The following is a 63333-nucleotide window of genomic DNA, read 5'->3' as shown; positions in this document are numbered from 1 at the left end:
ACCGACCCCAGTGGTGATTTCCCCATGTTACAAGGGCTGGCTGGCCTGACCCTTCTCCCCTCTGCGGAGTGTGGCGGGGGCTGCAGCTCACCCCCTGTGGGGCAGGAGGGCCCAGGTGTGGGGCACTGGGCTCCGATGCACCTGGAGAGCAGCTCCGATGAGGTGGGGCAGGGCGTGTGGTGTCCGTTCTGCGTTGCCTGGTGCTGGGCCATTGCACAATCCCCAGCCACGCCGCACAGCGCACCCCGAGAGGGGGCAGGGGGCCAAGCAGATGATCCAGCACGAGGGGGGTGAGGATGTGTGGTTGGAGGGAGGAAAAGCCTTGGGCTGCACTGGGGGAGTGCAGAGCAGGGGTGACACCCCAGAAACCTGCAGCAAAGGGATGGACAGGTGGGGTGGGTGGATAGAAGAGGCAGCAGGACTAAAATCTAAAAGGGGAGTGTGGGGTCTAGTGGTCAGAGCGGGGGAGGGGGGTTGGTTGGTGGTCAGAATTCCTGGGTTCTATCTCCAGCCCGGGGAGGGGAGTGGGAGCCAGTCAGGGCCGGCTTTAGGAAGTGCGGGGCCCAATTCGAACATTTTTGGCCGGGCCCTGGCAGGGATGACTAAAAAAAAAAGCCTTTCATTTCTTCCTTGTATTATTTACTTTCCATAACTATATAAATAATAAAAGTATATATTATGTACATTGATTCATATATGCTGTTGATTGGTTATTAATGACTGCCGTTTCACATGTGTGGGTCACCGCCAATCCCTGGGGGTGTGCACATGTGTGGGTCCCAGCTGCTCCCTGCACCCCTCATTGAAGCAGGTATGCAGGGTTACTGCCCTGGGAACTGCAGGGCAGCAGTGGACATGGGGCTGGTTGGAGGCAGGGCAGGGGCTGACTGGAGGTAGGGTCTGGCTGCAGGCAAGGCAAGGGGTGTGGGGCTGGCTGGAGACGGGGGTGTGGGGTGGGCGGGCTGGCTTCAGGCAGGGCCGCAGGGGAGTGCAGCAGGGGTTGTCAGGGCTGGAGACAGAGGATTGTGGGACTGGCTGGCTTCAGGCAGGGGGGTGCAGCAGGGGTTGGCTGGAGACAGAGCAGGGGGTGCAGGGCTGGATGCGGGCAGGGGTGTGTGAAGGGCTGGCTGGCTTTGGGCAGGGCCACAGGGGTGTGTGGCAGGGGTTGGCTGGAGACAGGGCAGGGGGTTTGGCAGGGGCTAGCTGTGGGCACGGGGTGCAGAGCTGGCTGCAGGCATGGGGGGGCAGAGCTGGTGCAGGCAGGGCAAGGCAAGGGCTGCAGCAGAGGCAGCTGGAGCCCTGGCCCTTTAAATAGCCCCCAAGTCCCCCGCTATCCCAGGGCTCTGGGGGCTATTTAAAGGGCCCGGGGCTCCCCTGCTTCTACCCCGCCTCAGACCTTTTAAATAGCCACGGGAGCCCTGATGAATGCATAGGGGCAACGGGGCTCTGGCGGCTATTTAAAGGACCGGGGTGGCAGAGGCAGCTGGAGCCCCAGCCCTTTAAATAGTCCCCAGAGCCCCCCACTACCCCAGGGCGCCAACTGGGAGAGCGGGGCTGCAGGGTAGGGCTTGCCGCACTACGGCCGAAGCTCCAGCCGGGGCCGTGGGGCTTGCCGCACTCTGGCCGGAGCTCCAGCTGGGGCCGCAGGGCTTGCCACGCTCCAGCCGGAGTTCCAGCTGGGAGAGCAGGGCCGCGGGGCTTGCCGCGCTCCGGCCGGAGCTCCAGCTGGGAGAGCGAGGCTGTGGGGCAGCCGCGCTCCCGCCTGCGCTTTGGTCAGGGGAGTGGGGCCACAGAAGACCCCGGAGCAGGGAGACGGCAGCCGGAGTAAGTAAAAAAAAAAAATTAAAAAGGTGCCAAAGGTGCGGGGCCCTCTTAGGCGCGGGGCCCAATTCCCAGGAATCGGGCGAATCGGCCTAAAGCCGGCCCTGGAGCCAGTGGTTAGGGTGTGTGTCGGGCGGGGAGAGCCAGAACTCCTGGGTTCTCTCCCTGGCTCTGACTCTCTCTTGTGCAATCCCTCGGCAGTTACCCAACTCACCAGCATGTGGGAGCGAGGGGCTGGGGCCGGGTTGTGACACAGCCCAGAGTCCCGTACTGCCCCTTTGTTACCCAATGGGGGCAGGGGGGGGGATGGCCTGGGAGACCCGCTAAGAAAGGCGCTTCTGGAGGGTTTGTGTGTGGGTCACGCTGCCCCCGGCTGGATAGACCCCTCTAGGTCAGAACTAGTCTCAGCCCAGGTCAGACCCTGGGAGCCCAGCCCCTTCTGTCGCCACGGCCATGTGTATTGGTCTCCTGGAAAGGTCCATTCTCATGGGTAGCTGTCCAGTGGCAGTGAGTTCCACAGGCCTCGGCACACGCTGTGTGGGGCAGGAGGTCCTTGTGTTGGGAGCAGTGTGAGTGAACTGTGTGCGGTTGTGTCTCTGAGCACAATTGTGAATATTCTGGTGTGTGTGTGTGTGATTGTGAGTGTGGCTGGGGGTGTGATTGTTTCTCTCTTTGGGGGTTGGGCTAGCATGCCCCTCTGGGTGTGTTGTGTGTGAGTGTTCTTGGGACTGAGAGTCCCTTTCTGCGTCAATGTGTGTTTGTGTGTGTCACTTGCTGCAGGATACAAAATCCTGCAAAGCCACCACACACACAGAGCGGGGCTCAGCCCCACCAGCAGGGGGCAGCAGGGACACACACGTCTCTCCTGGGCCAGCTTGGAGAATTTCCCATCACGACCCGGCACAGTGCTGGTGCCCCCACACGGGGGTGGGCAGCGACCGGGCGGGGGGGGGGCAGATGTGCTGGATTCAGAAGGAAGCACTTTGGGAAAATCAGCCAAGGCCCTTAGCAGAGCTGGGACACCGACCCAGTGACCCCTGCACCACCCTGGGAGGGGAGTGGGGTCGAGTGGTCAGAGCAGGAGGGGGCTGGGCACCAGGACCCCTGGGTTCTACCCCTGGTCCTGGGAGTGGAGGGGGCCTAGAGCAGGGGGAGTGGGAGCCAGGACTCCTGGGTTCCATAGGGGAGACTGTTTTTACCTGTGCTTCCCTCCCTAGAGATCCCAGCCCAGCCCCCTAGTGGAGAGTGAGTGGGAGCCGGGGAAGTTGCTCTCCCACTTCAGAAACATGATTCAAACCCCCGCCCCCCACCATGGGCTGTGACATCATGGACCCCTCCCTCCCCCAGGCAGACAGTAGAAGCCCCGCCCCCACCAGAGAAGGGGGGGGGTCTAGTTAAGAACATAAGAAAGGCCGTACCGGGTCAGACCAGAGGTCCATCTAGCCCAGTATCTGTCTACCGACAGTGGCCAATGCCAGGTGCCCCTGAGGGAGTGAACCTAACAGGCAATGATCAAGTGATCTCTCTCCTGCCATCCATCTCCATCCTCTGACGAACAGAGGCTAGGGACACCATTCTTACCCATCCTGGCTAATAGCCATTTATGGACTTAGCCACCATGAATTTATCCAGTCCCCTTTTAAACATTGTTATAGTCCTAGCCTTCACAACCTCCTCAGGTAAGGAGTTCCACAAGTTGACTGTGCGCTGCGTGAAGAAGAACTTCCTTTTATTTGTTTTAAACCTGCTGCCTATTAATTTCATTTGGTGACCCCTAGTTCTTGTATTATGGGAATAAGTAAATAACTTTTCCTTATCCACTTTCTCAACATCACTCATGATTTTATATACCTCTATCATGTCCCCCCTTAGTCTTCTCTTTTCCAAACTGAAGAGTCCTAGCCTCTTTAATCTTTCCTCATATGGGACCCTCTCTAAACCCCTAATCATTTTAGTTGCTCTTTTCTGAACCTTTTCTAGTGCTAGAATATCTTTTTTGAGGTGAGGAGACCACATCTGTACACAGTATTCGAGATGTGGGCGTACCATGGATTTATATAAGGGCAATAATATATTCTCAGTCTTATTTTCTATCCCCTTTTTAATGATTCCTAACATCCTGTTTGCTTTTTTGACCGCCTCTGCACACTGCGTGGACATCTTCAGAGAACTATCCACTATAACTCCAAGATCTTTTTCCTGACTCGTTGTAGCTAAATTAGCCCCCATCATGTTGTATGTATAGTTGGGGTTATTTTTTCCAATGTGCATTACTTTACATTTATCCACATTAAATTTCATTTGCCATTTTGTTGCCCAATCACTTAGTTTTGTGAGATCTTTTTGAAGTTCTTCACAATCTGCTTTTGTCTTAACTATCTTGAGCAGTTTAGTATCATCTGCAAACTTTGCCACCTCACTGTTTACCCCTTTCTCCAGATCATTTATGAATAAATTGAATAGGATTGGTCCTAGGACTGACCCTTGGGGAACACCACTAGTTACCCCTCTCCATTCTGAGAATTTACCATTAATTCCTACCCTTTGTTCCCTGTCCTTTAACCAGTTCTCAATCCATGAAAGGACCTTTCCTTTTATCCCATGACAGCTTAATTTACGTAAGAGCCTTTGGTGAGGGACCTTGTCAAAGGCTTTCTGGAAATCTAAGTACACTATGTCCACCGGATCCCCCTTGTCCACATGTTTGTTGACCCCTTCAAAGAACTCTAATAGATTAGTAAGACACGATTTCCCTTTACAGAAACCATGTTGACTATCGCTCAAGAGTTTATGTTTTTCTATGTGTCTGACAATTTTATTCTTTACTATTGTTTCAACTAATTTGCCCGGTACCGACGTTAGACTTACCGGTCTGTAATTGCCGGGATCACCCCTAGAGCCCTTTTTAAATATTGGCGTTACATTAGCTAACTTCCAGTCATTGGGTACCGAAGCCGATTTAAAGGACAGGTTACAAACCTTAGTTAATAGTTCAGCAACTTCACATTTGAGTTCTTTCAGAACTCTTGGGTGAATGCCATCTGGTCCCGGTGACTTGTTAATGTTGAGTTTATCAATTAATTCCAAAACCTCCTCTAGTGACACTTCAATCTGTGACAGTTCCTCAGATTTGTCACCTACAAAAGCCAGCTCAGGTTTGGGAATCTCCCTAACATCCTCAGCCGTGAAGACTGAAGCAAAGAATCCATTTAGTTTTTCCGCAATGACTTTATCATCTTTAAGCGCTCCTTTTGAATTTTGATCGTCAAGGGGCCCCACTGGTTGTTTAGCAGGCTTCCTGCTTCTGATGTACTTAAAAAACATTTTGTTATTACCTTTGGAGTTTTTGGCTAGCCGTTCTTCAAACTCCTCTTTGGCTTTTCTTATTACACTCTTGCACTTAAGTTGGCAGCGTTTGTGCTCCTTTCTATTTGCCTCACTAGGATTTGACTTCCACTTTTTAAAGGAAGTCTTTTTATCTCTCACTGCTTCTTTTACATGGTTGTTAAGCCACGGTGTCTCTTTTTTAGTTCTTTTACTGTTTTTCTTAATTTGGGGTATACATTGAAGTTGGGCCTCTATTATGGTGTCTTTAAAAAGGGCCCATGCAACTTGCAGGGATTTCACTTTAGTCACTGTACCTTTTAACTTTTGTCTAACTAACCCTCTCATTTTTGTATAGTCCCCCCTTTTGAAATTAAAGGCCACAGTGTTGCACCCACAACAATCCCACTCATGGTTGCAAACAAACCCCCACATCCCCACAAACCACTGCTAGGACAGGATCTGCTGCTTTCTTTTCACCATGAGCTGCTCCCCACCAGGCACCACACCCCATTCACACGCCCTTGGTCACTATGCAGCTCAGTAGCAATCACTGCCCCGAAGTGACTCTGGTGCAGGCACCCGCAGCACGAACTCCCCACACCGGATTCTGTCCACACGCAGAGAATTCTCTCCGCCGGGCTCCTTCGGTTCCTCTCGCTGCTCTCCGTCCTGCCGCCAGACACTGCTCATCTGCATAGCCCCGCCCATGGACACGCGACACCTTCTGTAGTTTTGGTCTCCAGTGAATGAGTCGCCCGCGGGGAGTGAGCACGTCAGCGCACGTCACCGCCCCAGCGCACGTCACAGCCGCCGGGCGGGGATTGTCTGTGAGCCCCGTGCTGGGGGCGGGGCTTCAGGGAGAGACCCAGCCCCATAGACAGCCTGGGGCAGGGAGATATTGGGGGAAGGGATGGGGGGAGAAGGGGGGAGGGAGAGACCCACCCCCATAGACCTGCAGGCAGTGATGAGCTGCCAAAATCTTAACAATGGGTTCCCTATAAAAAGTTCTGATTTAACAACGGGTTCCCTATAAAAAGTTCTGATTTAAGGGATGTGCGACAGCATGTATTTTTTGTACCAATAGGGTTACCATACGTCCATATTTTCCCAGGAGGTGATTAAGAACCGAAAAGCCTGACATGTCCAGGAAAATACAGATGTATTTTAACCCTACCTAAAGTTCTTTTTTAAAAAGATGGGGCTGAACTAGAAATGAGCTCCGTTTCACATGTGTGGGTGGTGATCAGGGACAGTCTCAGTTTTTGGGTCTTTTTCTTATATAGCCTCCTATTACCCCTCACCCCCGTCCCGATTTTTCACACTTGCTGTCTGGTCACTCTAGGGTGTGCACATGTGTGGGTCCCAGCTGCTCCCTGCCCCCCCCCTCATTAAAGCAGGTGTGCAGGGTTACTGCCCTGGGAACTGCCGGGCACCAGTGGATGTGGGGCTGGCTGCAGATAGGGGCGTGGGGCAGGGCTAGCTGGAGGCAGGGAGTGACACGGGCTGGCTGTGGGCAGGTGATGCAGACGGGCGGGCTGCGGGTGGCTGTGGGCAGGGGGTGGCTGCGGGCGGCTGTGGGCAGAGGCTGGCTGCAGGCAGGGGGTGGCTGTGGGCAGGGGGTGGGGCTGGGGCTGGCTGGGGGCAGGGAAGGCGGGGGAGGGGGAGCAGCAGGACGCAGCCGGGGACTCACCGGCAGCAGCAGCAGGAGCCCCAGGGCCAGAGGTCCAAAGAGCAGGAGCAGCAACAGGGCCAGGAGGCAGCTCACATGGCTCTCGCAGCACAGCGCAGCGCCCCCTGGCGGCCGGGAGGAGGAATTACAGGCTTCCCAGGCAGAGCCCATCAAAGCTTCCCTCGCAGGGAAGCTAGTTAACAAGCGGTTCTAAAACCGCTTCTAAATTTAACAACGGGTTCGTGCGAACCGGCTCCAGCTCACCCCTGCCTGCAGGGACAGGGGATCTTGGGGTCAGGAGGGGAGAAGGGGGATTGGCAGAGACCCAGCCCGGGGTGCAGGGGAAATGGGCTGGTTTGGAGGGAACTAGGGAGGAGAAGAGACACAGGACAGGACACACGTTGGGACAGGGAAACTGACTCACTCCGAATACATGCAGAGCGGGGCAGGGCGGAGGCAGATCATGCTGGTCTCAGGGTAATTTCGGGGGGTTCTGATTCCCCACTCAGCCGGGGGGCTCCCCTCAAGGGCTGAGGAGCCCTGGGGTGGGGCAGGTGCAGGGGCTGGGTGTGTCTGTCAGGCTGGGGGAGCTGCCTGGGCAGAGGGGCTGGAACTGGGGGTGGCTCCAGGTACCAGCACACCCAGCGCGTGGTTGGGGGACAAGCTGCAGGGGGGGGCTCTGCTGGTCACCGCGAGGGCAGCAGGCACCCCAGCCCCTCCCCCACTCTACCCCCCCCTTGCCCCACTCCCCTCCCAGAGCTGGGGGAGAACCCAGGAGTCCTGGCTCCCAGCCCTGCCCCTCCCCCACTCTACCCCCTCACCCCACTCCCCTCCCCTCCCAGAGCTGGCTCCCAGCCCCGCTCCCGAGTGGGGGGAGACGAGGCCAAGGGAGAAGCAGGCGGGGGGGGCGCTGGGGGCGTGGCGCTGCGGGGGGGGCCGGGCCAAGACCCCGGGACACGGGAGTTCGCCTCAGGAGCCAGAAGGGGGCGGGGCCGGGTCTCTCTGGGGGCGGGGCGGGGATGAGGAGTTGTGTTGGGGGGGAGGTGTCAGGTTGACCCAGGGACCCGCCCTTACCTGGGCTGGAGAGGACGGAGGCACCCCGGGGCAGGCTGGGAGTTGTAGTTCCTGGCTCGACACAGAGCGGAAGTGACGGAATATTTGCTTAGATAACGCCCCCTCCCGGTGCTCTCTGGGAAGCGTAGTTCTCTCTCTCTCTCTCTCTCTCCCTCTCACACGCGGCCTCTATTGGAGGAGGGGCCGTAACTCGTCACTTCGCCACGCCCCTCCCCGCTCCCTGATTGGCGGAGAGAGCGCGGGACAGAGACTCGGCGCGTGGCCGTTGGGATTCGAGGGTCCGAGGGGCGCTGAGGCGGGACGGTGAGTGGCGGCTCTGCACGGGGGGGGGGCCGGGGGCTCAGACCCCCAGTTCCAGGTGCCAGGCCCAGCCCCTGTCCCGGGCCCTTGGGAGCCTGGGGGGCAGCAGCGGGGGGGGGGCTGAGCTGCCTGGGAGCAGCCCCACAAGTGGCAGCCTGGGGCCACGGGGCCTTCAACCCCCCCCACCTGCCCCCGCAGTGTCCCCCCCCCGCTGTGACCCTCCCACCAGCCCCGCCCCCGATGTCCCCTCCCCCACCCTGTCCGCTCTGCCCGGCCTTTCCCTTCGCCCCCCCGCCTTCCTCCTCCTCCTTCCCCCCCATCCCTGTCCTCAGCACCCTGCCCCCCCGCCTCCTCCTCCCCCTCAGCGCCCCAACCTCCTCCTCCCGCCCCACCCCCGGCATCCTCCTCCCCCTCCCCGTCCTCAGCACCCCCCCTTCCTCCTCCTCCCCCAGCACCCCGACCTCCTCCTCCTCCCTGTCCTCAGCACCCCGCCCCCCTTCCTCCTCCTCCCCCCATCCCCATCCTCAGCACTCCTACCCTCCTCCCCCTCTGTAGGGCCCCGACAGCCCCTTCAAGCCCCCCCAACCTGCCCCCCCGTGTCTCCCCTTCTGTCGTGACCCTCTCGCCAGCCCCACCCCCAGCTGTGCGGATCCCTCAGCCCCCAGCGTCCCCTCCCCAATCCTGTCCACTCTGCCTGGCCTTTCCCTTCGCCCTCCTCCTCCTCCTCCTCCTCCTCCTCTTCCCCCCCATCCTCAGTGCCCCACCCCCGATGACGACCTCCTCCTCCTCCCCCCTGTCCTCAGTGCCCCATCCCCCCCTTCCTCCTGCCCCTCCCCGTCCTCAGCGCCCTGCTCCTAATTGATTCCAACCCATTTCTCCATTGCTGGGCCCCACTTTCCCATCCCCCCCACTGTCCCAGTCCATCCCCAGGGTGTGAGGTTCCTCATCTCCAATCTCTGCTACCCCCCAACCTGTCGGGTTCCCCTTTTCAGCCACTGTGGGGCCCTCCAACCCGCTCCCACCCACCCACTCTGGGCTCTCTAAATCCCACATTCCCACAATGCACCTTGGTAACCCCACCCTCCTCTATCCCTAATCCCCCTAGTCCCTTCCCTTGGGTCCCCCTGGACACCCCAACCCGCAGTCCGGCCCCCACATACATCCCAGTCACTCATTCACACACTGAGCTAGTTCTTCAGGGGCCCCCACAGCCCACCAAACTCCTCCATCCATGAGCCCCGTGGGCCTGTGGCCGGGAAGTGGGGGAAGCTCCCACTTTGGCTGGGCTGGGTGTGGGTGTTAATCTTTTCCTGGCTTGTGTGTGCTGAGCTCACAAACGCTTTTTGCTCCCTCGGGGTGGGGGGTGGTTTGGCCGAAGGTGACGTGGTTTGGTAGCCCGGTGGATGCTGCGTGGTGTCTGGAATGGGGCGTGTGTTCCCATCATGCCCCTTCCCCTCTGCCTGCAGAGCTGAGCACAGACAGGTCTGAGGAGCAGAGCAGGAGCTCTGGGAAGGAGAAGAGCAATATGAAGATGGAGTCTAAGACGAGGCCAGGTGACTTCTGTGGAGGGAGACATGCTGGACAGCGCCAAGGATTGGGGAGACAACCAGGTGTGAGCCCCGGGCTCAGATTTCTAATTGTAGCTGTGATGGCAGAATGGGAGGAGGGTTGAAGCCGGAGCCCTGGGGTGCGGGAGTAGCGAGAAGAGGAGCCTCGCCACCATTGCTTTTTCTATTCCTCTTGTGTTTCATACCAAGGGAAAAGAAGTCACGGGGACGGAGTCCAGCCCTGAGGTGAGATGGAAAGTGAGCGAGAGCAGTGACAGGGTGAATCCTGTTGGTGCCAGGCAAGACCTGCCCAGCTGGGATGAGAGTAGCTGTCTCTGTCAGTGAGAGAAGTGTCTGGTTTGGGAAGGGCTCTGGTCACAGCCCTCCTGGCTCCAGGCAGGGACGTCCCGTTACCTGGGTGTGGGTTTCCGGACTAGCTGTGGCTTCAAGGGAGATGATGTTGCCATTTGCGGGGGCTGATCATCTCTCTGGCCAGGAGTGGTGTGTGCTCCCTAGCAGAAAGTTGGATCCATGAGAGTGACTCCCTGTTCTGAGTTTCTTTCTTCCTCCGAGGTTTCTCTCTCTGTGTTGGTCAACTTACACTCAAACTCTCTCTCTGTCCTTTCATGGACACCTCTCATGTTCAGTTGCCTGCATCCTCTTCCTCTGCTCCCCCTCCCCCAGTCTCCTATGGGCTCAGCTGGGTCTATCTGCCCACGGGCAAGGTCTCTGCCATACTGGGAAGGATGTGTCCTGCCTGCCAGGATAAGGGGGTTGCTCCTCCCACCCCCTACCCTCGGGGAGACCTCATTGCTGTCACTGGGTCACAGCGTGAGTGGCCAGTCATGTCTCAGGGGCTGTGGGGGCTGAGACTGAGAGGGGTGGGCTCGCAGTCATGGCTTTGGGCACAGGAGAAGTGGGGCTGGGATTAGAGATGCCCAGAACCCCCCTTATCACCCGCTAGCTCCATTACTGCATCACCCAAAAGCCTCGCTCAGGGTCCACTGTGCCTCCTTGTGCTGGGCACTGCAGGGACAATCAGAGGGACAGCAGGATGCATGAGGAAATAGATGAGTGTGTGAGGCAGATGGGTGAGGGGGGAGTGTGGCATACATTGGGGATGGATGGGAGGTTGAGAGTTTGACGGACAGCGGGACAGATGGAGAGCTGCAGGGACGGATGGTGACATCACAGGCTGGACTTTTGATGGGTTCAGCTCATGGCCGCTGGCCCTGTCATCTCCTGCCCCCATCTGCCCGTCTGACTCTGCCCCTGTCTCTCACAGGCAGCACTCAGCAGAGTCTGGCCCTGTTGTTACACTGGTGCCTACATCCAGTGCACACCTGTGTGTTATGTGCTCCTGGAGAGCTCAGGCAGGGACAAGCGTGCGGCTCACGGCTGCTGAACCAGCTACTCCAAAGCCTGCCACAGATCTCTCCCTCCTTGGGCAGCAAGACCCTGGCCGGGGGGTTCCCTGTCCCTCCTCGCTGCCTGCTCAGCACAGAGACCGAGGTCACCTGCCTCTGCCCAGCCTCCAGCTGGAGCTGCTCCCGCCCCAAATTGCTGGTATCCAGCCTGGCCGGAGTTGGTGCGATGTCCTAGCGGAGTCCGTTCTTTCTCCCCTGTAGATGACGATTTTCCCCACTGCAGTTAGTTGCTCTTTCTCTGCTTCCCCATAGCCCCTCCCCAGTGATAGTGACCCCTGCTGGCCAGGCACGGGAGTGTCCTGTAGGTGCCTTCTTGTAGGAGCAGTGACTCCTGGTGGCGAGGGGCAGCAATGCCTGGCTTGTATCCCCCCTAGCATTGCTGCAGCGACCCCTGGTGGCCACTGAAGGCAGTTGCCTATGTGACCCCACCACTGCCATTGCGCCTGTGAGTGCTGGTGGGTAGGTGAGGCAGGGCCCTGTATGTATATCAGCCATTGGGGCAGTGCCCTCTGCGTATCCCACTCTCATCTCGGTGACTCGTGTTGCTCAGGTGGGGCAGTCCCCTGTGTGTATTTACTCCCCCCAACCCCTGCATTGGGCCAGTGAGCACTGGTAGCCAGAGGAGTCAGTGCCTGAGGTGTGTTCTCCACCTCCCCCAAGGTGGCAGGGTGCCTGGGTGGCCGTGTCAGGCAGTGCCCTGGGTATCTTCCAACCCCTTTGTGGCAGTGAGCCCTGCTCCTGGTGTGTGTCACTCCCCCACTAGGGATATGCACTGGTGGCCAAGTATGGCAGTGCCCTGTGTGTAGCCCCCTCTCTCCCTGCCCCCGCCCCCCAGGGTGACCAGATAGAAAGTGTGAAGAATCGGGACGGGGTGGAGGGTAATAGGCACCTACATAAGAAAAAGCCCCATATATTGGGACTGTCCCTATAAAATCGGGACATCTGGTCACCCTATCCCCTCTACCCCTGTGCCAGGTATGGCAGGCACTGATCCCTGGCATCCCCGTGGGGCAATACCCTCTGAATATTCCCCAATTGGGGCAGTGACCCCTGCTGGTCGGGTGGGGCAGTGCCCTGTGTGTGTGTTTGTCCCCCCTATTTAGGTAGTGACCCCTGGTGGCTAAGTGAGGCAGTGGCCTTTGATTTCCTCTTCTCTCCCCAGCCCCCTCTCTCTGGGGTAGGGCCCCCAGTTGGGGCACTACCCGATGTGTATCTCTACTAATTGGAGCAGTGACCTCCCTGTGGTGCCCTGGTGTGGCAGTGCCCTATTGGTATCTCCCTCCCCCTCTCCCCACACCATTGTGGTAGTGGCCATTTCAGGCAGTGGCCTGTCTATCATCCCACCACCACCACCATTGCAGCAGTGCCCCCTGGTGGCCATGTGCACCAGTGCCCTGCATGTATCCCCCCAACCATTGCTGCAGTGACCCCAGGTGCCCAGTTTGAGTAGTAGCCTGTGTGTACTTCACCTCTTGGGGCAGTAACGTGTGGGGCCACGTAGGGCAGTGAACAGTCTGTGACGTCTGGGGGCCACGCAGGGCAGTGGCCTGTATTTACCATCTCCTCTGGAGCAGTGACCACTGGTGTCTTGGTGCTAAGATGCAGCCACCTCTGGGGTACATGGTGGGGCTGTTTACAGGACAATGGGGACAGGCCCCCCCCGTTCCAGGAAGTAGGGGAATGTCTGGTGTTCGGGGCAGAGCGTTCCACCTTCTATTGAACTGTGATGCTCTGAGCACCTTTCCCCTGCATGAAGAAGACCCTGTGTGGCTCCAAAGCTGGTCCAGTAGCAGGTATCACCTCACCTGCCTTGTGTCCCTGATATTCTGGCCAGTGTCCAACTTCCCCGTCGCTGTTGGTCCTCAAACCTCCTCCAAGCAACCCCCCCCCCAGTCCCTTAAGCTGCCAAACCTCCCCCGGAGCCCAACCCTGGCGGGAGGGCACCCAACCTGAAAACCCTACAGCACCATGGGAGTGGTAGTGTCCACTGCCTCCATCTCCCACCAGCCAGGACGGGCCCCACAGCACCATGGGAGTGGTCGTGTCTCCTGCTTCCATTTCCTGATAGCCGCTGCCAGGCCCGGCCCAGACTTCCCGTTTCTGGTGCGAGTCCGGCAGCAGATGCTGCCATGAGGTGGGGCTGGGAAGGGTGGTGCTGGTGTCAGGAGAAAGCAGGAGGAGCAGGTGGGGTCTGTGCTCCTGCGGGGAGGTGCTGCCCTTGCTGTGAAAAGGCCCCGCCATTAGGGGAGATGTCATCTCCCTGCCCTGCCACGCTCTGCACCAGCCCCTGCTTGTCATGGGAGCAGGGCTGGCTCCAGGCACCAGTGTAGCAAGCAGGCGCTTGGAGCGGCCAATTCAAAGGGGCGGCCCGTCCGGTGTCGGGGCAGCACGGCTGGGTCTTTGGCGGCAATTCGGCGGCGGGTCCCTCATTCCCTGTCTTAGTCTTTGAGCTGCCGCCGAATTGCTGCCGAAGAGGAAGGGGGGGGGGAGGACTCGCCGCCGCACTGCCGCGGAAGCAGCAGTGTGGCTGAGCTGCCGCCGCCGAGCCACAGCTTGTCCTTTCCCCCCCTCCTGCTTGGGGCGGCAGAAAAGCTGGAGCTGGCCCTGCACAGGAGGAGCAGGCTCCAGTCTGCGGAGCTGCAGCAGGGAACCCCGCAGCAGGGAACCCCGCAGCCCAACGCCTGTCAGGCCCCCCCGTTCTCCAGGCCCCTAATCCCTGCTGCCCCCCCACCCATCAGTTATAGAACAGGAGGCAACTTAACTTCTGCTCACTGTTCCCGGTGGGACTCTAACAGAGCACGAACCGGAGCCACTTCACTTCCATTCGCTGTTCCCGTTATAGACGCACAGTCAGAGCTCTCACAGGCTGGGCAGCAAGGAGCTGGTGCAGGTTCTCTCACCCCAGTGGATATTGCAGCCCTTAGTAGAGAGGTTTGTTCTTTAAACATGGGGTCAGTCTCCTGTGGGGTTGGGCCACGCCCCTAACCCTGTGCCCCCCTCTGCACCCCTAACCCTGTGCCCCCCTCTGCACCCCTAACCCTGTGCTCCCCCCTGCACTCCCTCCAGCACCCCTAACCCCTACATCCCCAACCTCTGGTGCCCCTAACCCTGCACCCTCTCCTGCACCCTTATGTCCCTCACCCCTAACCCTGTGCTCCCCCCGAACCCTAAACCTGTGAGCTCTGGCACCCCTGCATCCCCCTCCTGTCCCCCTAACCCCTGCACCCCCCCTCTGGCACCCAACCCCTGAACCCCCTATGGTGCCCCCAAGCTCTGCACTCCTAACCCCTGCCTCCTCCCGTACCCATAATCCCTGCACTGTGCCCCCTTTTCCCCTAACCCCTGCACCCCCTCCTGTGCCCATTTGGGGAAACTGACCTGGATGCACGGAGTAGCTGGCATTGCTGCTCGCTCCCCCCGCCGCCCCTGAACACTGCTTCTCCACACATCGCTAGGGGGCTGTGAGAGGGGGAGCAAGGAGCAACATCAGGGCTCCCTCCCTCCAGGTCACCTTCCCCACCACTTGGGCTGCATAAGGGGAGGACAGAGAGCAGCAGCCCAGGTGGTGGGGAAGGTGACCTGGAGGCAGGGAGCCCCGATGTCGCTCCTTGCTCACCCCTCACAGCCCCCTAGGGGGGCACGGAGGAACATTGGGGGGAGCAGTATCCGCTCATCACCGCTCTCTCCCCCTTCTCTTCCCCTCCCTCCCCCCCATGTTCCTATGCCGGGAGGGAGCAGGGAGAAATCTGGGCACCATCCCAAGCAGCACTCCCCTGCCAGCCGGGAGCAGTTTCTGACTTTACACCGGCAGCACACACCTCTCTGCTACCATACAGCACCGCCCATGACCACGGTGCCCCTGGGCAATTCCCTGGTGTCACCCACCCCTAAGGCTGCCCTGGCTATGGGCGGCAGAGGGAGTGACCAGACCAGGCGGCCATGGAGAGCTCCAGCCCCTGTTCTCCCCTCCCAGCTTCTAGCAATCAGAGGCCAGGGACATGCTTCCATGCTGATGACAGGTACTGCTTGATAACGATCCAAAGTACCTTCATATTCCTCATCTGAGTCAGATGCCACCCACCGAAGATTGATTTTCCTGTCTAGTGGTTCAGGTTCTGTAGTGTCTGCATCAGCGTGTTGCTCTTTAAGGACTTCTGACAACATGTTTCACACCTCGTCCCTCTTGGATTTTGGAAGGCTCTTCAGATTCTTAAACCTTGGGTCGAGCACTGTAGCTATCTCTAGAAATCTCACATTATACCTTCTTTGTGTTTTGTCAAATTTGCAGTGAAAGTGTTCTTAAAGTGAACAACATGTGCTGGGTCATCACCCAAGACTGCCATAAAATGAAATATATGGCAGAATGCAGATAAAACCATGGAGCAGAGGACATACAGTTCTTCATCAAGGTCTTCAGTCACAAATTAACGTATTATTTTTTTAACGAGCGTTATCAGCATGGAAGCATGTCCTCTGGAATGGTGGTTGAAGTATGAAGGCATATGGATGTTAGCATATCTGGCACGTTAATACCTTGCAACGCTGGCTACAAAAGTGCCATGAGAGAGCCTGTTCTCACTTTTAGGTGACGTATATAAGACACGGGCAACATTATTCTAGTAAATGTAAACAAACTTGTTTGTCTTAGCGATTGGCTGAACAAGAAGTAGGACTGACTGGACTCTAAAGTTTTACATTGTTTTCTTTTTGAGTCCACTTATGCAACAAAAAAAATCTACATATGCAAGTTGCACTTTAATGATAAAGAGATTGCACTGCAGTACTTTATATTTTACAGTGTAAATATTTGTAATAAAACTATATATAGTGAGCACTGTACACTTCGTATTCTGTGTTGTAATTAAAATCAATATATTGAAAATGTAGAAAAACAAAAATAAATTTAAATTGGTATTCTATTGTTTAACGATGTGATTAAAACAGATTAATCATGATTTTTTTAAAGTTAATTGTGTAAGTTAACTGCGATTAATTGACAGCCCTAGATTTGAATTTTTCTGTCACATGCAGGACAAGCTGGAATATCTGTGTCTATTGGGTTTCCGGGAAACCCAAAGCCCGCCCCATGCTAACGCATCCCCCCCCAGCCTAAGGGGAGGTTCCACAGAGCCTCAGGGCTAGTCTACACTTACCGCGCGGGTCGACGCGGTGAGTTCGACTTTCCGGAGTTCGAACTATCGCGTCTGATCTAGACGCGATAGTTCGAACTCCGGAAGCGCTAGTTCGAACTCCGGTACTCCACCTCGGCAGCTGGAGTTAGCAGAGTCGACCTTGGAGCCGCGGAGTTCGGTTCCGCGGCGTCTGGACGGGTACGTAGTTCGAACTAGGGTAGTTCGAATTCAGCTACGCTATTCACGTAGCTGAATTTGCGTACCCTAGTTCGACCCCCATTCTTAGTGTAGACCAGGCCTCAGAAACCCACTAATTGCGGGGGACAACTAATAAAAGAACAGGGACAGGAGTGCGGTCAAAGGGTCATAAGAAGGGAGCCTGACGGGGACACTGAGCAGAGAACCCCGGACAGCGCCCACTGCTCCTCGAAGGCGTCAAGGGAGCCAGCGGATGCCGCCCAGAGGAACTCTGCCCGGAGACGTGAACGGACTAAGGATCGGAAACAAGCCCCACAGTTGCAGGAGCCTGGGGGGAATTGTGCTGTGAAATGATTTCCTGTTCTGACATGTCCCCAATTGCCCTTTTTGCCCTAACAGGCTGCAGCGCAACATCCATGTTTTGCTCCAGCTCATTCCGTCCTTCCAGGGGCCGGGGAAGGGAAATGGCTGCAGTGGAGCCAGTTGAGGGAGGGATTATCAGGGAGTTGCTGGCGGGTTCCCTTTGCGGGGAGAAAGGGCAGTAAATACACAGGGGGTGGGAACTTCAGGGAGGTTGGTCTGGGTGGGAGAGGGCAGGAAATCCCCAGGGTGGGGGACAGGGTGTGACAAACCTGCTGGGATTTGTTTACTGTGAGGCTCCAGCATTTCTCAAATGTGGCCACCAGGGGCTTTTATTGTGGCCACAGCCTCCTGGGCTGTAACTGAGGGAGTGCGGTGGGGCTCAGGCTTCAGGCTTCTGCTCTGGGATGGTGGGCAGCAGGCTCAGTCAAGATACATGGAACGTAGGCTGGGTGGAGAGAAGTCTGTGTAACTCATCCAGTTATTGATATACATGTGACTCAAATATTACCAATCTGTGTGTCCCCCCCCCACACACACACAAACCCCCCCCAACCAACCATCTCCCAAACAGACCCTCAGTCCGGAAAGCATTCATCCCTCATATTGTTAAAAAGATTCAAAGGAAACAAAAGAATCCCAGCTTTTAAAACAATCCTCTAGCAAGACAAAGAAACTCACATCTGTAGACTCAGAAAACACTCCCAAGAAATTTTAACAATATGTTGTTATGAAGAAACTAAAGTGATAAAGAGACCTGATTTTTCAACTACTTTAAAAAAATCTTCTCAAATCAGCATCTTTAGAGTGAAACTTTTTCTGCTTTTTAACCAGACAATTCTCCCCAGAAGGAGAGGCACTGGTTCTGGAGACACTGCAATACCAGGTCAATGCATGGGGTGGACAGAGCAAGCTCCTATTCCATCCCCTTGTTTCAAAAATCAATTTAATATACAGTCCTCAAATAAAGGACCTATCAGATATTAAACTGATAAGAACAGATTTAAATTTTATTAGAGAATATTTAAAATAAACGATACAAAGTGTTTGAAGCGTCAGTTATTGTGTCATTGGGGGTAACATACAGGTTGTGGGGGGATGTTAGCATTTTGGTGTTAGGCAGCATATACATATACACAGTCTGTCATGTCCCCAATGCGGGGTATACGGTGGGAGAGTTCAAGGTACAGCCAGCAAGCAGTGAGGGCACATCACTCATACAAATAGGTTATGGATAGTCGTGGGCGTGAGTAAATGAGCGGACTGGGTAATGGTGATAGGGTGCCCCTCACAGGGCAGAGTTCAGTTTGGTTGGTTCAGGGCTCAGGGGATAAAGTCCAACAGGGGAAGTTTACAGGTCTCTTCCCCCTTGCGGGTGTGTGGAGTCACGCCGGCTCACTCTTGGTATTGACGGTGGCCGGTGACGTGCTCTGTGTAAATGTCTCTGGACCACCGAATAGCGTCCGAGACCATTAGGCATCTCATGAGCCGCGCGTAGCGACGGCCCATCCCACAGGTCCGCAGCACGCGCTCGTTAAGGGGGTCCCAGGCGCCCAAGGCCCCAACGATCAGAGCGTCGGTGTAGACCTCGTAGCCCTTTGCTCGCAGGGTGTCAGCCAGGGGAGCGTACTTTTCGAGTTTGCGGGCTCGGGCTTGGCGGAAGGCCGTGGTCCTATTCTCTAACGGGATCGTCACATCGACGAGGATGATCTTTTTCCGGTCCTCATCCGTGATGACGATGTCCGGGCGCAGCGGGCTGTCGGTGCCGGGGATGGCGCAATTGACAGCGATCTCTCCCAGGTGCGGGGCGATGGCCTTCACCAGGCGGTCCTGGACGGCGTTGTGGCGCAGCTGCCAGGCTCTGCCGTGGGGTCTGCAGCTGCACAGGACGTGGGGCAAGGTCTCCATGGCGTACCCGCACCTCCGGCAGCGTTTGTCCGGGTTCCCGTGGCGGATGGCTCCGTTGAGGGGGACACAGTTCAGCCGGGCGCGGTGTATGAACCGCCAGTCGGCGAAACGGATGAAGCTGCCTGAGGGGAGGAAGTGGTTGCTGGAGTCCCACTTGCTGGTGACCTCGAAAGCCTTGCCCTGGTCCGGCTTTTTCTTCAGGGTGTCCACGTAGAGCGCGCGGGTGGCGGCCTTCAGCGACCTCTCCAGCATGCCTCTGGCTCCAGGGCTGACGATGGTGTTGTCCTCCGTCCCAATCTGCGGTATCAGGACTCCTAGCTCCCGCCGATCTTCGCTCCATACCCAGCGGCAGCCCAGCCGCTTTCCCAGTCGGCGGGTGGCGTTGCGGGCGCGGGTCCACAGCGAGGCGACGTCGCCCCTGAACGGGCCGAATTCTCCATCCAGGGAGCCGCTCAGGAAGGTGGCCACGTCTTGGTCGGAGGGGGGTCTGCCGATTCGCCTCGCGGTGGTGGCGCGCAGGGCGGTCGTCACGATGTTCTTAACTGTGGCGTCCGGGCACGTCAGGAGGCGGAAGGCATGCATGATTACCGCGATGTCGCAGAGGTCTCCCATGCGGGGGACGTTGGCGCCCCCGTGATGGTGAGCGATGTATACGAGCTCGTTGCTGGCGTTCTGGGGTAGGGACAGGCACTTCTTCACCAGCTGCCGGATGTTGTTGTCCGCCTTGTTGAGGGGCACCTTTGCTACGGCGGATCCTCTCAGGACGAAGGTGATGCGGGGGATCAGGAAGGTGTTGAGGGCATTGATTTTCTGCCACGGCGCCAGCAGGGATGCGTCAATCTTGGTGGCGTCCTGCAGGATCTCCCGGATGGTGTCCTCGGGGGTCTGCCGGACGCGGAAGCCCGTTGGCGTGCCGAGGTGCTGGTACGCCTGCCCCTCCGCCATGGGGACAACGGACTCGCCCTGGATAAGGAACTCCATCGTCAGCACTGAGTCCCTCTTGTTCCCGTCAACGTGGAGGGACGCGCACTTCTTGGCGTTGAAGCGGAGTCCTGTCCAGTCTGCGGCTCTCCCAATGGTGTCGAGCATGCCCTGGAGTCTTTCGGGGTCGTCCGCGATCAGGACCAGGTCGTCCACCTAGGCCAAGACGCTCACTCTCTCGCCATGTAGGTCGAAGCCGTCAGTGCCATCGGAGATCGCCCGCAGGAGCGGCTCCATGGCGAGGTTGAAGACGATGGGGCTGAGGGGGCAGCCCTGCTTCACGCCGCTGCGGATAGGAATCTCGGCGGTCTCTCCTTCCACCGAGCGGATGGTGGTGCTGCAGCCCTCATAGAGTTCCCGGATCAGGCGAAGGAAGGTCTCCGGCATCCCGAACTCCCGTAGCGTGCTGAAGATGTGGTGGTGGGGGATGGACCCGAAGGCGTTGGCCAGGTCGAGCCATGCTACCGTGCACTGCTTCCGCTCCCTCCTGGTCGACTGGAGGACGGTCTGGAGCAGGAAGTTGTGCTCGTAGCACCCCTCCGACGGCATGAAGCCCTTCTGGGCCGGGCTGATGGCTCCCCCTGTCGTCGCCCACTCCGTGATCCTGGCTGCCAAACAGCTGGCGTACAGTTTGTACATCGTGGAGCAGAGGGAGATGGGTCTCCAGTTGCTGGGGTCGTCTCTCTCGCCCTTTTTGTGGATCAGGACGGTCATGGCCTTCTTCCAGGAGGTGGGCGACCGGCCGAAGCGCCGACACAGGTTAAAGATGCCGGAGAGCACGAGGCAGCCGGGGTCTCGCTTCTTGAGGAGGCCGTAGGGGATGCCATCTTTTCCGGGCGCGGTGTTTTTGGTTCTGGAGAGCCGCGCCGACACCTCTTTGGGCGTGAAGTCGGCCTCTAGACCGTCTGCATTGGCGACGCGGGGCAGCGGACGGAGGCACTCCGGGTGCTGCGCGTCGTTCCTGGGCGTGCCGCCGAATACTCCGAGGAAGTAGCGGTAGAGGCGCTCGGGCGGGATCGTGCAGTATGACGGGGGACCATCGAGGACCTCTCTTACGGCCTTGAGGCGGTTTGATCTGTACAGCTTCTGGATCCTTGAAGCTGCTGCCGGGTCGTAGCGGTGGCTGGCATTCCTTCTTCCAGTTCCTCTGGAGGAGGTGGCGCGACTCGGGGCGGGTCGTCTGAAAGCAGGCCAGGTGGTCTCCTGGTTAGGCGTCCTCTTGGGGGCAGTCTCTGCCGCCAGCTCCTGGGTGAGCCTGTTAACGAGCAGATCGAATTCCTCAAAGGAGGCTGCTGCCTGGAGCTTCTCGATCCAGGTGGTCTGCCAGGGTGTGGCTGGCCTAGTCGTCGACCGCCGGTCCTCGTGTTCCTCGGCCTGTGTGGGTAGTGTGTCTGCAGTTTGGTTGATAGGTGGCCTCGTTTGTGGCTCGGGGGACCTCTCGGTCGGCCCCTGAGGTGTAGACGCCGGTGGGGTAGTAGCATTGCTGGTTGACGGTGTGACTTGGTTCGGATCGGTGCGAGTAGGGGCGGTGCCTGGGCTTCCGCGTGCGGCCGTCGTCCGAGGGGTTGTTGTGGGGGCGTGCGACCGTCTGGTGGTCGGGGTTGGCCTGGCGTCTCTTGGGGCCGTGCCGGTCTGTCTGGCGATGGGGGTCTGGTGCTGTGGTCTGGTCGTAGCGGCGGGGCCTCCAGTGGTAGCAGTGTGTGGGGCGGTCTGAGGAGTGGTCCCCGCTCCTCTGGTGGGTGAGGTTCGCAGGGCAGGCTGGGGAGTTACGTTGGTGACCCTCGTGGCTGGTGCCCGCAGGGTGTGCCGGGAGCCGGCATTGGTGCCGCCAGCGGCAGGGTCTCGTGCGGCCACGCGTGGTGGAGCGCTGACCCTTCTTGGGGCGGGGTCACATTGGTTGGCGGGGGCACTGAGACGCCTTAGATCAGAGAACTTCCGGGCGACTTGGGTGGATGTGAAGGGGTTCCAGTTGGTAGGGGCTCAGTCAGTGTTTCTCGCTGTGGTAGTCGTTGTTTTGGCGGCAGTGCCCTGGTCCACCAGCTCGGGGGCTGGAGTGGGTTCCCGGGCGGCAGTCGGCGGGGTCGCTCTGGCTCTTTGTGGCACGGGAGCAGTGGGCTGGGGCACAGGGTGGCGGGGGACCGGGGCCGGGGTTGTTGTTGTGCGGGCCTTCTTGCAGCTGGTCTGGTGCGTCTTGCATTTCTTCTGGGACTCGAAGGGCAGGCTGCAGAGGGCACAGCTGAAGGCGGTGGACCGGCCGTGGCATCTCCTCAGGTGTCTGGTGAGCCCTCCGAGGCGAGGGAAGCGTCGAGGCAGCGGGCAGATGGGGCAGATGAGCGCGTCTGTAGTGAGGGGGTATTGGAGGTAGACAGTGTCTGGGGTGGAGCAGCCATTTTGTGGAGCGTTAGGGCCCTCTTGGTCATCCTCCGTCGCACGGCTGGTGGTGGGGGGGGGCATCCTCCAGCAGTAGCTGTGTCCCTTGAGTATTTGGGGTTTCTCCCAGTGGCTGGAGTTCCTGGGAGGCGTGGGTGTCCTGCAGGGGGTTGCCCCTCGGCGGCGGGGGTTGCTGGGGTGCAGGAGGTGTATCCGGCGGCCGTAGGAGGACGGGGGAGCCATCTCGCAGCGGCTGGGGCTCCTGGGGTGCAGGAGGCGTGTCCGGCCATCGCAGGAGGGCAGGGGGGTCATCTCGCAGCGGCTGGGGCTGCTGGGGTGCAGGAGGCGTGTCCGGCCATCGTAGGAAAACAGGGGAGTCGTCTCGCAGCGGCTGGGGCTCCTGGGGTGCGGGGGGTGTGGTCGGTGAGCGCAGGAGGACGGGGGAGGCGTCTCTCGGCAGTTGGGGCGATCGACGGTCGGCGGTCAGATCTCGCGGGGTCTGGAGCGGCACGTTCGCGGGAGGGCAGGCTCCTGGTTGCTGAAAAACATCAAGGAGCTCCCCAGGTGCCGCGAGTGGCGGCGCCTGGGGCTCCCGACAAGAGTCTCCCGATAGGCCGGGCGGCAGCGGACCAGGCATGTCGCGAGGCTCTCCGGGCCGCTCGGAAAGCGGCAGCCAGGGCAGGGGGCAGGGATCCCCCCGGCCAGAGGGGCGGCGGCAGGAACGTGCGGCAGAGCCCCTGGGGCAGCAGTATATGGGGTGTGGGGCAGGGATCCCCCGGCTGCTCCGGCCAGAGCATATAGCGGGGCTCCCCAGGCCGCACAGGTGGCTGGGGCGTGGGGCCGGGATCGCCCAGCGGCTCAGCCGTTAGCGGCTGGAGCACGTAGCCGGACACCTCAGGCCGCCAGGGCGGCGGCGGTAGCCGGGACGAGGGGCGGCAGTCCCCCAGCGGCTCGGGCAGCGGCCACTGGGGCGCAGAACAGGAGTCCCTGGGCAGCCCAAGCAGCGGCGGCAGCTGGGGCTCGGTGCCGGGACAGGGGTCCCCCAGTGGCACGAGCAGCGGCAGCACGTCGCGGGGCTCCTCGGGCCGCCCAGGCGGCGGCATCCGGGACGTGGGGCCGGGATCGCCCAGCGGCTCAGGCACCGGCCGCTGGGGCGCGGGGCAGGAATCCCCAGGCAGCGGCGGCGGAGGCGCGCCGAGGGGTTCCCCGGGGATTGGCGATCGGGCCGCGGGGCAGGAGTCCCCCGGCGGCCCCAGCAGCGGCGGCAGCGGGAGCACGCCGCGGGGCCCCCCAGGGAGTGGTGATCGGGCCGCGGGACAGAAGGCCCCCAGCGGCTCCAGCAGCCGCGGCGGCAGGAGCACGCCGCAGGGCTCCCCGGGCCGCTCTGGCGGCGGCGGCCGGGGCGCGGGGCTGGGATCCTCCGGCGACTCGGGCGGAGGCGGCTGGGGCATGGGGCAGGGGTCCCCAGGCGGCCCAAGTAGGAGCGGCACGCCGGGGGGCTCCCCTGACCGCCAGGGCAGTGGCAACTGAGGCACGTGGCGGGGCTTGGGACAGGGACTCTTCCGCGTCTCAGGCAGTGGCCCGAGCATGCGGTGGGGCTCCCCGGGTAGTCCCTGCAGCAGCGGCGCAGTGCAGGGAGCTCCCGGTAGCGGGGCTGAGGGGGGGTCCCCCCTGGGGGTCCGGGGCTGGGGTGTAGTGGGGCACTTACCCATGAGGAGTAGCGGTTGGTCAGTGGGCGTCTCCTCCTGCAGTTGAGGCGGGCGGGAACGCGCTCCAGCTGGGATCAACCATCGCCAGGCTTCAGGGGCCTCCAGCTGCGGGGGGTGCTCTTTCTGTGGCTGCTGGCGCTCGGCAGTCGGGTCGGCTCCTTGCAGCTGCTGGTCTTCAGGGAGAGGTTTCTCGGGCTGTGGGTGTTGCTGAGTATCCAGGAGTTTGTCTGGCGGCAGGCGGATAGCAGGGCAGCCCACTGGTAACTGGGGAGCATGACGCCTGCTCCCCCGTGTGGTGGGGTCTCGCTCTGTTGGTCTTGGGATGCGGGAGCTGATTGCTGTAGCACCTCGGTCTCCGGACTTCCTGGCTCGGGAGCCTGTGCAGGGCAGCAGAGTGCTTCTGGACAGGGGTTGGCTCCCTGGGCCGTAGTGCAGGAGCCACAGGGTCTGTCTTATGAGACATTATTAGGTCCTCTCAGTATGTATCTCATAATAAAAGAGATTAAACTGATAAGAACAGATATAATTTAGACACTACGCTTGATCTTAGCTCCAAGGAGCCGAGAAGCAATGCTGAGAGTTTCGGATGCTAGGCAGCCGCTCTTCCCCCACTGCTTTCTACTTCAGCACGAGGAGCTCCCAGACACGCACCAAACACCATTCACGAGGCTTTGATAACTAGGTAACTCAAAGTGATGATCACTTCCCTGAAATGACTCCACTGGAAGAATTCAAAGCAAGAGCCCTTAACACACAATTCTGTTCAAAGACAGAGACGTCTTTCAGCCGCCTTCCTCTTGCTGGTTTCCCTGTGCATGCCTAATTTGCATAAACCCACCCACTGACATGTGACTAACAATCTCTCACTGTTAACTCTTACAGCAAAACAGGCCAAAGAAAGCCTATGCAAGCGCTATCCCGCAGCCCCAATGCTCTTTTCTGCTCCTTCTCAAACGTACAGTCATCAGGCACACACAAGATAGTTTTGCTCCATACCAGTCCAGTTCCTTGTCTAACCACTGCACACACATGGTATAACCCTACCCTGAGCTGATTCCCGACTTCTGCGCTCAATACAGAAAAACGAGAATTGAAAGAGAAACTATGCAGGGAAGTTTTCCTCAAATTGCACTTCACTCCCCAAGGGCCTTTCGGGGTCTTCTATGGACTTCAGATTCCATTTGATTGCCAAGGTTTATGGTCTTATTAATTAGCCATCTCCTAATGCAAGGATGCTGCATGTCAGCCTAAAGATCGATTTTCCAAAAGAGCTGAGAAACAGAACTAAAGCTGAGCACGAGGTGTTACATTTACGTGAGCATCCAGAATCTGACTGTGCCCTGGCAAGTTCAATGCTTCCGAAAGAAATCAGAAAATAAGGAGCCCGTCAGGGCCCCCTGCTAGCACCCAGATCTAGTCAATCTGCAGGGAAATAAGGAAAAGGCGATGAATAAAGAAGTCAGGAAATAACAAGCAAATGAAGAGGTTTCTGTCCAGTTTACCATCTTCTCAGCTACCAATCAAAGTTAAAGACCTAAAGTCGACCTATCGCCATAAGTACAGGTGGTTGAATGGAAGTTAAAAGGAGCTGCTGTGGCAAGTGTTAGGAGCCTGCAAGCAGCATGCAGATCGTTTAAAAACGCCGCAATTAGAGGCTGCGACAAAGTTCCTCCTCTACCTTGGTGGGTCCTCAGCTTATTGGCAGATTTGCTCACCTCAGTGATCTTCCCCCTCTGGTGGAACCCACAGTCTGGGTCAACTCCTCCTGTGTCTGATCAGGAGTTGGGAGGTTTGGGGGGAACCCAGGCCTGCCCTCTACTCCGGGTTCCAGCCCAGGGCCCTGTGGATCGCAGCTGTCTATAGTGCCTCCTGTAACAGCTGCATGACAGCTACAACTCCCTGGGCTACTTCCCCATGGCCTCCTCCCAACACCTTCTTTATCCTCACCACAGGACCTTCCTCCTGGTGTCTGATAACACTTGTACTCCTCAGTCCTCCAGCAGCTACACCCTCACCCTCTCAGCTCATGGGGCCTCTTGCTCCCAGCTCCTCACACGCACACCACAAACTGAAGTGACTCCTTTTTAAACCCAAGTGCCCTGATTAGCTCTGCCTTGATTGGCTGCAGGTGTCTAATCAGCCTGTCAGGGTGCGGAAAGCCCTAGGGCGGGTGCAAGGAAGTTTTGGGCCCTAGGTGAAACTTCCACCTTGCACCCTCCCACCCAGCTAACTGCACCTGTCCTTTCCCCCACCCCCTGCAGCTAACTCAGCCCCCCACCCGGGGAGCCCCCCTGCAGCAATTACTCCCCCCATCCCCCCGTGGCAGCTAAACCTGCCTGGGGAGACTTCCTCCCCACCCCACCCCCTGCCACTGCAGCTTACCCTGCCTGGGGAGACCTCCTGCAGACATGGGTGGCAAGTTTGTAGAAATTTTGGTGGTGCCCAGAACCCGCCCCCAACTCTGCCCCCCCAAACTCTGCTCCCACCTGCCTAATGCTCTGGGAGGGGGCTCGGGAGGGGGAGGTCTGGGGTGCAGATCCTGGGCTGGGGATTAGGGTGCAGGAGGGGTGCAGGCTTTGGGATGGAGTTTGGGTGCTGGGTGCAGGCTCTGGGCTGGGGCAGGGGTGGGTGTGCAGGAGGGGGTGAAGGGTGCAGGCTTTGGGACGGAGTTTGGGGTTGGGAAGGGGTATGTGGGAAGGGGGAGGGGGTGCACCTTGTGGGGAGGGAGTTTGGGGATAGGAGGGAATACAGGGGTGAGGGCTGTGGGGCTGAGGATGAGGGATTCATGATGCAGGGGGGCTCAGGGCTGGGTCTGAGGATTAGGGTGCAGGGGTGAGGGCTCAGGGCTGGGGCAGAGGATTAGGGTGCGGGGGGATGAGGGGTTCATGCTGCAGGGGGGCTCAGGGCTGGGGCAGAGGATTAGGGTGCAGGGGGATGAGGGCTCTGGCTGGGGATGAGGATTAGGGTGCAGGGGGATGAGGGCTCTGGCTGGGGCTGAGGATTAGGGTGCAGGGGGATGAGGGGTTCATGCTGCGGGGGGGGGCTCAGGGCTGGGGCAGAGGATCAGGGTGCAGGGGGGGATGAGGGCTCTGGCTGGGGCTGAGGATTAGGGTGCAGGGGGATGAGGGCTCTGGCTGGGGCTGAGGATTAGGGTGCAGGGGGATGAGGGGTTCATGCTGCAGGGGGGCTCAGGGCTGGGGCAGAGGATTAGGGTGCAGGGGGATGAGGGCTCTGGCTGGGGATGAGGGTTTGGGGCATTGGGGAGGCTCAGGGCCAGGGGAGAGACCCAGCTCCAAATATTGCTGGAGCAGGGCCCCCAGTCCTGAATATTCCTGGAGCCCGGGCACCGCACACAGATATAACCTGCCGCCCCTGCCTGCGGAAGCTAAGCCTGCCTGGGGAGCCCGCCCCAGCTCACCTCGGCTCCACCCCCTCCACTGAGCACCCCGGCATCGCTCTAATTCTCCTCCCCGCCCAGGCTTGCGACGCCGATTGGAGGAGAATTAGAGCTGGGCTGTGTGCTCGGCGGAGCAAACAGAGTGGAGGTGAGCTGGGGTGGGGAGCTGTTTCCCTGTACGCCCCCATTGCCCCGTTACTGCGGACAGCCCTCCCCGCACGCCCCCCCACCCAGCTCACCTCCGCTCCACCTCCTCGCCTGAGGGGGCTTTTAGACGCCTCCAACCACTAGGCGCCCTAGGTGGCCGCCTAGTTTGCCTAAATGGTTGCACGGGCCCTGGTGTTCACAAGCAGTGTGAAAACGTGCAATTCCCGCTCACACTCCACAGGGGCAGCACAGCTCCGGGGTTCTCTGGAATCGCACAATAATGCTGGCTTTGTTCCCACAGCACCTGGAGCTTTGCACAGTGAGACATGGGGGTGCTGCAGCCCCCGCCGCAGCCCTCGGTCCCGCACCTCTGCTTCTCTGCAGGGAACTTGTTATGCCACGAGGGGGTGCAGGGAGACTGTGCAGGAGACCCAGGCCCACACCCCGAGCACTGCAGCTCCAGTGCTGTGTGCGGGATTCATTTCTGCTCTCTGATAAAACTGCCCCAGGCTCCTCTGGCCAACTAATATTTGTCCAGGCTCCCCGGCGCTGTTAGTATCTGTCCAGAGCTCTCGCCAGCCCTGCCCCAGGAGAGCTGGGCGCTCGCCCTGCTCTAGGAGAGCCAGGCAGGCCCTGAGCACTAGACGGTGACCCTAGGCCAGTGGTGCCAGAACAATCTGTATAGTGGGGGGGCTGAGCCACTGAACCAACTGTAACCCCTGGGTGTGATGGAAACCACGTCAAGCCAGGGGCTGCTGCAGCCGCCCCAGTTCCAGCCCCTCTGCCCAGGCAGCTCCCCCAGCCTGACACACACACCCAGCCCCTGCACCCGCCCCACCCCAGGGCTCCTCAGCCCAGAGGGGAGCCCCCCGGCTGAGTGGGGAACCAGAACCCCCCAAAATTACCCTGGGACCAGCATGATCTGCCTCCGCCCTGCCCTGCTCCGCACGTATTCGGAGTGAGTCAGTTTCCCTGTCCCAACATGTGTCCTGCCCTGTGTCTCTTCTCCTCCCCAGTTCCCTCCAAACCAGCCCATTTCCCTGCACCCCAGGCTGGGTCTCTGCCAACCCCCCTTCTCCCCTCCTGCCCCCAATATCTCCCTGCCCCTACAGGTCTATAGGGCTGGATCCCTCCCTCCCCCCTTCTCCCCTCATTTCCTGCCCCTGCAGGTCTATGGGGCGGGGTCTCTCCCTTCCCCCTTCTCCCCTCATCCCTTCCCCCGATATCTCCCTGCCCCAGGCTGTCTATGGGGCTGGGTCTCTCCCTGAAGCCCCGCCCCCAGCGCGGGGCTCACAGACAATCCCCGCCCAGCGGCTGTGACGTGCGCTGGGGCTGTGACGTGCGGTGACTCATTCACTCGAGACCAAAACGACAGAAGGTGTCACGTGTCCATGAGCGGGGTTATGCAGATGAGCAGTGTCGGGAGGCAGGACAGGGAGCAGCGAGAGGAACCGAAGGAGCCCGGCAGAGAGAATTCTCTGTGTGTGGACAGAATCCGGTGTGGGGAGTTCGTGCTGTGAGTCCCTGCACCGGAGTCACTTCGGGGCAGTGATTGCCACTGAGCTACGTAGTGACGAATGGGGTGTGGTGCCTAGTGGGGAGCAGCTCATGGTGATAAGGTGCCCCTCACTCCCGACCCGCAGTCCCTGCTATCCAGTCCTGACCTGCAGACCCACAGCTCTGCCGGTGCCCCTCACTCCCGACCCGCAGCCCCTGCTACCCCAGTCCTGACCTCCAGACCCACAGCTCTGCCGGTACCCCTCACTCCCGACCCGCAGCCCCTGCTACCCCAGTCCTGACCTCCAGACCCACAGCTCTGCCGGTGCCCCTCACTCCCGACCCGCAGCCCCTGCTATCCCAGTCCTGACCTCCAGACCCAGAGCTCTGCCGATGCCCCTCACTCCCGACCCGCAGCCCCTGCTATCCCTGTCCTGACCTGCAGACTCACAGGCTCTGCCGGTGCCCCTCACTCCCGACCCGCAGCCCCTGCTATCCCAGTCCTGACCTGCAGACCCACAGCTCTGCCGGTGCCCCTCACTCCCGACCCGCAGCCCCTGCTATCCCAGTCCTGACCTGCAGACTCACAGCTCTGCCGGTGCCCCTCACTCCCGACCCGCAGCCCCTGCTATCCCAGTCCTGACCTGCAGACTCACAGCTATGCCAGTGCCCCTCACTCCCGACCAGCAGCCCCTGTTATCCCAGTCCTGACCTCAAGACTCTGCTAATGCCCCTCACTACTGACCCGCAGCCCCTGCTATCCCACTCCTGACCTGCTGTGATGGAGTAGGGGCTGTCTGTGTGGGGGTTGGGAGAGCAAGGGAGGATTTTAGGTGAGGGACAGGTATTCAGCCTGTACCATGAGCTAGGCGGCGGGAGGGGAGGTCAACACCTTTGCCCGGGGAGCTAGACAAAGCCAGGAGCTGGCTGGAGGGGGTTGGGTCAGTTTCGGTTTGGGGCTTGGGGGGGAGAGTTCAGGGAATCCTATGCTGGGATCCAAGCACCCTGAACCCCAGAAGGACTCGATTGAGGGGTCCTGGTTGTGCTGTAGCCTGTGCTCCTGTTGTCCAATAAACCTTCTGTTTTACTGGCTGGCTGAGAGTCACTGTGAGTCCCAGGAAGAGGGGTGCAGGGCCTGACTCCCCCACACTCCGTTACAACTGGTGGCAGCGGCGGGACCTACTGCACCCCGTGGACGGCACTTCCTGCAGTAAGTGACTGGGGAGCAGCAAAATGAAGGGGGAACTGATGGGGACCAGGTGGGCTGAAGAGACAGAAAGAGACAGTTTCAGGAGGCGATTAACGCCTGGGAGTGTGTGACCAGAGAGAAGGACTTTGCAGTAACAGGGTCCCCGGGAGGATTGTAGGAGCAGTCCCAGGGGCGGAGGAGTCTGCAGCTCAACCCTGGCAGAGAGGGGGTGACCTGAAGAAGGGCTGGTGCACGAGGGGTCTCCCTGGAACCGGTGGGAAGCTGAGAGCACAGGCCGGCGAGTGGCCAGCAGGAAGATGTATGCTAAGCACCTTAAGAGCGACCTGGTGGAGCTGTGCAGGCAGAGGGGGCTGCGCATTGGGAGGTCCACCAAAGACCAGCTAATTGCCCAGCTGGAGGAGAAGGATCGCTTGGGTGAACCGAGCCCTGTCCCAGAGGGAAACCACCCAGCGGACACAGTGTGGGCCCCGGGGCCTGACATGACTGGGAGGGGCCAGACTACTGCCGAGGACACCACGAGACCCTGCCCACCTATACCTAGGGGAGGGGTTGGGGGAAGCCCAGCGAATACCGAGGGCACCTGGACCCTGGCGGCCAGCAGGGGATTGTCCCGGTGGAGCTCCCCGTCCCTGGAACAGATGCGGCTGGAATATGACAGGGAGGCGCTCGAGTTAAGGAGGCAAGAACTGAAGGAGCGGGAGAACCAGCGTAAACACGAGGAGAACCAGCACCAGCGTGAGCTGGCACTGGCCCAGCTGAGAAGCAGCGGGGCCCTGGCTGCGGTGAGTGAGGGGGGACCCAAGCCTACAAAGAGCTTTGATAAGAGCTTCCTGGCCCGGCGTAAGGAGGGGGAGGAGATAGATACCTTCCTGACGGCCTTTGAGAATGCCTGCGAGCTGCACCAGGTTGACCCTGCAGACAGGATCCCGTTTCTCACCCCCTTACTGGACTCCACCGCCATGGAGGTGTACAGCCGAATGAAAGGGGCGGAGACAGGGGACTACGAACTGTTCAAACAGGCCCTGCTCTGTGAGTTTGGGCTGACTCCTGAGATGTACCGGAAGAGGTTCCGGAGTCAACATAAAACCCATGAGGTCACATACCTACAACTGGTCAACCGGGCGCAGGGGTATGCCCGCAAGTGGACAGCCGGGGCCCAAACTAAAGAGGACCTGCTTGACCTATTCATACTGGAGCACCTTTATGAGCAGTGCCCCTCTGACCTGAGGCTGTGGTTGATGGACCAGAAGCCGGAGAACCCGCAGCATGCAGGCCAGCTGGCCGACCAATTTGTGGACAGTCGGGCAGGGGATAACAGGGAGGAGTCTCGAAGGAGCAGGCCTGCCTCAACGCAGAGAGAAAGTCACCATGGGACCTCCCAGCGGGGGCCTATGGAGAACCCCCAGCAAAGGGGAACATCCAGCGTCAGGTCCATCCGACCCACTCGAGGGGACCCACGAGACATGGGCTGCTATCACTGTGGCCAATGAGGCCACATAGGGGCCCAGTGCCCCAAGCTCAGGGACAGACCGAGCAGACCCAAACCGCAGAGGGTTGACTGGGTAAAGACCCAATCAGATGAGGGGCAACATTCCCAGGAAAGGGGGGCTGGCCGCGTACCACCTGCGAAGGAGGGAGGAGGGCCCCAGGTCTGCTCCTCTGGGGGGCTGGATGCTCCAGACTCCGGGTTTTTGGTTTACAGGGTGGGCACGGGGCTTCCCCTCCGGAAAGAGTGCCTTGTTCCCCTGTAGGTGGATGGGAGGAAGGTCACTGGGTACTGGGACACGGGCGCAGAGGTGACGCTGGCCCGGCCCGAGGTGGTGGCCCCAGATCGGATGGTGCCCGACACCTACCTGACCGTGAGGGGTGTGAGCGGGACCCCATTCAAGGTGCCCGTGGTGAGGGTGCACCTGAAGTGGGGGGCCAAGGAGGGCCCCAAGGATGTGGGGGTACACCCACATTTGCCCACGGAGGTGTTAATGGGGGGGACCTCGAGGACTGGCCAAGCAACGCCCGGGGTGCCCTGGTCGTGACCCGTAGTCAGAGTCGGCGCAGGGCACTGCGCCCTGACAACGGGGAAGGTACTCTGCCCGAGGTGCCGGACCCTAACCTGGTGGGGAGGGAACGCCCAGGGACACGACCCAGAGAGGCTGCTACCTCAGTCCCAGCTGGTGAGAGAGAGCAGGTCCCCATCCCTGTCCCAGCTGCCGAGTTCCAGGCTGAGTTGCAGAAAGACCCCTCCTTGCAGAAGCTCAGGGACCGGGCTAACCTCAGTGCAGTACAGACCATGAGGAGAGGTTGCAAGGAGAGGTTCCTGTGGGAGAAGGGGTTCCTGTACCGAGAATGGGCTCCCCCCGGGGAAGTGGAGTCATGGGGGATCAGGAGGCAGCTGGTGGTTCCCCAGAAGTTTCGCCACAAGCTCCTGTACCTGGCCCATGACATCCCCCTCGCAGGGCACCAGGGAATCCGGCGTACCAGGCAGAGGCTGCTACAGAACTTTTACTGGCCTGGGGTCTTTACCCATGTCCGGCAGTACTGCCAATCCTGTGACCCCTGCCAGTGGGTGGGGAAGGCCCAGGACAAGGGGAAAGCAGCTTTGAGGCCTTTTCCCATCATAGAAGAACCTTTCCAGAAGGTGGCCATGGACATAGTGGGACCTCTCAGCAAGGTGATCCGGTCGGGGAAGAAATACATCCTGGTGCTGGTAGATTTCGCCACTCGCTACCCTGAGGCGGTGGCCTTGTCCTCTATCGAAGCAGACACCGTGGCAGATGCGCTGCTGACCATTTTCAGCTGGGTGGGGTTCCCCAAGGAAGTCTTAACGGACCAGGGGTCCAACTTCATATCGAGCCTGGTCCAGTCCCTGTGGGAGAAATGTGGGGTCCGGCACAACTGGGCCTCAGCGTATCACCCCCAGACCAACGGGCTGGTGGAGAGGTTAAACGGGACGCTAAAGATGATGCTAAAAACATTTAGGAACCAGCACCCACAGGACTGGGACAAGTACTTACCTCACCTGCTGTTCGCGTACAGGGAGGTACCCCAGGAATCTACCGGGTTCTCGCCTTTTGAACTGTTATATGGGAGGCAGGTAAGGGGGCCCCTGGACCTGCTGAGAGACGAATGGGAGGGGAAGGCCGCTCCCGATGGAGAGTCGGTGGTGGAGTATGTCCTGACCTTCTGTGAAAGACTTGCCGAGCTCATGGGCCTGGCCAGGGAGAATCTGGCCCGAGCCCAGAGGAAGCAGAAGGTCTGGTATGACTGCACGGCGCAGGCCCGCGCCTTCGCCACCGGGGACCAAGTGATGGTTCTCATCCCCGTGAGGAAAAACAAACTCCAGACTGCCTGGGAAGGGCCCTTCAAGGTTATCAAGCAACTAAATGAGGTAAACTATGTGGTGGAGCTGTCTAACCGGGCTCATCACCGCCGGGTGTACCATGTGAATATGATGAAGCCATACTATGACAGGGGGAATGTGGTGTTGGCCGTGTGTGGACATTGGGAGGAGCCGGGAGATGACCCTTTAGTGGATCTATTCCCGGGGACAAAGGCTGGTTCCCCCCTGGAGGCGATTCCCCTCTCTGATCAGCTGACCCTGGCCCAGCAGGCTGAGATCAGAGGGGTGCTGCATCTGTACCGACAGCTGTTTTCCAACCAGCCCGGGCACACTAATTTGACTGTCCACCAGGTGGAGACCGGGTCACCCCCCCCCCACTCCCCATACGATGCTCCCCTTTTCGGGTCACAGGAAAAACTGCCCAGGACCTAGAAAGAGAGGTCAGGGACATGCTGGCTTTGGGGGTGATCCAGCCATCTTCCAGCCCTTGGCCCTCGCCGCTGGTCCTGGTCCCCAAAAGGGATAGGTCGATCCGGTTCTGTGTGGACTATCGAAAGCTCAATGCCATCACTGTATCTGATGCCAACCCCATGCCCAGGCCTGACGAGCTCCTAGACAAGCTGGGAGGCGCTCGGTACCTCACCACCATGGATCTTACAAAGGGCTACTGGCAAGTGCCGCTGGACGCAGTTGTCAGGCTGAAATTGGCCTTTATCACCACTCTGGGGCTCTATGAGTTTCTGACCCTGCCCTTCGGCCTCAAGGGAGCACCGGCCACCTTCCAGCGTCTGGTGGATCAGCTACTGAGGGGGATGGAGAGTTTTGCCGTGGCGTATATTGACGACATCTGCATCTTCAGCGAGACCTGGGAGGACCACATGTCCCAGGTTAAACAAGTGCTGGACCAACTCCGAGAGGCTGGGCTAACCGTAAAGGCTGAGAAGTACAAGGTGGGGATGGCTGAAGTATTTTACCTGGGCCATCGGGTGGGGAGCGGCTGCCTAAAGCCGGAACCAGCCAAGGTGGAGGTGATCAGAGACTGGCCCGCTCCCCAAACCAAGAACCAGGTCCAGGCCTTTATTGGGATGGCGGGGTACTATCGAAGGTTCGTGCCCCACTTTAGCGCCATAGCCGCCCCCATCACTGAGCTGTACAAGCAGGGGAAGCCAGACAAGGTGGTCTGGACCAAGGAGTGCCAGCAGGCTCTCCAGGCGCTGAAGGAGGCTCTGCTCAGTGGCCCAGTTCTGGCAAATTCAGACTTTGACAAGCCCTTTATGGTGTTCACTGACGCCTCAGACACGGGGCTGGGGGTGGTGTTGATGCAGGAGGATGAAAAGGGGGAGAGACACCCCATCGTGTACCTGAGCAAGAAGTTGCTACCCCGGGAGCAGAACTACGTGGCCATCGAGAAGGAATGCCTGGCCATTGTGTGGGCCCTTAAGAAACTGGAGCCATATCTCTTTGGGCACCACTTCACCATGTACACAGACCACTCTCTCCTGACCTGGCTGCACCAGCTGAAAGGAGCCAACGCCAAGCTCCTGAGGTGGAGCCTGCTCCTGCAGGACTACGACATGGACGTGGTCCACGTGAAGGGAAGTGCCAACCTGATAGCAGATGCCCTGTCCCGGAGACGGGGCCCTGAACTTCCCCGGGTCACTGGACAGAGTGACCCCGCTCAGTTCAGTCTCAAAGAGGGGAGAGATGTGCTGGAGTAGGGGCTGTCTGTGTGGGGGTTGGGGGAGACGGGGAGGACTTTAGGTGAGGGACAGGTATTCAGCCTGTAACCTGAGCTAGGCAGGGGGGAGGGGAGGTCAACATCTCTGCCAGGGGAGCTAGACAAAGGAGAGAGCCGAGTGGAGAGGGAGAGTCAGTTTCGATTTGGGGCTGGCTGAGGGGAGTTCAGAGAATCCTAGGCTGGGATCCAAGCACCCTGAACCACAGAAGGGCCAGATTGAGAGGTCCTGGCTCTGACCACAAGCTCTGCTGTAGCCTGTGTTCCTGTGTCCAATAAACCTTCTGTTTTACTGGCTGGCTGAAAATCACTGAGAGTCCCAGGAAGAGGGGTGCAGAGTCGGACTCCCCAGCACTCCAAGAGCCAGCGGGGATCAATGCCCACGTCCTCCAGCGGCAAGGAAGCCGCGGGACCTCTCCTGGCTTTGCTTGGGTTAGAGGAAAGTGGTGAAGATAAGAACGGCCCTCCTGGGTGAGACCGATGGTGCATCTAGGCCACTATCACGTCTTCTGACAGTAACCGATGCCAGGCGCTTCAGAGGCAATGGCCAGAGCAGGCAATCGTCAAGTGATCTATCCCTGCATTGTCTTCTGAAGTTTGGTGCTTGTTTCAGGGGCTAACTCTCAGCCCAGTCACACTCCAGGGAGGGAGCGTTGGTGTTTGTGCCGAGGAGCGTGGCTGGGACTTGGACCCCCTTCCCCAGCTCTGGGTAGCGCCCCACCCCCATTTCAGGCTGTGTTCTGCTTAAGGCCACAGAGCCCTTGCCTTTTTTTGGCCGGTGCCTGAGAGTCGGGCCAGCTGCGGGGAATTAGCTCAAGCGGCAGAGCGCTCGCTTTGCATGCGAGAGGTAGTGGGGGACGCTGCCGGCATTCTCCGAGCCTGTCGACTAAGGGCTCCTGATGAGCGTGGTGGACGGGAGAGCCGGCCATCTGACTTTTGGCCTTGCTGCCCGTAGCGGTCAGGCCGAAAAATCAAAAGCCATCCTCCCCAGGCCCACAGCCACCCAGGGGCTCCTCTGCACCATCTTGCCTCCACGAGTGCCGCACTCTGACCAGCTGAACCAGGCAAGCCACGGGAAGCTTCTCAAGGTCTTCCCCTGGTGTGGGCTTGGATGCGAAAAGCACCTGGCCGTTCATCAGCTGTTGCAAGAAGTGTGCAGAGTAGGAGTAGCGATGGGGCTGTAGCTTTCCACAGCATCTCAATTTGGGCAGCTTTCCATTCCCCTTTTCTGTGTAATGTCCCTCCCACGGGTTTCACTTGCGGAGCTGTACGACTCCAGCAGGGTGGCCATTTAGAAATCTTTTCCTTGCTTTTCTTTTTCGCCTGGCCCCAGCGTTAGGACCGTTTGGGTGTTTCAGTGGGTGTGTTTTCCCATTGGGAGGCATTTGGAAGTTTGGAAGGGGAGCCGAAAGAGGAGTCTGTTTCACAAGCAAGTTGGCTTTCTGCACAGGTAGGGCCCTTGGCCATAAAGCTTAGCTCCGTCAGTGCGTCTGCATGGGGTTCCTCCAGTGCCTCAAGAGCCCGTGCTAAACTCTCGGTGTGGGCGTTTGGCTTGCGCCAGTCAGAGTGCGGTGCCTGCGTCTTCCCAGGGCCGGCTCCCGTGAGGCGCGCATAACTTGGGAGGAAAGGGGTAGAAGAGGATGCAAGTGAAGCTGACTTCGAGTGGTGGTGCCCCTGGGCGGAGTGGTCCTCCTGCTCCTTCCTGTTGGAGGGGTGGGCTCGAGTGTGGGCTTGGGGGGTCTGGCTGTGGGCGGTGGGAGGATGGTGTCCAGGAAAGTCCCAAAGGTCACCCTGCGCCGCTGGAGTGTGAAGCCTCTCCCCTAGGTTGGGGTGCCGAGGATTAAGCCTTCCTCTGTGGCTTGGGCTGGGGAGCGTGATCCGGCGTCAGGTCCATTTGGGTGGAGCTGGCGGACGGCAAGAATTTGGGCCATCAGGTCAACCCTCTGTGGACAATGTCGGGGAAGCCGGCAGGCCTGCGATTTTGGCTTCGCGGGCGGGCAGCTCAAGCCTGGCCTCCTATGAGCCTGGAAGGCAGCCGGCCGGGCTCACCCGTCTCCAAGTTCCTTTCAGGCAGCAGGTGGAGCGAGGAGCTCAGGGAGGGGTCCGGAGCCTCGTCCTGCCCAGCGCCTGCGCCCACGCCCAGCAGGGCTCTTGCCTGCTCCCGGCCCACCTGGTTTTGGCCTCTGCCACCCCTAGCAGTCAGCCAAAAGAGCAGAAGTCACCCTCTCCCTCCTGCACCCGGAGTGGCCAGCATAGGGCTTGAACCCATGACCTTGGCGTTATCAGCACCATGCTCTAACCAGCTGAGCTAGCCGGCCTACGGGAAGCCCTCCCTTGCCTGACCCTTTTGGAAGGAGTCACCGGCTGGCGCGTGGAACGATGTGGCCTCCGTTATCGAATGAATGGATCAAGACGCCACCTGCCAAGGTAGGGGAATTAGCTCAAGTGGTAGAGCACTCGCTTCGCATGTGAGAGGCAGCGGGATCAATGCCCGCATTCTCCAGCTGCAAGGCAGCCCGAGGACCTTCTTTTAGAAGCCATGGACAGTCAGCCGGCTCAGCTCCTCCAGTGGCCTCCATCCCTCTCCCCGCTTGGCCTCCCAAAAAGCCAACCCTTGCGGAGCACAAAGCTCTTCCACCCCGGCCCTTCTCCCCCTTGCGCTGACTGGGAGGCTGGAGACAGCTGGGGGAAGTTAGCTCAAATGGAAGAGCATGGGAGAAGTAGTCAGACCCAGACACACATTCTCCAGCCTGCTCTGCTCTGCTTTGCTCTGCTGGGCTGGGCTCTAGTGGGGGACCTGCACCTTTCTTTCTGAGCTCTCACTGGAGCACAATCCCTTTCCTCCTCCCTCCCTGCTAGTCTACGCCAAGCTCATTGGCCGGGAGGGAGAGCCACTCAAATACAGAATTACTCACATCCCAGGGGTCCATGAAGGGAATGAGGAGATGGGCGGGGTGGCACGCGATACCAGCTCAGCTGAGACCGTGAGACCTCGCAGCCTCCTGATCTCAGGCAGCATGGCAGCCGTGGAGCAGAGCAGAGCACGCAGACAGCTTGGAGACAGCCAAAGCGGGGAAGGGCTGCGTTGGTCTGGAAGAGGGAGTCGGTGGCTGTCTATCCTGGCGGAGGCAGGGTCGTTTTGCTGTATGCTGGGCCAGGGGCCAGGGAGCCTGCTAGAGTTGCTGAGCTGGGCCTGCTCCTGGCTTTGCTTGGGTTAGAGGAAAGTGGTGAAGATAGGAACGGCCCTCCTGGGTGAGACCGATGGTCCAGCTAGGCCACTATCCCGTCTTCTGACAGTAACCGATGCCAGGCGCTTCAGAGGCAATGGCCAGAGCAGGCAATCGTCAAGTTATCTATCCCTGCGTTGTCTTCTGAAGTTTGGTGCTTGTTTCAGGTGCTAACTCTCAGCCCAGACACACTCCAGGGAGGGAGCGTTGGTGTTTGTGCCGAGGAGCGTGGCTGGGACTCGGACCCCCTTCCCCAGCTCTGGGTAGCACGCCCCCCTCCCCCCATTTCAGGCTGTGTTCTGCTTAAGGCCACAGAGCCCTTGCCTTTTTTTGCCCGGTGCCTGAGAGTCGGGCCAGCTGCAGGGAATTAGCTCAAGCGGCAGAGCGCTCGCTTTGCATGCGAGAGGTAGTGGGGGGCGATGCCCGCATTCTCCGAGCCTGTCGACTAAGGGCTCCTGATGAGCGTGGTGGACGGGAGAGCCGGCCATCTGACTTTTGGCCTTGCTGCCCGTAGCGGACAGGCCGAAAAATCAAAATCCATCCTCCCCAGGCCCACAGCCACCCAGGGGCTCCTCTGCACCATCTTGCCTGAGCTGGTGGAAGTGGAGCCTGGAACTGAGCTGATGCGCTGAGAGTTATTTGCACTGCGCGCTTCACATGGAGGTGAAAACACGGGGCACAGATCTTTGAGCACAACCCTCATCCTGAGGAACGGGGTGGGGGGGAGCTGCATAAAGAGAGACCGGCTCTCCCTGACGGGGCTGCAGCGGCTCTTCACAGGGGCAGTCCCATTGCCAATTGGTATCAGAGTTTTGAAAGCCTCCTTTCCTGGGCTGGCTCCCCTCTCTCTAGGGGGAACTGGTGGCCCCAAACTGGATAAGGCATCTGACTTTGGATCAGGCAATTGAGGGTTCAAGTCCCTTCGTGGTTGTGCTGGTGCAATTGTAACCCCTTTGGGGTCTAGAGATCTTTTTCCCAAGGGGGAGGGGGAGAGTAAGAAAAAGGAGGGAAACTCCAGGGGGCGGCACTGGAGCTCCAGGGAGAGAGAGAGGAGCAGCTGGCCCTGGAGAAGGAAGCAGAGAGAACCTGCCGGAGGCCTGAGGAGGACAGGCCCAATCGGGGATAGCCCAGGGCAGGAGCCAGGAGTAGCCTGTGCCGGGAGGAATCACCCGAGGAGCTGGACCCAGTATCACGGCTGCCCGGAGCTGCATGGGGCCGTGAGTACTGGGGCTTGAGACTCTGCACAGGGAACAAGGAGGGAGGCTGTAGCCAGTTAAGTGGGGAGGGGGTCGCTCTGTGTGGCTTTGCAGAGAGCGGCAGGAGAGGGCACCGGAGGGGTTTGCTGGGGAGAGTTCACTGGCGCCGAAGACAACCAGGAGCACCCAAGACTCACCACCGGACTGGAACTTTGCTCAGGCCTCCTGAACTCTGTGTGCAGACACATTGCTCGGTGTCTGCCCTGTCAGACTGTGCTCCCACTGGGCCCGTGGGGCCTTGTTTTGAATGCAGCCCTGTTTTACTGCACCCCCTATATTTCCCCTTGTTGTTTTTCTCTTCACAGCCCTCTGTAAATAAATATCTCCCTTTGTTATGTCCATTGTACTTTTCCTGTGGGGGTGTGTGTTCACTCTGGGGGGTTTGGAACAGGTGCCCCTGGGGAGGAAGGGATTTCTCCTGCTGCATTCCTGCGCGCTGTCTCTTGGCCACAGCTGCCTGCAGAGCAGACTCCATCTTGGCCACGAGGGCGCTAAAGTTACGCTTGGTGGCCCGTACGGGGAATTTGAAGTACACACACACACATACCCACACCCCTACGTTGCACACCCTGGGCTTTTTCTTCACAGAGAAAAGAAACTCCTGAGTGACTTTCATCTCAGTAAAAAAAAAAAAATGGAGAGAGGATTATTAGAAGATCTGTGCCGAGGGGCACGAATCCCAGTAACCAAAGCTGTGCTGGTGGCGGGGTTACATTATTTAAACCGTAAGAAAAACCACACTGGGCTAGACCAAAGACCCATCTAGCTCTGAACCTTGTCTTCTGACAGTAGCCAATACCAGGTGCCCCAACAACCAGTCAACAAGGCACCACTGGAAGTTGAACCCAGGATCTCCTGTTTACAAAACAGAAGCTTTAGCCAGCTAAGCCATGGTGCCTGTGGATAGGTATAACACACTGTCTGCCCACACCGGACTCCCTGCCATTGCCACCAGGGCCTGACAAGCTTTGCTTGTGTTTGGATTCTGCAAAGCAGAGAAGCAGGTGAGGTTTTCCTTGCAAGCTATGTGTGAGTGAATCTTTGGACAGGTCTGCACTACAAAGTTGTTTCAGCAGAATTATATTTCTCAGGTGTGTGAAAAACACACAACGCTCTCTCGGTCGGTAGCTTGTGGCTGGTGTACACACTGCAATGCCATGTCTGGCGACAAAAGTGCCCTGTTTTGCTGACAGAATAAACCGACTTCAATGAGAGGTCTAGAGCTTTTTGCAGCAAACTTAAAGTGACAGAGTAGACGCTGCTGTTCATTATATCACCATAACTGGCCTCCTCCAGTATCCCACAATGCCCGCCGTGAACTCGCCTGCCCTGCATTCCTGCTACAGAGCCATGGGCCCCTCCCCTTTCATCGCTCTGGGAAGTTCTGACAGCTGAGCCTGCTGCTCTGCTCCGGCAGCCAGGAGCAAATCACTGCCGTGGATGCTGCTCTCTCCCGCCCTGCGAACACAGAGCAGGGTGGTGGGAACTTCCTGACAGTGTAGGGGGGCCACTGGCATCCGAACTGTGACACGCCCATGACACCCCTTCCCTTGAGGAGGCTCTTACCTTCTAAACAGGGACTTCTGTTTTCTAGTAAAATCACTAAAGGGAAGGAGAAAACTCGAAAGAGGTTCCTCCTGGCTCTCACGTGCCTGAACCCGAATACTCTCAGTCCTCAAAGAGAGACCTGGAGAAGGAGACTTGCTGAAGCAAAGCCACAGGGGTCTCTGAGGTTTCCCTGGCCCCTCGCACCTGTCCTGCCTGGCTGATGTCAGCATCTCTCTGTGAGGTCACCACCTCCCCACCACCTTTGACCAATAGTCTGAGGTCCTGTAAAAGGCCTTTGTGATGTCACTGCCACACCCCTCCCTTGCTGTGCTAATGTCCTGCCCCTGGCCAGGCACTTTGGAGGTTTGAGCTACTCCCTGTGGATCACCCCACTCAAGGAGCGTTCGTTCTAGGCAGCAAGCCAGCTAGACAGGAAAACATCAGACGCTGCTTCCAATGCTACACTCAGTTTTTCAGAAATTAGTCGCCTTTATGTCCAGAAGAGACCATTATAGCATCTAATCTGACCCCCTGCATATCACAGGCCTCCTGTATGACACAAGAGCTACTTTTGGGGAAAACACATTCCAGAAAGGCATCTAGTCTTCATTAAATGACATCAGGAGATGGAGAATCCACCACTTTCCCTAGAAGACATTTTTCTCCAGCCCTCAGAACATTTGGTGGCTCTTTGCTATTGAACTAGCTCAACCTGTTTAGCTTATCAAAAGAAGATTGAAAGATGATTTCACTGAAGTGTTGAAGGGCCTTAATGGAGAGAAAAGACTGGGTATGAAAGGGCTCTTTAATCTAGCAGAGAAAGGTATAACAAGACCCAATGGCTGGAAGGTGAAAAGAGACAAATTCATATTACAACTAAGGCACAAATATTCAACAGCGAGGATGATTCACCACAGGAACAAGCTCCCAAGGAAAGTGGTGGATTCTAATTCTAATTCCTTATGAATATTCTGTGTGTTTGTGTCTGCAGGGGAGGAACATGCTCTATGCCCAGAGGACTTTATTCCTCCAGCCTGCAAGGACAGAGGGGATGTCAAGGAGTTACTCCTTCAATCCCCCCCCACAGAAAGGCCCTTCTTAGGAAAGGCAAAATCCTGGAGAGAAAGAATAACACTGAACAAGACTCCAGAAAGACAGATTTTTATACTCGCAGTGAGAAGTTTTTCACCTGACCAGGGACTTGAACCCTGGCCCCTCAGATTAAAAGTCTGATGCTCTGCCAACTGAGCTAGCCAGGGTCACCTACAAAAAGCACAAGTTGGTGCAGAGGTGAAGCTAGTCCAGAAAAAGTGAGACAGCCACAATAGGGGAAACCTGCTGCTCTCTCTCTCTTCCCAGCCCTGGCCTGGCTGGGTATTAGCGCTGGTTAAAAAGATGGGAAAATATCGGCATCTACCAGCCTTTCATAGCTGTACAAGACTCAGGCACAATACAGAGGTGCCCATCTGTAAGTGCCAAATGGTTGGATTGGCTAATGCAGCCTGTAGACGTCCAGGGCACTCTGGGATATACAGCCAAGTGTCCATCACCATCATTATTTCAAAGGGATAATGATAATGGTAGCAAGGTTCACAACTGACTCAGCAGTTGCATACAAAGGTGCACGTTTGGCAGTTACGTTGGCTCAGGTTGGCCACCCCGGTCTAGATGTAGAAGTTACAACATTTAAACTTGAAAGAGGGGCCAATTTCCCCATTATTTCCCACCTTTACATCCAAACACGATGAAGGTAGCAGATAGAGCAAGAGCAGGTTGTCTATGGGACCAAGTATATGCAGAGTATCCTCGACAGAGGTTTGTTCAACCTGTTCTTAAAAGCCTCCGAGGACAGAGACACCACAGACGCCTTTGGGAGCCTATTCCAGAGCTTAACTGCACTCAGAGTCTGACATTGGTGAAGTAGGAGGCTGAAAAAAACAATGCTGGCTGTCAGAGAACAACAGCCCTCCCTAGTGCTTTAAGCAGTAGGTTCTGGTGTTTTAACAGCCATGGCCTGGGTTCAATTCCCCCTAAAAACCAGAAGTCTTTCAATGAAAATCTCCATTCATTTCACATTTGAAATGGAAAGGAAAAGAGGGCTTCTTGTCCTTATCAACAAGGCAAAGAATGGCTTTTTTCTCAGTAAATACTTTTAAAAGGCGCTGACTCGACCTGAAGATCTCATTTCATTTGTATTTACAATGGAATGATTCTCTCTAGGATAGACAGAAATTCTTCAGCTAGACTCGGATTCCACGGGAATACGAGAAGCGATTGTGTCTAACACCTGCCTTTTTTTGGACAACAGTGATGTCCAAGTTTTCCATAGACATTTCCCTTCCAGCACCTCAGCCCCCGCCGACAATACAAGAAACTGAAATGCACAGAAAGTTTCTCACCATAGGATTCACTGACCAGGTCGGGGGAAAAGTTTTGCCATTTGAAGATGTTTGAATTCCCTCCAACTTCTCTCATACAAATGCTAAATAGTTGGTGGTGTAATGTTACAGGAGAGGTTGAAATTAGGCTATTTTGTCAGATAGAAGACAGTGATTGTGTCAGGAGTGGGATGTGAATGGAGCCTAGAGCAACAAATGACAGTGTTAGGGGGCTTATTCCTTCACCCTCTTACTTCCCTGGTCCTTCTCGCATGACCAGAGAGCAACAATAGCCAAAGTCCAAAGGCGCAAACAATTTGATGTTTATTGGGGTGAACGTCCAGCAAGCATGATTCCAGTTTCCTTCCTTAGTGCCCCCTTCCCAGCTCTGACACCACAGAGCCTTGTCTGTGTCCCTGTTTCTGTTCCCATCCCCCCCTGTAGCAAAACATGATCCCAATTCCCCCATCCCCAGTCCCTGGTCCCATTCCACTCCCCACCCCCCGCCTTCCTGATTGACTGCAGACTATATAGTAAAACCTGAGTTTTGCTTAGCTATACCTTAACCAATCATTTTACTGAAATTTAGCTAACCGATCCTAACATACTGTAACATGGTTATTTAACCAATTATATTCCACCACCTCCATTGGTTTACACCCAACAAAATTAATTATACAGCAGACAGAAACAATCACAGAACCAGACAGAGACCATGCAAATAAACATACAAAACAATACAGAAGGGAGGATTTCACAACTACATCTATACAGACATAAGGGTTTTCCAGCTGTGTCTATTGATAAGTGAGTTCTTGCCAGACAGGATGCTACCAAACTAAGTTTCTCTTTCTCTGGAGGTGACAGGAATATCAGGGCAGGATTGTATTCCTAACAGCCCAATAGCACCTTAGTTCAATGTGACTAGTTGGGAATGTGAGGATGTGACCATACACTTCCCAGCTTATGGCTGCCTTTGCTGCCTAGCCGAAGAACCAGGCCTCAGACTGTCACAGTAAGAGAAGGCCATTACACAGACAGACAGTGATTTTTTATTCTTTCTTTTATATCTTTATAACTAGCTAAGTGATAAAAATACACCTAAATTCTTAAAGTACAGGCCTTTGCAGACTGGCCTGAATCTCTGTATCCTAACAGTCCTCCAGGTCAGACAGCCTCTGGGTAAGGGGGTGGGGACTCAGATCCTCCCGATGGCCAATTCCACCAGGGTCGTGTATAAACCAGGGAAGTTTGCCACAATAGCCAGACCAGATGCCCCCTTTACACTTGTGCTCTGTCCTCATTGCTTCTCTCTCTCCCTTCCCCCCATCTCTGCTGCTCCCCCTCTGGGCTTTCTCAGCACCTGGCCCCACAGCGCTCCCTGGGGGCAAGAGACTGAGCTTTCTGCATCTACAGATGTGGCCTCTCTCGTGATTGCGAAGGAAAGGAACCTTTCCAGGAAACAGCCACAGCTTCTTGGAATCCCTGTGTGGCTGTGAACAGAGTTTGGCTCCTGGCACACAAGGCAACTTAAAAGCTGAGCACCCAGACAGGGGCTTGAACCCTGGACCATCAGATTAAGAGCCTGATGCTCTACCAACTGAGCTACCTGGACTTGTTGAAAAAAACCTTCACCGTTCACCACAAGAGCGAGCAGGCAGGCAAAAGAGAGGCAAAAAAAGTCCCAGGAACCCCTCCTCTTTTTCTGCACAGCCACTGCCTGTCAGCAAGATTCCTTCTCCTCCTCAGGGAGACTAAATCTAAGCACCTAGACAGCAGGTCCATCCGCTGCACCTCAATCCCTCATGCCTGAGCCTCCCTGCCAAAGCCCTGCACCTGGCCCCATACAATTAAGTCTCACGTGTCGCTGGGAACTTAACTTCTTGTGCCCAGAGCATCTCGGCCCCCTCAGTAGATGACCTGAGAAACACAGTGTCCGGCTTTTCCAAAGAAGTGCTTAGACCTCCTCATCATGTGGCCTAAAGGATAAGGCATCTCCCTGTGGATCGGATGATTCAGGATTTGAGTCCCCTCATGGTTGTGCTCACTTTGTGCTGCAAGTCCTGCTCCCTTCAGGGCTGGAACCTCTTCTTGGCCACTCAGGCCAATGCTCTGGCTTCAGCTAGAGCTCCGGGAAGGAGTTGGGGGATGGGCATAACAAAGGTGCTTCCAGTCTCGCCTTTGCCATTCCTGACTTGCCAAAGAAAATGGGCGGCTGCCCGGGCTAGCGTGTAGAGCAGTTTCCCTCTTCCAAATGTGCCCCTGTCCCTGTTCTAAGGGCTTGGCAACACTTGCAAGTTTGAGCGTATTAAAGCAGCCCTAACTCCTGAGGTGTCCACACTCGCAAGGCACATGGAGCACCTGGCTCTGGAGCTCTCCTGGTAATCCACCTCCATGAGAAGCATAAAGCTCACTGCGCCTCGGCTGAAATGACCTGGCATCACTGCACTGTGATTGGCTTCCGGAAATGTCCCATAATCCTCTGAAGTCAAGTGCCCACTCTGGTCATTGTTTTGAAATCGGCTGCAGGCATGCGGATATCCCCTTTCAAAGCTCCGTTTCTGACAGCCAGCTGCTTATCTGCTCCAGGACAAAGCAACCATTAGTGTGGAATGCTGCTGTTGTTGTGAGTGTGTGTGAGAGGGGGGGGGTCTGCGGCTGTCCGAACACACAAGACAGCATGCTGACACACTCTCAGGCCCCAAACACACTGTCGCTCCCCCCACGTACACACAACACACTCCCTGTCACACTCCACCCCCGCCCCCCATTAGAAAAGCACGTTGCAGCCACTTGCACACTGGGATAGTTACCACACTGCACTGCTCTCTGTGGCATTGCCAGAGCTGCTAATGTGGCCACTCCAGTGCGCTTGCAGCTGTCAGTGTGAACACACGGCAGCGGTTTCCCTGCTGTGGTTTAACTCCCAGTGCTCTACATCTGCAAGTGTAGCCAAGCCCTAAATTTGCCAGACCAACTGAACTCAGTAACTGCCCTCCACCACCACATGCAGGGAGTAGGGGCACCGTGGAGCACACGCCGCACTTGCTGACTCAGCCTTGTGCATGCTGGGGTGGCCACCTCCCCATTGATGAGACCTGGTCCCACCATCTCCGCGGAGCTCCAGTCTGCCCTGCTGCCATCCCTGTCTGTGTTGTCTTCTCTAGCAGTTGACTGGAAGGTGAGCATTGGCTGCATGCCATGTAGCCGTGTTGTCTCCAAGGGCGAAAGCAGGAGGAATGGTGCCTTCATAGCCCACCCAATATTCCATAACATAGTTAAGGAAAATATTTCTCAATGAACTCTCAGTAAAAGATCAGAAACAGCCAGTGTCTGCATCAGTCTACGAGCATTGGAATTTTCTTGAAATTTGTCAGATCAACCTAACTAACACCTAACACACATTTGAAGTTCTTCTTTTCACACCGTTGCTCAATCTCAAGGTCTGCTTTGTCTCCAGACAGATCCATTCTCTTTCAGAACAGCCTTGTTCTTTCATTGAGGTGTCAGAGTAAACACTCCCCTTCACTCTATTCTCAGACAAGCACTAGTATTAACCGTTTGCTACTGATGGGTTTAGAAAGCATTTGTGGAGTGGAAGATGCCATTTCTGGGGGATTGTTCCCAAGCTGCAGTACTTTGTGTTCAAACGTCTCCCAGCTTCCTTGGTGAAACCACCACCAGGTTTCTTTGCAATATACAAGATGAAAGTAGTTTTTCACCCCAGGTGGGACTTGAACCCACAATTTTTGGCTTAGGAAGCCAATGCCTTATCCATTAGGCCACTGGGGCTCTTAACTGCACCTAGAAGAGGAATGGAAATTCCCTCTCATAATTGCACATTCCTCACATTCACTCAGAAGCCGAATACCCCATTTAATGGCCTTACAGAAAGGTCTGCATCCCCTGGCAGCGAGGCAACTGGGCAGGTTGCTGACAGAGCTGAGCACCACCTTTCTGCCAGCCATCGTTAGAGAAGAACCCCACCCTAGAGTCACCCCTCCCTCCTTCAGCACCTCCACGGCTGTGGCTCTGGGTGGCAGTAGGATGATTAGGGGGCAAATCGAGGGCTGGAAGGGGGGAAGGTCGGCCTGTAAGGAGTAACAAGATGGGGCAGACCCAGGGGGAGGCTGTGGGCTGCTGGTCGGTCCTTTCATCCCTTTTTTGTGCAGCGGTGGCTTGTTTTCTGGGAGGGCAGCAGTACCTTTACCTGAAGCAAGTACCTGATTTTGCGCTCCCCAGCAGGACAACAGAGAGCATGGGTGTCTTCCCCTACTTGGCCCACCTGACCTATAACGATGAGAGATGGGAGCTGTGTTTCCCATATGACTTATTCACATGACTTATTCATCTACCCAAAATGGCAGGAACGGAGTGAGGCAGGACGGCCCTCGGAGATGGTGCTGTGGGGGGGCAGGGACTTGGGAGGGAAGCTCCTCTGCAAAGCTGAGTGATGACAGTACTGGGGAAGGGGCATCTGGCACATGGAATGTGGCAGGGATTCAGAGGCCCAAGAGGAGATACTTGATGTTAAGGTGTGAAAGGAAAGATCTATGGTAGGAACTGGCTCCCTTCCTCTGGACCACTTGGTGTTGGGGGGGATTTTAATTGTCTCAGCCGGCCTGAGAACCACTTGTGCCATTTTCTCGATCGTCAGAGGAAACGTTTTTACAATGAGCACTACCTGGTGCAGGTCTGTAGCAAGGTTGGCTTAGAGGACGTGTTTCTCCATAATGGAACCAGTGGAGGGCGGGCGGTTGCCTCCTATTCCTCTGACCCGAGCTCACACCAGCCGCAGAGGGGATACACCTTTCTGCGGGGACAGGCCAGGAGTCCCACTGACCGGATTTACGTGAAGGAGAGCACGTCGACAGCCCAGTGCAGGGTGGTGCCAATGGACTGTTCGGATCACACAGCTCTCACCGTGTGCTCAATGTGGGCAATTCCCTGACCCAGGGCAGAGGACATTGGAAGCTGAACATCCAGAGCTTGCAAGATAAAGGAGCAGGGGGGCGAGGCCTGGCAGTGCTGGCAGAACGGGAAAGCATCAGAGGGTCCTATGGCAACCAGGGGGATTGGTGGGAGTCAGTGAGGATGGAGTTGGCAGCTTTGTTCCGGCGGCTGGGGAAACACCACAACATTAAAGAAACCAACAATGCCAAGTCCTGCAATGTCACCTGTGGGATTTCCACAAGAGCATCCAGGCAGGGGAGCCAGTCAGTGTGTGACTGTACGATCGGATCAAGTGACAGCTGGCCAAGTTCCAGGAGATGAGGCTGCAGCTGGCTGATATGAGCGGGAGCACCGAGTGAAGGGAGGGGGCGGCCTCCCCTGACATTTTTGCAGCCTGCAGGGAACAAAGACAAAGTAGGGGGATGCGGGGACTCAGGGCAGGCCCCACAGACGTGGTAGATCAGGATTATAGTTGATGGAGGAGGAGAGAGAGTCCTGCGAGAGGAAGCCGCTGGTGGGAAGAACATGAGGCTTTTAACTGGGGGGTCCAGTGTTTGAGCCCTAGTTTTAGCAGCTGGCTTTTAAGCTGTTGTGCAGGCCAGTTCAGCTGTCAGGACACTGACTAGTGCCAGCTGAGCTCAGATCTCAGTGGGAATTTGGGACCTGTTGCTTCATACCTAAGCATAGGTGGAGTTTCAAGGCTTTGTCTTGCTCTTTCAAATGACGCGGGAGCCGGTGTTTTGCCTGCTGGCTGTTGTGACTTGCGCACCAGAGGGGATGCTGACATTGGTCTTTCCCCAGGGATGCTGAAGCACAGGCCTGAGGGAGACTCAATCCTCCTCCCTCTTGGTCAGGGCAGAAGAGGCAGCTGTAAGGGTGGCCTGGTTCCTGAGCTGGACCTTCCAGCATTTGGGGAGGGTGGAGCTGATTGGGGCATGGGGCTGGCAAAATGCCTCAGGGTGCTGGTGGGAGGAGCAGGCCAGGGCCAGGGCTAGGGCTAGGGCTGGGAAGAGACAGAGACCAGCAGGTTTCCTCTATTGTTTCCTGTACCCTTTTTCTTCAGTAGTTTCTCCTCTGCATGAACTTGCTCACTTTCTCTGTAAACTTGGCTAGCTCAGTTGGCATCAGAGGGTTGAGGGTTCAACTCCCTGGTCAGGTACTTAACTATTCCCCAAGGTCTTCAAAATCTCTGTCTCTGGAGTCCTTCTTGATGTTACTTTTTCTCTTCAGGATTTTGCCTTTCCTCAAAAGTGCCTTTTTGTGTGTGGAATTGAAGGGGCAACTTCCTGACACCCCCTCTGTCCTCGCAGGCTGGAGGAATAAAGGCCTCTGGGCAGGGGCAGCCCTGGACTAGCTGCCAGCACCTGGCGCCCTAGGCAAACCCCGCAATTGTCACCCCCCACCCCCGAACCCCAAGGGCAGAGCTAGGCCGAGGTATTTTGGTAAAATGGGAAACATTTTGCCCCTTTTTTCCATTTAATGTTTTTAAGCCTTTTTTTTTAAACAGAGGCTTAATTATTCGGTTTGTCCATCCGTCCGTCTGTCCAACCAATGTTTCTTTCTCCATCCTTCTGGTTCTGGCTGCCCCTTACTACAGCCATAACTCTGGTCTTGAACTTTATAGAGTAGTGAGGTGCCTTAAGGGTTAAATGCTAAATCCCAAACCCAGACAACACTAGTTACCTGTGTCTGGCAAAAAGTGTCTGGCACTTTTGCCACTTTGAATGATTCAAATGGATTTTCAGTGGCATTATTAAAAAAAACCCAGCAAAGCAGAACCAAACCAATTCATCTGAAACCTACAAAACAAGAGTTTTATAAACCATGAGTGTCAGTTTAGGCCCTTAAAACCTTACATCATCACACACAAAGTTCTCTTTTGTCTAACATCCCTTGCACTGTGATTACTCTTTTTTACACAACTGAAGCCCGATTACACGTCCATCTTGTACAACCAGAGCCAGCCAGGGGCAGCCGAGTTAAGTGCCAATAGAAACCCTGGACATTCCTTTAGTGATTTTGCTTACATTACCCAGGAGTCAAATCATTTTGATGAGATTATCTCTCCACCTGCTGCCTGGAGCAGTCCCCTATAGACCATTTCTGTGGGCAAAGGGCCCATTTCCCCTCAGAATGGCTGTAAAGGCTTCGCGGGACAAAACATAGTGGTGGTAGTAGCCACTTTACCTGACCCTCTTGTATAATTTAATTACCAAACTTCTATCAAATGTGACTGCACAGAGCTGCACATACAGTTACATTCAGTGAAAGTGAGCAACTGTCCCCAGAACTCACTGCCGGGAGCCTTAAAGTATCTGCCAGTGGCACAGGTACCTTTTAAGTACCGAGACGTGAAGTGACATCTTTCATGGGAACTGGCCGGCGTGTGCACGGCCGGCGTGTGCAGAGCAAAGGTTGCCCATGGGTGCTGTGTCAGGCTCTGGCACCGCGTGAGACAATGGACCACTTTCTGGTGGCTGGTTTGTTTCCCCGGCAGGTGTGCGGACTTCTGGCTACATGATGGCGGCTGCCAGACGTGGTTGGACAGGATTCTTTGCAGCTCACCTGAGGCTTGCTCCTGGCCGAACGAGGGCAACCACAGGGCTCCAGCAGAACCAGCTGCAGCTGCAGCAATGGCGCCCTCTGCAGGGGCCGGCGTATAGCGGGCGGGTGTCACGGGACACACTGCACCTGTTCAATGTCAGAAAATCCCCTTCAGACTAAACCAGTTTGTTTCTCGAAATCACAACAAGTGGGATGAAAGTTCTTTGCACAAATATTTTGTTGCAAAACAAAAGCATCTCCTGTTTGTCACAGTGTGTTAAATTGTCTCGTCACACACAGAGGGGAGACACTTAGACCACAAACATTAGATAAGATGCTTCAGTCAGAGCTAAGTAGTTGCTGCTCTTAACAATTTCAAAACAAAAATCAAATAGACTATTTCAGCTATTCTAATATGTCATAATCTGCTCTGAGTAAATGTGATAGGACACCTCATATTATGCACTATTCCTAGTGACACTCTCCAATGGATCCTCATCCTCCACCCACCGTGAGGTAGCTAGGAGCAGATCATTATTATCCCTACTTGAAAGAGGGAGAAGCTAAGGCTGAGAAAGGAGAATTGACTTGTCTTAGGTCACACAGCCAGCCAGGGGCAGAGTTGGAAATAGGACCCAAGAGCCTTGATTTTCAAACTAACCATCAGATCTTGAATTTCAAACATTGAATGACTTGAGTAAAGTGCTCTCGGATGAGCTCCAGACCAACAACAGTGCCCAGTAATTATTCAGCATGTATTTTAGGAGAACTGCAATGTTAGAGAGAATCATGAACTGCTCAGAGACCATTAATACAGCGAAGCAGCAAAATTTGTCAAACATATGACTGGTTCTGACTTATTTACTTGGTCTTAAAAGAGAACAACAAGGACCTGAGTCTCCTCCCTGTCAATAACCCCCTGCTCAGCCAATCAGGGTAGAGACTGAGGATGGGAGGCTGAGGGTTCTCACCAGAGAGCCCAAAGAATGGCCCAGGTCACCGGTGGGATCACTGCCCGAGCACTATTTCAGCCCCACATTTTTGGGTGGACCTCCCACAGTGGGAGCTGCCACTCCACGCACACCAAACAACACACACACACACACACACCCCTCCTGGTGTTGGGAGGGGAACAGGAGAAAGGACAAAAGAAGCAAGAGAAGAAGAGAAAGGAAGGGGGGAGGGATGCAGGAAAAGGTGAAACAAAAAGGACAAACAATAATCCCCAGTGGTTCTAAGGGACAAAATCCCAGGTGCGGAATAAAATTCTGCCTCCTTAAGCTCGTGTTTTCCATGTCTAGAATTCAACTGTCACCGGATGGATCAGACCGAACAGGTTTCAAACCTCGAGGAGGCTCTTACCTTCTAAACAGGGACGGCTGTTTTCTAGTAAAATCACTAAAAGGGAAGGAGAAAACTCGAAAGAGGTTCCTCCTGGCGCTCATGTCCGTGAACCCGAATACTCTCTCAGTCCTCAAAGAGAGACCTGGAGAAGGAGACTTGCTGAAGCAAAGCCACAGGGGTCTCTGAGGTTTCCCTGGCCCCTCGCCCCTGTCCTGCCTGGCTGATGTCAGCATCTTTCTGTGAGGTCACCACCTCCCCACCACCTTTGACCAATAGTCTGAGGTCCTGCAAAAGGCCTTTGTGATGTCACTGCCACACCCCTCCCTTGCTGTGCTAATGTCCTGCCCCTGCCCAGGCACTTTGGAGGTTTGAGCTACTCCCTGTGGATCACCCCACTCAAGGAGCGTTCGTTCTAGGAAGCAAGCCGGCTAGACAGTAAAACATCAGACGCTGCTCCCAATGCTACACTCAGTTTTTCAGAAATTAGTCGACTTTATGGCCAGAAGAGACCATTAGAGCATCTAATCTGACCCCCTGCATATCACAGGCCCTCTGTATGACACAAGAGCTGTTGTGAAAGGGGTCTATGGAGAGGTTTTGATTGGCTGATTAGAATTATGCTATCTCTAGATGTGTATCAATTTTTGTAGTTGACGTTATAAATATTGGCTCAATGCTGCCCATATTTCAAACTTGTGCTATGCTTCCGGGGAACACCCCAGCCAGACAAGTTGGTGTCAGTTCTGCCTAGCCTGCTTGATGGCCCATTAAGGACCATGAGCTATACAATCGACCCATTGAGAGAAGGCAGATACACCTTGTGCCTCAGCAAGGTATGCAGGGACCTGCCTATGGACAGAACTTTAAGGTTTTTCTATGTCACATGCTGGATAAAGTGTCCTTGGGACAAAGAAAGCGAAGACCACATGGCAAGAGACTATAAAATGCTCATGCCTCATCTCCATCTTGTCTTCAATCCTGCTTCATACCTCTGCAGGGACTTTGCTACAAACTGAAGCTCTCTAAAAAGGACTGATGACCCATCCCAACTGTGGATGTACTCCAGAGTCTTGATTTCAACCTGCAGTTTCTTCCATCATTGCTACAAGCCTGAACCAAGAACTTTGCCATTACTGTATGTGAAGGGTTCAAATCCATGTGCAGTTTATATAACAACCTGGTCTATGGATTATGCCAGCTCTTTTCCAGACCCAAAGTTCAGAGTATGGTCAAGAGACCAGATGCCTAACACATCGTGATTAGCTAAGAGAAAGCTGGATAAACAGAAAGCCTTGCTTGCTAAGATAGGCCTAGTCAGCAAATTGCCAGGTGTTGGAGCTAAGAACTAAATAATTGTGTCTTATTCAAAGTTGCAGATTGAACAAAGAATCCCTTTTCCTATTGCATCCGAAGAAGTGAGCTGTAGCTCACGAAAGCTCATGCTAAAATAAATTTGTTAGTCTTTAAGGTGCCACAAGTACTCCTGTTCTTTTTGCAGATACAGACTAACACGGCTGCTACTCTGAAACTTTTCCTATTGTGTTAGTCTCTTCTGTAGGGAGATGTTCTTCCCACAGATCCAACCTTGAGTTTATGAGAAGTTGGCACATGTCAGTATAAGATGACACACAAAAAACAATCTTTATTGCCATATACTTTCACCGTTTCTTTGCTTTAACCCCTAGTAATGTACCTATTGGACAATCAAAGGAGTTGCTCCATTCCTGTGGACCCCAAATCAGAATTCAACATACATATTTTATATTAATAACATTTTATCAAAGTATTCATTAAATGTTAACTTGCTAACTTGAGACCATGAGCGGAGACATTATGTAACCTCTTAACCATTGGCTACTGTGCTATCTTGTCTTGCTGCAAAACCTAAGCTGGGGTGCGGAGCTGCCTATCCCGTCACTTTCCCCCGCCCATGGAAAATCTATATATTCTGTTGTAATCAATTGACTGACAGTGCCTCTGAGCCTAATAAGCCAGGTGACACTCCGCCAGCGCGCTGTGTGTAATAAACTCCTCTGCTTGACCTCTACAGGGTGTGGATTTACGTCCTTCAGAGAACAAAGAAAGAGCTGGAGGCCAGATGAGCAGGTTGCCAGGGAAACAGAACAAAGGACAGAAGAGGGGCAAAGGGCCTGGCTGTGTTGGGCTGTTGGGAGCAAGGAGTCTGCTGGTTTGGGGACTCCAGGGGAGAGCCCAGGCTCTGAGTCCGGGGTCTCCCCAAGATGGACTTTGCTGAATCTTCCTGCTTCCTGTGCTAACACAGAACTTTCCCAGGCTGGATTCCAGACCAGTAATAAACCTTCTGTTTTACAACGCTGGCTGAGAGTCACTGGTGATTGTGGAAGTTGGGGGTGCAGGACTCCTTTGCGGGGTGGGGGGGTGTAAGGCTTTCCCAGGTGCCCTGCTAAGGTGACTCACTACAGGAAGCTCCTGGCATGGAACAGGGGGGCTGAAAGCTCCAAGGTCAGTCCCAGGAGGTGCTGAAGGCCAGGAGGTTCCCCCCAGTGAGAGCGTCCCCTGGGCGGTGTCACACTGATGAGGGCTCTGCCTGGGTTTGGTTCAGAGCTGTTCCAGAGCACTGAGCCTGTGTCAGCCCCCCAGCATGTGACCTGCAGGCTCCACTCTGGCAAAGCTCCCTGTCCCTGGGCTTTGGCATCACTAGCCCCTGCTTAGTGACTAGGGGTCAGTTTAGGGGAGTGATTCCCAAAATGTGGGGCATGCCTCCTAGGGGGGCACAGAGGAATGTTCATGAGGGCACCTCAGGGCCCGAGCCAGCCCCCATGGAGGGCAGGGAGGGAGCACCACTCAGCCCCACTCTGCCCCAGCTCTTCGCCCACCCCACCCTCAGCCTGAGCCCCCGGCCCAGCCGCGACCCCCTTACCTGTGTCTGCACCCCTCTCCCCAGCAAGCCACAGCCCCACTCCCAGCCCTGGTTCTCGACCGCGGCTTCCGGGGGGCCTTAGCCATGGCTAAGAGGGCACAGTGTGAAAAGTTTGGGGACCACTGGTTTAGGGTGACGTCCTCAATTGCTTCTATGCAGTCCAATAAAAGCTATTCCTCACCCACCTACCCCTCCATCAGGACCGACTAGGTATGTTCTGCAAGTCTCCTTCTCCAGGTCTCTCTTTGAGGACTGAGAGAGTATTCGGGTGCATGTATGTGAGCGCCAGGAGGAACCTCTTTTGAGTTTTCTCCTTCCCTTTTCATGATTTTACTAGAAAACAGAAGTCCCTGTTTAGAAGGTAAGAGCCTCCTCGAGGGAAGGGATGTCCTGGGTGTGTCACAGTTCGGATGTCAGTGGTCCCCCTACACTGTAAGGAAGCTCCCGCCACCCTGCTCTGTGTTCGTAGTGCGGGAGAGAGCAGCATCCACGGCAGTGATTTGCTCCTGGCTGCCGGAGCAGAGCAGCAGGCTCAGCTGTCAGAACTTCCCAGAGCGATGAAAGGGGAGGGGCCATGGCTCTGTAGCAGGAATGCAGGGCAGACGAGTTCACGGCGGGCATTGTGGGATACTGGGGAAGGCCAGTTATGGTGATATAATGAAAAGCAGCGTTTACTCTGTTACTTTAAGTTTGCTGCAAAAAGCTCTCGCATTGAAGTCGTTTTATTTTGTCAGCAGAACAGGGCACTTTTGTCACCAGACGTGGCATTGCAGTGTGTACACCAGGCACAAGCTACCGACCGACAGAGTGTTGTGTGTTTTTCACACACCTGAGCAATATAATTCTGCTGAAACAACTTTGTAGTGCAGACCTGGCCAAAGATTCACTCACACACAGCTTGCAAGGAAAACCTCACCTGCTCCTCTGCTTTGCAGAATCCAAACACAAGCAAAGCTTGTCAGGCCCTGGTGGGGATGGCAGGGAGTCAGGTGTGGGCAGACAGGCAGCATGGCTTAGCTGGCTAAAACTTCTGTTTTGTAAACAGGAGATCCTGGGTTCAACTCCCAGTGGTGCCTTGTTGACTGGTTGTTGGGGCACCTGGTATTGGCTACTGTCAGAAGACAAGGTTCAGAGCTAGATGGGCCTTTGGTCTGGCCCAGTGTGGGTTTTCTTATGGTTTAAATAACACTCACAGGCACTGATAACAGAGTTACTGAACGTTTGGGAGTTAGGAGCGGGTAGGTCAGTGGTCCAGTCCCCACATAGATGACCCCTGTCTCCCTCTGGGACAGGGGCAGGTCTGAGCTCTCACCCAAATGCTCATTGTGGCTGCCAGAATCTGTGAGCAGCTTGTTTAGTTTACAGCAAAGGTTGAGTTCTGCTTTGTGCACCGTGTGTGAGAATGAAAATCCTAAACCGCCCTTTGAAATAACGAATGCAGCAGGACGTGTTACTGTCCCTGCCCCAAAGCAGACAGACCAATGGAGAAAAGCCGTCGAGTCCAAGGTAATACTCCCCTGCCATTTTACCTTTTTTGCTGGCTAAACTCCTTCTTATCTGACCGGCCCAGGCTGTCCTCTGCCTCAGCTGCTGCTCCTGGCCTGCTCTAGAGTCAAACACGCAGGGCTCCCAGGGGAACAGAGGCTGGGACAGGGCAGCAGCCTGGGCTGGGCTGGGAAGATGCTGGGAGTTCTCGTTCCCTGAGAACTGGCCCGGCTCCCTTCTCAACAGCAAACAAATCAATTCCACGTCCCCTCCCCAGAAAAACCAGCCTGGAGCCAAGGGCAGCAGGGGACCATTCCCTCCAGTTCCCACCGAGGCAGGAGAGAACCCACGGTGTTTCTAGCAGAGCTTATGGAACTGACGTGGGGAAACCAGCCTTTAATAACAGGCAGTTCCAGTTTAAGCTCAGTGTTTTTAACAATTTCTACAACATTAAATTACCCTTCAATCATAGTGTCACCATCCATAACATTGCTTCAGCCTTATAGGTTCCTAAGTGTACAACTAAACATCTCTTCAAATCCAAGGGAGTGGAGATCAGTCAGTGTTCAGAGTCATCCCATATAAAAGAACCATGTAGTGGTACATACTGGCCCCATCATGTGGCCATCGCCTTTCCCTCCTCTCTGTTAAAAGTTTTAGTATTTTGCACAGAAACTTTCTTCCCTCAGGAGAGTCCTGGGAACCAGGGCTGCCAGCCAGACAAACACCTTTAAGAGGCGGCATAATCTGTCAAAAAATGATCTCCCTCCTTCAGTTCAGTGACATCCTGAAATGTTACTTATCAGGGCAGAGCCAGAGGATTGAAAGCAGCTACATGAAACCCCTGTGTAGCTAACAGGAATGAACACAAACACTCCCTTGTATCAGAAGAGATGTTTAGTTTTACCCTTGGTAAACTACAAGACTAAAGGGCAAGGCAGTGGTGCCAGATATAAAGAGTGAAACACGAAACAATCATCATAGTTATGCCCATAGTGACTGCAAATTATTTCTAAATTCTTCTTATTATCATCAGTGTATTATTTTCTCTGGAGTCTAGACATCGACTATATCTTGACCAAGAAATTTAGATCTTGATAAAATAATCGACTGTCCCTGGTTAAGGCAATGGACTTGATACCCACTGGGGTGTCCCTACACAGGTTCAAGTACTAACAACAGTGGATGCCTTTTAGCCATAGATTTTAATCAGGGCAATAAATTGATACGAACTCCTGTAAAATCATTTTCCAGCCCGACTCCTTCACCCACATTCGTTAGGGCATTGGGCCACCATGTGAACATTTCATTTCCCTCCTCAATTTCACACAGAGACACAATTTCCTTTGCACAGATCCATGAACAGCAAAACCTCCCTGTGTCTCTTGCTGAACCAGGGCATTCGATTCCATTGAAACCTTCTCTCCTGCAATGGCGATGGTCAGACAGAGGGGACATGCCCACCTTCACCTCTGACAGTGAGATATTGGCTCAGCTCTTTCTTTCTGCTGCTGCTGTTAGTCCATGAAACATCAGGGATGGAATGCAAGGCTGAGCTCACACACCAATCTCCTGAAACATTTCAGTGCCCCAGAGAAATCCTGACCCCGGCTGTTGGAATGATAGGGTGGAGATTCGAATAGGAAAGGGACTGTCTGAATTGTCAGTGTGGGGAAAGAAGAACAACCTATAGCAATGTCATTAACCACAAACACACTCTCATCCTGCTCCAGCTGGAAGGGAAATGGGCAGGAATTCTCGCTGTTCAGCCATGGACACACTTACACTAATGCACAGCCGTGAGTGTGCTGAGGGAGCTGGTCTGAGCAATTTGAAGTGACAATTCTGTGAGAACAGAATCATGGTGTAGTGAAGTAACTGTACATTAAGTACTTGAGGCTGAGTGGCTAAGGTGATAGACTAGAAATCCATTGGGGTTTCCCCACACAGGTTTGAATCCTGCCAACTACGGAGACATTAGTATGTTGCTAGAGCCTGAGTGTCCACAGAGCCAAACTGGAGCCATGTCTGATCTCACTGTGAGGCTGGCTACACTTAAAATGCTGCTGTGACACTGCTCTAGCACTGTGGAGTAGACAGCTGCTACAGTGACCGCAGGGGTTTTCCTTCCCTGTAATAGCTACATTGACAGAACAATCTTTCCTTTCATTTAGCACTGTCTAACCACGGCTTAGGTCAGCTTAATTATACTGGTTTTGGGGTTTTTCACACCCTGAAAGACCATCATGCTCTACCAACTGAGCTAGCTAGATTTAAAGTCAGTCAACTGCCCAGTTGCGGTGTAGAAGGAGCCTAAGGGTGTTTATTTGTGAGCTGAGGTTCCCTGTCTCACATTTGCCTTCTTTCCTGGTCCGTTATGTCTCCAGCGAGAAAACCGGAGCTGTCACAAGGCTGGTTAGATGCTGCTTTCTAGCCCAGAGAGCTGGGGTTGATTTAGCATGCTGCCGCCATCAGCTGGTCAGAGTAACCAGGGTGAGAGGGTGGAATTTAGGTTTCTCCCACCAAGGGGAGGTGCTGTTGGACTCATCTAGTGGGGGAGAGTCTGAGTCTGAGTTCCCCACATGCCACACAAACATTTTCACAGGGAATCAGATCCCCTGGGGAAAAACTCAAAAGAAGCCCAGGCCCAGGAGTGTCAGAGAAGGGAATCACAGGGAAACCTGCAGGTCCTTAGATCCCTCCAGCACCTGATAGAACCATTTGTGGAGAAGGGCTGGGGAAGCCGAGGAGGACAAGGAGACGGGAAAAGGGCTTGCAGCTGTTGTGCAATCCCCATGCTCCCAGCAGAAGGGTCCGGGGGGCTCAGCACTCAGAACTCACAAGATGGCAAAGCTCGGAGCCCTGTTACAGGGAGTCAGAATGTGATCAGCTCACATCCAGGGGGAGCAACACCCCTCCCTTGGTTTCTGTGCCAGAGCTCCTATCAGCTCAGTGTCCTTCCTGCAAGAGTCGGCTGCTGAGAGGGTTGCAATGGGGTAAATGAAGGCAGAGGAGGATTGTTCCTCATGGGGTTTTTTTGTGTGTCTCTGTGATCCTGCTGGAGGAAGCATCATTTGAGTTTGTTTCAGTGACTTGGGTTGGGCTGAGGTTGTGACCCTGAGCACAGGGGTTCCTGCACTCTGCTCTTAGCCCCTCAGGGAGTGGACAATGGAGCGGTTTCAGAAAGTGGCTAGAAAGTAGCCTAAGAAAGTGTAGCATAAGTGAGAAGGAAATCACTATTCTCACCTCCCTGGTGGTCTACTGGTTAGGATTTGGCACTTTCACCACCAAAGCCTGGCTTCAATTTCCAGTCAGGGAAAGACTTGCATCTGAAGAAGTGGGTATTCACCCACGAAAGCTCATGCTGCAAAACGTCTGTTAGTCTATAAGGTGCCACAGGATTCTTTGCTGCTTTTACAGATCCAGACTAACACGGCTACCCCTCTGATACTAGTCAGGGAAAAGTGACTTTAAACCAAAAAACCTTCAGTTATTCTTCACTTGCAATGTAAACAAATCCATGGTATTTTCCTGATTCCCCCATCTTCCCAGTGTCTCCATGGCAGGGCTTGCTCCAGACACCAGCGCAGCAAGCAGGTCCCTGGGGCATCCAATGCAAAGAGGAGGCTTCAGCGGCAATTCGGCCCTCTCAGTCCCTCTTGGAGGGAAGGACTTGCCACCAAAGGCAGCAGAGGTAGAGGTGCCATTGATTGCAGCTTTTTTATTTTATTTTTCTGCTAGAGGTGGCGAAAACACTGGAACTGGCCCTGCTCCATGAAAGACAATTTGTTAAATCCCAGATGAGTGCAGTTCTATCAGTTCTCAGCCTGAGTCCTTAGGTCTTAATCCTGAGGGTATTGTCCCACCATGGGGCCATTTCCCGCCTCTCTTTCCCAGGGAAGCACAATTTTCCTTGCACAGACACAGGAACAGCAAGATCTTTCTCTGTCCCTTGTGCAAAGCAGGGGGCCAAATTCCATGGAAACAATGGACAAGCAGGGGGCCCTGGGCACATCCAGCCCTGGCCATGAGATGTTCCCTCCCCTCTTTCTTTATGCCCCTGTTGTTATTTCATGGATTGTCTGGGATGGGGGAAAAGCTGAGTTCACTCCAGGTGGAGGGTAAAAAGGACCCTGAAAATCTCAGGCCCCAACCCCTGCTACCAGGATCACCGAGGTGCTGGGGAGTTGAGTAGGAAAGGGACTGTGTGAATTGTCAAGGTGGGGAATGAATAACAATCTACAACTAGATCCACCTCATTAACCATTGACACAGGCTAATCCTGCTGCCAATAGTAGGGAAACTGGGAGTGATTCTTTGCTGCTCAGCCATGGAAACAGTGACCCAATTGCACCGCAGTGAATGTGCTGGGGAAAGCTGGACTTCACATGCAGGTGCCAATAGCAGATCCTAGAAACACCTGGAGCTTCCCACACCACCGCTGCCACCAGCAGCCCCTCCCCTCCCATTACCTTCCAGCAGGAGGTGGCAGCACCCCCCACCCAATGCAGGGGAGAGGGCTGAGTGTATCTCTGCACCCTGAGTCCAGGGCACCCGCTCTCTCTGCCCCACACATTGAATCTGGCCCTGCTGAAAAGTGACCCCTAAGAACCAGCAGCCTCCAGGACAGCAGGTTTGGCCTCAGAGCAGAGAATGTGTCCCCTATGCTGCTCTTAGGCCACTGGATGCTCTGGAAATAGGACAGCTTTGAGTATAACTTGCAGCCCATCTGGGGATGTAGCTCAGTGGTAAAGCACATGCTTTGTATGTACGAGGTCCTGCGTTCAATCTCCAGGTATTTTTTTTCACCCTGCTGCTTTGCTCATGCCCAGAGGGGATGTGGCCCAGCAGTCTCCCTGCAGGAGTTTTAATCCTGCTCAGTGAGGGGCAAGTGCCAATTGCATGGAAGGTCTGGGGGGGTTTCTGCTCCTAAGTCACCTCGGTACATTTAAGATTCCCACCTGCTGTGCTGCTTGGGACAAGGGTAGATGAGAAGGGCGAATCCTCCAGCACTGCAGGGAAAGGTCCCATCTGCAGAGACTGAGAGGCAAGGAAACAGAGGGGCAGTCAGTGCTCAGAGAGGAGAGAGGTCAGTGATTTACACCCACCAGGGGACCCTGTCTTTTTGAGTATCACAGGGGCAGCTGTGTTAGTCTGGATCTGTAAAAAGAGACAGAGTCCTGTGGCTCCTTACAGACTAACAGACGTACAGGAGCATAAGCTTTCGTGGGTGAATCCCCACTTCGTCAGATGAATGCAGTGGGAATTCTGTGCCTGGCTAGCCAACTACAAAAGCAGTTTCTCCTCCCTTGGTGTTCACACCTCAGCTGCTAGAAGAGGGCCCCATCCTCCCTGATTGAACTAACCTCCCTATCTCTAGACTGATTCTTGCCTGCATATTTATACCTGCGCCTGCAAATTTCCACTACATTCATCTGATGAAGTGGGGATTCACCCACGAAAGCTCATGCTCCAATACGTCTGTTAGTCTGTAAGGTGCCACAGGACTCTTTGTCTTTTTGAGGCGAGTGCAGCTTGCTTGGGATGGTGCTGACGATGGGTAGAAAAAAGGCTGGAGTCAATGACTGATGAGACCACAGAAGTGGCAGGGGAATGACAGCCCCACAGAAGGTCCTGGGTGCTCCGATGCCCCAGTTATTGCACCCTGGCCTGTCATAGAGAGAGAAAAGATCCAGCGGGACCCAGCCCCCCTACAGTGATCCCATGGACAAGAACCTGGCTGGGAGTGGGGTGAAGGTTCCCTGTGGGCAAAGGGGAGCTGAAATCCCCCAGTGTCCTGGAATTTAAGCAATGGAAGCTTCAAACCCTGCACGGGTGTGGGCTGAGGTGCATCAGCAGAAGGTTGGGCTGGACACGGGAGGCAGGTTTGTATAATTTTTGGTGGTGCCCAGAATGGGACTAAGTCCTGCCCCACACCCCACAGACACCTGCCTAAGGCTCTGGGGTGGAGTTTGCTGAGGGAGGGAGAGGGGCTGGGCTCTGGGAGAGAGTTTGGGTGCAGGGGCTGGGCTCATTCAGGGGGTTGGGGTGCAGGAGAGTGTGCACCTGTGGGCAGAACAACTTGGGATTGCTTGGGGAAGCCACCTTTAAAAACACAAGTGTAACTTGCTAGTTACATTTTAATAAGACCAAATTAAATGGTGCAGGACAGAGCCATCTACAGTCTATTGTCCTGGTCAATGGGAGCCATCAAGAGTCCAAACCACTATTAATGGCCCACACTTCGCATCATTACAACAGGACCTCAGAGTTATAGTTCATATTTCTACTTTCCGATACAGGAATGATCTGTTCATACATATAGGATGAACACACACAGTAGATTATAAGCTTTGTAATGATACTTTACAAGAGACCTTTTGCATGAAGCATAGTCCAGTCACTTTATATTCACACTCATTAGCATATTTTCATAAAATCACATGGAGTGCAACGTCACAGCAGGGAAAGGGTTTTACTGCGGCACCTGGGAGCAGTTGAGTTTCATGTTCAGGCTGTGGTATGAGTTCCTCCAGGTTTCTCATAAGCACAC

General features: G+C 55.8%; 5 non-coding genes across 5 annotated transcripts; all 5 read right to left on the bottom strand.

The window, feature by feature from the left end:
* Positions 1–17704: 17704 nt before the first annotated feature.
* Positions 17705–17889, bottom strand: LOC123360784. Its single transcript, XR_006576066.1, has one exon. It is a non-coding gene; the product is annotated as a U2 spliceosomal RNA (small nuclear RNA).
* Positions 17890–37390: 19501 nt separating this feature from the next.
* Positions 37391–37464, bottom strand: TRNAI-GAU. The gene has a single exon. It is a non-coding gene; the product is annotated as a tRNA-Ile (tRNA).
* A 4898-nt stretch (positions 37465–42362) lies between these two features.
* On the bottom strand, positions 42363–42436 carry TRNAK-UUU. The gene has a single exon. It is a non-coding gene; the product is annotated as a tRNA-Lys (tRNA).
* A 2661-nt stretch (positions 42437–45097) lies between these two features.
* On the bottom strand, positions 45098–45170 carry TRNAK-CUU. Its single transcript has one exon. It is a non-coding gene; the product is annotated as a tRNA-Lys (tRNA).
* A 2104-nt stretch (positions 45171–47274) lies between these two features.
* Positions 47275–47347, bottom strand: TRNAR-CCU. Its single transcript has one exon. It is a non-coding gene; the product is annotated as a tRNA-Arg (tRNA).
* Positions 47348–63333: the final 15986 nt, after the last annotated feature.

The sequence above is a fragment of the Mauremys mutica genome, unplaced genomic scaffold (genome assembly GCF_020497125.1).
Source record: "Mauremys mutica isolate MM-2020 ecotype Southern unplaced genomic scaffold, ASM2049712v1 Super-Scaffold_100303, whole genome shotgun sequence".
Taxonomy (NCBI): domain Eukaryota; kingdom Metazoa; phylum Chordata; order Testudines; family Geoemydidae; genus Mauremys; species Mauremys mutica.
The sequence above is the reverse complement of the archived record's forward strand: the minus strand, read 5'-3'. Positions and strand labels throughout refer to the sequence as shown.